We start from the raw sequence: 72,089 nt of genomic DNA, 5'->3' as shown, positions 1-72,089 counted from the left end.
AACTGCTACAGCTCCAGCACTTACATCTGGAAGCTCTGCAAGTTTAGCTGATGAGGTGCTGGAGCCAACATTGGCAATTAAATAATCTTCAAGTATCGGGTGGGTCCCAGGCACTCAGGAGGTAACGCAAATGTTGGGTCAGCACTTACAAATGGTAAGTAGGATGAGATCAGCAGCAGCATGCTATTTAGCTGGATATTAATTCAATATAAAATCACATGAACTTATAAGTGACATATTCAGTAAATGTTATAGGACAGGAGCAGAATTAGCGTTAATCAACAGGATCTTTAAGTAAGTAGGTATTGTCAAATAATTTTGATACTGGTTTTCAAATAATGTTGATACTTGTTGAAAGTAATTTTTACAATATATGATTTCTGCAAGGTGTAAGACTTCATATAAAGCTATGTTTTGTTTATGAAATTGAAATGATAGAAAGTCAAGGTAGTATTTACTAAATATGATAAAATCTGGTTAGCAGATATTTCTCAGAAATGTCCTTGAAAATGGAGAAACATTATCCAGTACTAAGGGTTTCTGGGAAAATGTCTCAAAAAGCAGGGGCTTACTGCTGCTGTTCCCTACCTGCTACTGTTCAGTATTTTGATTTTGTCATACAGAAAAAATGTTGGTAGCATCTGATAGTGTTAACTGCAAAAGTTAGTGGTTAATAAAATAATAGTGAAAATTGAACAGTCCCACAAGACGATAAATTTTAATCTCAGATGAGTTAAATATTGCAGGTGACATGTAGTGGGCCTCTATTTAGGTAAACAGATCCAAGTTATTAATCAACCTTGTCAATAATTACCATCTGCCCAGTTATTTGGAGGAATTAATATAACTTTTGTTTGAACATCAGTGGATATATGGAGATGAGGTTTTTATCACCGATGTTGTAGATACCCATGCTGAAATACTGGTTTCAGTTTTGATCAGTGATTACAAAAGAATTGACAAACTCATGTGAGTTCAGAAATGAGTTGTAAGAATATTTTTTGTTCTGGAAAACCTATCTTCGAGTGAGGAATCAAGAAGGTGAAGGCTATTTAATTTCTCCGACAGATTGTGTGAGAGGGACCCAACTCGGTGGATGTTAGGCACATGGTTTACTTGGAAGAAGAGGAAGTGATCTGGAGACTAGAAACTGTGTGTAGTCAGTCTGGCAGTATGGTGCTTTCTTTTTTATTTTGTATTTCTTAATCCCTGAAGATAGGTAACCATTGAAACGTCTTACATAGATAGGTGGTTGATTCTCTGCTGTTCAAATGCACTGCTTAAAGTTCAGCTTCTAGCTCAACAGAAACTCCTGGGCAGTTACTGAGCTGGAGGTTGTGGCCTTTGTTTACCAGTTGCTTGAGGAATTTCTCATTTTTGCATATATGGGAGGTCACAGTAGATTATCACAATGATTCCTTTTACCTTACAATCTATCAGTGTGGTGGGCTGTGTGCTGTGTCAAGAGACACTGTCGATATTTGTAGATGACAAATGCTGTGCAAGAACAACAAAACTCCCCTGTGAACTTCCTCTGTGCACACTGTTCCCCACCAACCGCCACAGACTCGGCCCGTGGCGTTAACTTAATCGGGAGTCTGCCCTTCCCCAGTGCAAACTTCCTCCTGCAGCTCAGGTTGGGTGTCGCAGGCAAAACACGACGGGACTCCGATGAAGATGCGTTTTCTTGATTTCACCAGGAAACTCCAGAGGTGACAGCATTAACACTGTGAGCTGATTATACAGTATAACACATTTCCCTACCCAGCCTGGTCAGGATGGTTAAACCACAGTATCATCTCTCCCATGGTGACCGTGTCAGAAGTGCTTCTTCCTTCCGTGCCCAATGCTTGCATTTATAATTTAGGTAGTGTCTGAAGAAGTGAGACTTTTAATTCCCATGTCATGATGCAAGAAGTCACACCTGGGCTCTAGTGACAGCCTGAGGAGTGCAAGCAAGGTCCCCTCCTCAAGCCCTGCAGCACTCACATCCCACCCTCCCCATCCCTCTGGCACTGAAGCAGCCACTGGGCTCGGTGTGTTGATTCTTACTTTTTCCCACTCTCTCGACACCTGAAAGCCAATGGGTGGGGGGGGGTCATACCCTCAGGTAGGTGGTGAAATGCCTGCTTGTGCACCCCTCTGCTCCACGAGTCCCTTGAGGCATTCCACAGCGTTGATCTTCCCAGGGCTGACCGGCCAAGGTTTGTCCTTCACTCATCGGCGGAGCCGCTGCTGCTCTCCTGGTCGGGTGGCTCAGTGCTATTTAGGTGCTTGTAAGTAGAAGGATTACTTTGCAACAGCTCTTCCAAGTGAAGAGTGACACAAGCAAATAATTTTCAAGCAGAAGTATTTCAAGCGAGGAGCTTAACTTTTAACGACCAATTCTTCTTTGCCTCCATCCAGTCTCCAGACAGATTGGAGAATAAGGGAATTTTAACTTGCGAACTTGCACGGTCCCCTTGCAAATGTCACTGGCATTTTAACGAAGGTACTGACACTTGAAAGATGCTATTAACCAACCTAAAATTGTAACTTGACTGACAGCACAGCTTCACAAGAAGTACCAGTTAAGCTTCAGTTAATACTACAGTAGATCTAGTTCTTGTCTAGAAAATGAATTTAAATCAAAATAATGTCCTCATCTTGGTTAGAGGCAAAAATTTACCTTGGAAGTGCAGTAACAGACAGTCCCCTGTGCTTGTGGGTGTTCACATGGACATCAGTTCAATTTGATAGTTTGGTTTTCATGAATCATTTCTTAACGTTCATTCATCTTAATTTATTTTATTCAAGGATGTGGCTTCAGCATCCCATTTCTGTGAATGACAGAGCGAGCCTGGGTTCTTGCCTTAAATTCCTACCATAAACAAGTGGACCCTCCCTTTAGAAGTATAACAGCATGAAATGCATTTTCTTGAAAGCAAGATCCAGTCCCCTGATGGTGTAGGGATATAAAACTACTCTTAACCTGAAGAACCTGTGCCTCTGCACGTGATCTTGTTAGTTCTTTTTTGAAAGACAGCACAGAAGCTATAATTAGCTTTTGCAAAATGTTTTGAACAAGCAAAGTCTTTCATCCTGTCTGAATGCCTTTAGAGGCATGGCAGCGAAACTAAGGAACTCATGTGATGGACCTGCAAAGCAAATCTGAGTGTACATTTATAAAGGAACTCATTACGGCAGCTTGGAGGGATTTAACAACTCTTAAATTGTATTTATATGGTTACTTTAATCTGGCGTATGTCTGCTGTATTGCTGAAAAGGGTGGTTCCATCCTCCCAGCCACTGCCTAGTCTTGCTATTCATCCCTGTTTCTCTCTCTTGTGCTGACATTACCATTTTATCGGTTCAGTTATTTTTCAGCTGGATCAATTCCCTGATCTGGATCACAACTCAGCCACAGAACTGTAGTGCTGGCACAGGGCAGACAGCAAGAGCAAGAAGTCATGGAGGAGGACACGGTGCCAGCATTGACTTATGCTGGATTTAATGACCCTATAATTGCATCATGGTGTTCTCTACAGCTCTTCTCCACTCCTTTGTAAAAGTTGAAAATAAGATGGAAGACAGAAGTTAGGTTGTTTACAGAATTTAGTCTGGATGCTATGTTTACAAGACACAGTGATAAATAATGTTTGATGCATAGAGATAAGTACTAGTATACAATGGCCAGGTTAGGCTTGGGGCAGCTCAAATCAGGATCGAAGAATTTTGCTCTCTTTTGTTCTTTTGTTCCTGCTTCTTGAATTTGAAAAAGCAATAATTGACATGAAATGTTTATCCTGAGTTCTTTTCATAACCCTCCAAACCCTGTTCTCAGAACCCTCCAAACCCTAGCTGCAGCCAGCCTCTCAGAGGTGGCCAACTACCTGTCTCACCAGAGCTGCTGTAACCTTTCTGTGCTGGCGTCGGTTCCTAGTGTACCCTCTGCCATTTGAGGACTCCCAGAGTAGAGTGCAGTCATATTTTACACCTTTATGCAGAACCCATCAAAAGAGGAAAATAGTTGAAGGTTTAAATTGTACATCAATTGATAACTCGGCAACCTCAGCTGGCTCCTTTTTATCTTGCTGCCATATGCAGAGTGTCCACATCTCAAAGAAAGATGCTCTGTGCTTCTGTGTGCAAAATTTGCATGTTTGCATTCGGGTGGATTTCATTTATTCTTGTATCACTTACAGCTGGGTGTGAATGCGTGCAGATGAATGCTCAGCAGGTAGGCACACACTTATTTTTTGTTACAGGCAAACATGAGCTACCTTAAAAGGAGATGGCAATTTTTTTACAAAGTCAAGTGCTTGGATGTTCAGAAATGTCACAGTTAACCTACAGCTGACCCCTTGGCACATGTATTGTGTTATCTGTCTTTAATGACAGGTTGCTAGGGGGTTTTATTCCTTTGTTTTAACCCCTTTCTTCTGGAAGTTGCTGAACCATTTGGTTAGGGAAAAAGAATCAGTACATAACATGGAAAGCTTCAGCAGAAATGGTTAAAGTTTGGCAGGGTTACAGGCAATAGTAGAAAGGGTTTCTTTTTGGCAAACTTGCACAATCTTGATAAAAAGAAGGGCTGCAACCTGTGTGTGAGCTAATAGCTCCTACACAATTGTTCATACCCAAATAAAAGCAAAGTTGAGACCACTATTTATTCAATAAACAGGATACATTTGATTAACCAGAGAAACAATTTGGCAGTATCATGATTTATGTTAAAAGTTATTGAAAGTACAACTAAATTTAAATTAAAAAGAACACATCATCACCACGTTTAATATTTTTCTGTAGCCTAGTTTTGAAAACCATTAGTAGTAATAAACCTTCCTCCCATAAATGTTCTGCCATTTTAATTTCAAATTAGAACTTGCAAAAGATATATACATGGCAGTAAAAGTAAAGAAATTACGTCTCAGACCATGCTGCAGCCTGACACAATGATGCCCCAATGCTCATAAATCAGTTTCTGTTTGTTGTGAACCTTTTAAATCCACACTAGTAAGAGGTGTAGAGGTATTTGTCTCCCATGAAAACATTCTCCCACACCCTTTGTAATTAAAAGTAATCTTAAATTTCATCTAGTTCCATGAGAAAGAGCTTTCATACAGTAATTTGAGTTGGACTCCAGAACGATGGAATGTGAGTTGAAAGCTTAATGAATTTACTCTATAAATCTTTTTCTCTGTTTTTCTTGTCAGTTATATCAGGGCATTACACATATTTTTCCTTACATTGCTAGCTGGGGAATTTTTTTAAGAGAACCTCAGTGCATGTTTTTCTGTGGAACTGCGTCTGCTGAAGTTCATTTTATTAATACTGTAGCATGATTGCTGCTTTTTGGGATCAGAGTTGAATGCCATTCTTCTAATGAAACAAGACTGGGAAAGCTCCTCTTGGTTAAGTGATTTCATGAGTGTTGTTTTAGTTTATTGGCTCTGTAGCATGATAGCACAACAGAGCTTTGGTTATGCTTTCAGCAGTATTATTTATGCAGTGGGATTTACTGAACGCAGGCCTTGAGCACTGCTCTTCCAGCTTCTAGAAAAGGCTTAAGAGTGGAAACCTGCTATGAAAGCGTTGTTGTATATTCTTATTTTTTGTAGTGCCACTGCCCTGGAAATCATGATCTGAACTCCATTGTGCTAATAGGTGAGAAAAGGTCTTTTGTTCAGGACAAAATTCACACCAGGATACAAGCAGGGCTTCTTTAATGCTCAGACTTGCCACGTGCTTTTCTTTAAGGTCTTCGTTATTGCTATTTCAAGTTGCCATCGTGTGTCTTTCTTTCCAGGTGCACTTAAATTAATATTAAAATGAATAAAGGAACAACGGGAATGATGACAGAACAGAGTGGGGAAGGGGAGTAGAGGGGTGAGGACAAGGAGAAGGTGGGAAAGATTGCCAAAGGAGTTTGGCAATTAGGACTTTAGAGTGACCTCACCATTCTCCCACGCAGAACAATTTTCTGAAACTAGACAGATTTATAAGGATTATGGGAAAGTTTATTTTGTGCTACCTACTGCATTTTGTTAGATGTATATATATAAACAGAACTGAGGTTTCCTTAAACATTTCTACAAAATATAGTTCAGCAGTGTACAGAAAGATTAAAAAAGTCATGAGGAATTTGTGTAAATAAAATAAAACGTTAAAAGAAAGGGAGATTAGTGGGGAAAGCTGAGGTAGTTACTGATTTGGAGGGGGAAGGAGGGAGCGCTCTTCCCTGGTATCCCACTGGTGTTACAGGGAATATGTGCAAGTTCAGATCCTCTCTGTGGGAGAACAGGGAAGCAAATGAAGGATAGAGCTGAGATTTTCTGTTACCAGAGCCTGTCCCTTTTCTGGTAGTATCTGCAGTCACGTGAAGTGTGAGGGTAAAAATCCACCATTCTGAGATGGCAGCAGCATGAACTGTTTGTACCAGCACAGGTACCTAATATTAAAATAAAGAGAGAAGCTGAGGTTGAGCTTTCCATAACCTCAGATGCTTCTTGGGTTTTTTAGGATCAAAATATGAAACATTAATTAATAATACATTAAATTCCTACATGCTGCTGGCTAAAGCAAATAGAAATGCTTCTTTTACGTTGACAGCTTACACGACTAACTCTGAGCTTTGCATTTTTTAATAATAAAAAGTGATCATAAATGTTCAAAAAGAAACGTCAGAACACACAATCATAAAGGGCAATTGTGTGTTTAAACAGAGAGACTCCCTGTTTTGTGTTGGCCTTTTGTGCAAGCGCTCTTGCTCCTTTAGCTTCCTTGCACTGAGGGAGATGCAGCATGGATTGACATCATTATTTTCTTCGTTCATCTTTCAGTATGGAAGACTTCAGACTGTCACCTGTCAACGCTGTCTTTATTATTTTGGAGAAGCCCAGGAGGAAAAAAGTGCCTTGGGGTGTTTCCATATCGGTGGATGTTGCAGTGTGGTCTCTATGGCCAAAAAAATGTTGAAATATCATAGGTTTTTGTTACCGCTACTTTCCATATTTCATCGACAGCAACCTGTCTTTCAGATGGTATGCAATGAGACAGCACCTATTTTTCTTTCTTAGCAGTCACTGGCCTCAGTTCCGTGCTGCAGATCCCAGCCATGCCTCTGCCTGACTTCACAGGCTCAGTCTAGGACTTGTGGTAGCCCTATTGCCTTGGTGATGGCTTTTCTTCAGGTTTAGACTTCTGCAGAGTTGCCCCACATGGATAAAATGGTAGAAATCCCAGAACCTGTGCTAGGCAGGTACTAGAAAGTGGATTTGTGGGAACAGACCTGCTTTGGCACAAAGTTCCTTGAGATGTTTTTGCTGTAGCTAGTCTATTGGTGTTGGGTGTAGCTGGTTATATATGGTAGCTCAGATTGCTATCACTGGGAAAACTGGGATGTACTTTTGGTTTGTAGGCAGGAACTTTATCAAATAAATGATTCTTTTGAACCTTAAGACCCCCCGCTATTCCAAACATATAAAAATGGAATTGGACAAAACACAACCATTGAGATCAGCAGCCAGGAGAGCTGCTTCTCCATGCAGAAGTGACTGTCACAAATACTCTACTGCTTTTCCCAGGTATTTTGCCCTGTCAAGCTGAATTCTACTCCGTTTTCAACATAAAAGGGTGGCAAACTGCACTGAGGTACTTGTGACACTGGCCAATCCATTTTGCAGATTACAGTAAAGTCCACTCAGATAGCCAGCAGTCTGGCCTATCGGGACACCCATAAACAACTTCACCAGTGCTCAGTCCAAACGCAGTATTTAGGTTTCTTTGTGGGGGAAAAAGGAAAAAAAAAAAAAAGGCCAGTTGTGATGATTAATGTAGACATCACATGGGAAGCAATGGATATAAAGGCCTCTTCATTTTTGACAGGTGCATTGTGCATTCTGGGCTCCCAGCCAAGACACATTGTCATCAAATGTTAATAAAATCTGCAAATAATATACAAAGTATTAAATTGTGCTTATTCTTAGAGTAATTTGAGACGTAAATTTATCAAACCATGCTATACATTAAGGTTCCTTAAAATGAAGAAAATACGAAGCAGATAAAAAGACTGACAACAAAGGGCATTCAGTAAGCCATCACCCTGTTTTAGGAGAATGAAGCGTTTAAAACTATTTAGTATTTTTGTTCAGAAGATGTTCTAATGTAAACAATTAAATCCACAAGTAAAGAAAAGTAGGCTGGGAGGAGAACCTAAGAAATTTCCCTACATTTGCACACTTAAGAAAATAGTAATTTTTCAGTCTTCTGCATGTGGCTGTGCCCATATTCATAAGCACTAACGCTGCAGGCCCCTACCCCCTGGGCCATTTACATTTGCACCTGAGAAAAGTGCATTTATTATAACAAGAAACTCAGTTTTCAGGCAGGAGGCCTTTCTGCAGCTGTCCGTTTTGTGCATTTGGGCACTCACCCTGCTTACTGCCAGGATCCTTCCCGGCAGCGCTGGTGCAGCGCTTTGGTGTCCTCCTCCACAGTGTCCTGAATGTCTGTGTCTGAGCAAGGGTATTCAGAAGGCTACTGACTCTTTTGACTTTTGGTACATTTAGTAACAGGAGACTCTCCTTTAATAAGTATTATATATTCTTTAAATTAAACGTCTGTTAAGAAGTGTTAAATGCACTTAAGAAATATTCAAAATTATATATAGTGGAAAAATGAAATCCAGAGTGTAAAGATGCTATAGAAGCAGCCTGCCTACTACAGGAGTTCTTTGTACCCAATTCTCATGAAATGTTACGGGGCTAGGAAAACATTTTGAATCCTGAGTAGCAATATCAGCATAAAGAGAGCACCCCCGAGCTGCTCAGTGCCCCATTTAGCCTCTTTAACACAAGGGCTTGCCTTCCCATCCTGCTTTACAGTGATCTAAAAGATGTGAAACTGCCTCCAGACCTGGCTGGTCTCTGCTGTGGACAGAGCTAATTTAGAAATGGTCAAACACAGGACCTGTCTTACTTGTTGTCTAGGGCAGGAGATCTTTGCTGAGAGGACGGATTCACAGAATGCAAAAGGCCAACTATCCAATGCAAATGGACCAACTCTGGGCTATCCATGTTAGGATGAGGAAGATGATGGTGCATTGCACCCACCCCAGGATGCTGATGTGCAATAATACCCTGGCTAACAGCTTGCACACATCTACCAACGCGTGTGGCTTGAAGGTGCAGCCACAAACGTTAAGCCCCAAACACAGCTGCTTCCGAGGCAGAGAGCATCCCATCAGCATCTTTCTCAAGCTTGGACCCACACGGTGTGGTATTCCCAGATCCCGGAGGGGATCCTCCCTGCCCAGATCCCAGAGGGGAGCTGCAGGAGGAGGAGGGAGCCAGCAGAGCCTCACAGGAGTTACGACACCCTGCCATCCTCCCGCGCCAGGAGCGCTTGCCCTGCGGTCTGGGAGGTAGGAAGGGCTCATGGGTGTGAGCCTGGCCCCACTTCCCCGACACCAGCTGCTCCTGGAGGGGCTGGGAGGTGTAGAGTGTCAGCCCTGCACCTCTGAGACACCTTCCTCTTCCTCCTGCAGCTCGCTCTGGTGCCGGGGGCTGGGCACACCCCTGCCCGCTGCAATGGCTCCTCAACAGTAAAGCTGCGTTGGGATAGTTCTGTGCTCGGGCCTGGAAACACAGCGGGTGAGCAGGGAGCAGGAGCTGGCTAATGAAACTACAAAACTTTGTGGACTGCCTTGCATTATTCAGTGGAGGCAGGTTTTTCTATGCTTCCAGCACTTGCTGCTGCCTCTCACGGGGCTGTGCCCCAGAAACACACACCCACCGATGAGGTCCCAGCATAACAATTTTCAATCATATTTTCATCCCCTGGCAGAGTCCTTCCCAGTTCTCTGCTCAAAGCCTACATAGAAAGAATTTTTCTTGAAATACCTTTCTGGAATAAGCTTCTCTCCCACTCGTGCCAGTGAGATGGATGGATGGATACTACAGAAGAGTGTAACTGTGTAAACGCAGGTGAGAAAAAAACTCTCACACTGAAGCTCTGTGGCAAGGCTAACTGAGCTCTTTAATGAGTCATTAATTTTCTCTAGGAGGTTTTGGAAAGTGGAGTTGTTGGCCTGTTTATATCGAGCAAGGAAATAAAGACAGGCTGGCAAAGACCTGAGCCCAGATCCTGCTTCTGCTGGGCTGCAACCGTTGTCCACCCTTGCACCTTCCCTGCTCCGCTGGCACCTACTCCCGCTTTAAACACAGGGCAGCTCTCTCCCAGCCTCCTCTGTACTTTTCAAGAATGTAATTGCTTTACTGTCTATCCCCTTAGCAAAGCAGAAATATAGCAACCAAATCTCTTCCTCCTCAAGAATGTGCCTTGCCAATGGCCTTTGTCAGGGCCAGGTTGTTATCAGTACAATGCCTGATGTTTACTTTTCAGTGCCAGTAAATAAATCTCAGTCCTGCTTGACCCTTCGCTCTCCAGCCTCCCCCAAGCTGAAAACAAAAATGCTGTTCTGGATACAATCAACCAGTTAGGTTCAAGTCCTGCTTTTCAGGATCTGAGTCTGAAACTGGTGGTCTCTGAGTCTCTTAATGCCATTAAAGCTCAGATTTCAAAGATGTGTGCCTTGGAGCTTTTGGGTTTGATTTAAAGATAAGCCACTCAAGCTATGTTGATCAAGGGAGTGTCTTTATGTGAATTTTCCTTTTCAAATAAATCCAGGCCAAGATTTATCGGATCCTGCTAAAGCATGTGTTACTGGAAGACATTCCTGCCTGCTTCCAGCTCTTCTTTTTTCTTCCTTTAAGGAAGGATCCTGAACTGGCCCTTTCCTTTCTCACAGAATCAGAAGCCTAAAACTGGATTGCAGGCAGTTCATAAAACCATGACATTCCCTCATCTGTTGGGGGCTTTGTATGATTTGTGAAGCCTCCATGACCATTCCTCACCTTCCTACTTCTTTTTTTTTCTTCATTAAAATTTATGAGAGTCTTTCTACATCCAGCAAAGCAGTTAAAATAGCCAGGAGAGTGAGAAGTGGTGGTAATTGAGGGCTTGTCACCTACCGGCATAATGGGAATCAGTGGAGCTGGCTCAGCAAAATGCCACTAGCAATGCTCCTTTTCCACCTGCAGATAGAAAGTTGTCACCCCTGAGCACCTCCAGGCCATCTCTAACTGGACTGGTTTGAGCAGCACTGGGATTGAAAAATTTTGCAGGAATGATCTGATTGTGTTAAACTTTTCAGACATTTATTTTCAGGTTTTTCTGACATGTACTGTCTACACTTTGGAGTTATTTTAACGCTTCTCCACAAGTATCTACAAAATCAAATCCAGGCCTTTCAGAATAGGAGAAGATTCAGTTATTTTGGTAGAAATGGTGCTTAAATGTAAATGTTTTGGAGACTGTCTTCATATTTGTTTATAAAAGAAATCCCAGGTATAGGGTGTAACAAGGGGTGGTGGAAGGTGGTTTGACTAGGTGCTAGATCTCAAGGCAGAGATGATTTTGCTGGGCTGTTATCGTATGGATAGGCCTGAATCTGTTTCCCTTTCTCATTGTTCACCCTAGACTTTTCTCTTCTTTTTCCTAGTTTTTGTACTTGGTTAGTTTTATGCTGCTGGTTTTCGTTCTTTCATATTTAAAACACTTCATAAATCCCTGTAAGGGTAATTTCCTTCACAGAGAATTCCAAGTGTTTTATATATTTTGTGTGTATTTAATAGTTACAAATTGGGAAAAGCAAAACAACACCTTACGCTTTTTTCCCTCACTTTGCATATTGGCTGACAGACCCCCAGACATGGGTGGTTTGGGCTGAATTGTGGGGATTTGCGGGAGGGTGGCTGGTGTCCCCACTGATGTATTGCTGCCCCTCTGCAGGGCAGGGACTTCTGGAAGGGGCAGAGTCGTGAGGTCCAGGTCTTCCCAGGGAGAGTAACCTGCTCCCCATTACCCATTTTCCAGCTGTACTGAATCACCAGCATCGTTCTCCTGACAGTTGTCCAGACACCCCTGATCTCTTCCAGGAGGGCAGCGTGTATGAGACAAATCTTACTTTAATAAACAGAAGAGCAGAAGCTGCAGCATCTGTTTTGGACAAAACAAACCATAGAGGTCTCTTTTCTCTACAAATACCCTTTGAAGCACAAAAGCAAGTACCTTTTCTCTCCCTATCCCATTATGTTTTCGGATGTTAAGTCTGTTGATTAAAACTGTCCCATTTGCTTTTTATCCCTTCCTGCCTTTTGTGCTCACTTTGGTTTAGTTCTCCTCCAACAGAGGTCCTGTCTGTAGGAATTCCACCCCAAATCATTTAGTTTGCATGGCTGTAGCTGGTAAAAAAAAAAAAAAAAGCTATCTAATTTACCATTTTATGTATTTGAAAGGTGTGCTTAATCCTAAAGCTAACTGGAGGTGTGGGGAGGGAGAAGCAGCGGCTCCATTAAGGAGGGGAAAGCAAGAGGCCAGGGTCTGGGGGAGGGTGGGTGTATGTGAAAGCAGCCTGGAGAGATCATGTAACCTGAGCCCCAGCCATTTAGGTAGTTTAATGCAGCAGTTCTTTTCTCTAACTGCTAAAATGAGTCCAACACATGGCATGTGTGTACCCTGGGGTACTAACTACCTCCATAAGAAAGCGTGTTCCCTGCTAGATAATACAAAAACTGAGATTCCTGAGGGCATTTTAAAAAGAATAGTGCGCTTCTGATCAGCAGGGATACTTTTACCCCCTCCTATTTTGCATCCTTCCTGGCACTAACATATTTATGTATATATCCATTAGCGTGTGGATTAGTGAATTGGAGCCATTGCTGGTCCTGTGTGCTCGTCGGGTGGCAGCGACACGGGCCAGCGCTGCCGCACAGGGGCTACGTGGAGCCCCCCCGGGTGCGTGTGATAAGTTCTCCTCTGCCTCCAGCAGTTGTTTTGCCATTCCTCCCCACTCCCTTGCCTGGCTATCGGGGGGGTGAGATTAGGCAGTTACTGACAGCCTGTGCAGCACCTTTCTCCACGTCTGGTTGACATTTGCATACAGAGGAGATAGAGTAAGATGAATGCTTTTGCCCTGACATAATCTGTCATCGCTGGTGCTTCCAGCAGGCACTCAGGGGAGGAGCAGCCGTCTTCTGATGCTCCATCCCTGCTTGAGGAGACCTCAGCTCTTCTCTCCCAGGCACCTTGCACTGGTAACTGCTATTTACCAACCAGTGCTCCTGGACCCTGAGAAGTCAGCGAGCGGGGTTTTGTTTTCTCTGAGCAATCCCACTGGCCCTTAGCCAACACACTGGGTCCTGCTTCAAAATTAGTGTTAGGTCAGCACCCTCTGCACAGTCCTCTGGCTATCCCTGACTCCAGGCCTGGATATCCCAAGAGCAGGTTTCCCATTTCAGTGACCAGGACCTGTCCTCTGGGCTTATGCAGAGAAGTAAATGGAGATCAGCTTGAGATCTCATCAACTGTGATGACAAGTTGCCACTCTGTTTCCAGAACCGGGCCCCTCGCTACAAGAAAGACATTGAGGTGCTGGAATGTGTTCAAAGAAGAGCAATGAAGCTGGTGAGGGGTCTAGAGAACAAATCCTCTGAAGAGTCCCTGAGGGGAAATGCTGCTTTCTGCTTCTTGCCGAAGCTGCGGGAGCGGGGCATGGGGTTGCAGAGCACTGAGAGCAACGTGGGCAGTCATCTTCTCCTCGGGGCCAGGGAAGGACAGCGATACACGGCGTGATACAGGCTTTCCCAGACCTAAACCCCAGATAAACATCCAGCTTGATCTCATCCCCTTCCGTCTGCTTCCAGCCCCTAGACCTTCACCTAGACCCAAATTAGATACTGTTTTCTAGAATGATATCTGATTTCAGTGTAACATTTCTGAGCAATAGTGAGGCTACCTTTCATGAGAAATTGTTCCAGTATGTCATTACCCTCACAGCTAGAAGATTACATCTTAAGTTAAGGTCGAATATGTCTAGTTGCAAGTTCCAGTCATTAGATCTCATTAAACGAGGTTGAAAAGTCCCCCACTATCAGATCCCTTTTTGAAGTTCCTCTGTGTAGTAATAAAATCGTCTCTTAATTTTTGGGAGACAGTCTTTGGAGAGAGGCCTAAACATAGCAACGAGCATAATAAAAAGAAGTTTAAATTGGCAGAGAAACCAAAAAAGGAAAAAAAAAAAAAAAAAAACCAACCCAACCCCAAAGCCCATCCCTTCCCTCCAAGAACTTTAAGGAACTGAATTAAAAATGAAAGCTGGGAAATTTCAGGTTTGTGGTTGTATCCACCCACCTCTGCTGTCTGTGCTGCAGCTGCAAGAGATACTGAGAGGTCGCCCAAGAGGTGGTTTTTAAATTTACCAAATAAAAAGTACAACATTCTTATCTCACATGCAATGTGCACTGAGTTATGGTAGGGAGAGCAGCTTCGGAGCATTTCCTTGGTTTTGTGGGTTTAAGCTAGATCACTAATGTTAATTTAAAATAGATCTTTGTGGTTTAATAGTTCTCCATTTGTGGTGTGGTTATCTGAAGAAGACAATTCTGTCTTTTCAGGAAGATAGAGAATGGGAAAACAAAGACCGTTCTGAAAATATTGTACTGAAAGAGATGCTGCCTTCTCAGACAACACGCAGAACTTGAGACCCACTCTGCTGTGGGTTTAATGCTCCCGTGATCCCTCACAGCCAGAGTAGGGGTTCTTTGCTCCAGTCCTTTGGTTGGATTCCAGCTCAGATAATTACCCCCTGCCCACTTAAGTTTCTTCCTGCAGTTTCAACTGAATGTTATTTTTTGCTTCCGCCTTTGAAAAGAAACCAATAGTTAGCATAATTGGCACAGAGGTGGCAGCAGTGGTAGAGAAAGCGATCTGTGTATCTACTAGAAGGTATTATTTAATGTAATTAACTGGAGCGTGGATCTGCTGCCTCCCTCTATGGATTCAGCTCCCAGCTCAGACCCAGGCTCTGTGCTCCTCATTTTAAAGCTGGTTCTTCAGGTAGTGTAGTAGTTTTTGACTGCACAGGTCTGATCCTGTATTCTGCTAAGCAGCTTCAACTCCCACTGAAATAAATGAGAACTGAGATAGTTCAGCATCTCCCAGAAGGGGGGGTTTGAATGTGAAATGAGTTGAGGATATGGTTTTTGCATCAGCATTTGGTTCATGACTGTGGGGCTAAAGACTTAAAATAATTCTGCTCTGAACAGGCTGAGAGTTTAGCTACCTTAGAGCTAAATATCTGAAAACATGCCTGACAGCAGGAATCAAAGCCTTCATCAATGTCTGTCTCTCTACGGGCTTGACCACAAGTGGAAGTTGTCTGAAATAACGGTTCTTCTGCAGTCCCTTCTGGCACGGGTGATAACTCTGAAATGAGTCATGCTGGACCAGCAGCCGCACTGCTGTGCTTAATTTCAGAATAAGGCCCATCTGGCTAATTAATCAGTTTGGGTTTTGTTTCTCTTTCTACCTTGCCTGATGTGCCAATGCCGCGGTGGCTGTATTTCACTTGCAGTTAGCAACGGAATGACCAGAACGACAGAGTCCTGCTAGTGTTTATACAAATTATGCTAAATCTTCAGAAAGACAGTTTTAATTTCCAACATTTCCTCTTAATAACGTAGATTGTCTGAATTGGTTAAAGCCCCTGATATATCAGAGACTGAGAGTGGCTGTGTCTAAATTTATTTGTCTATTTGGAGTAACATTATTGCTAAAGCAGTGGAATGTTTCTCTTAATGACTAGGCTCAAGTAAGAGTCAATGAGAATGATATAAGCGATAGCATTAATATTCTGACTTGGATAGGGAGCTAAAAATATTCAGCCCTGCATCGGCTGTATTGCTAGCAGGACCTGCAGAGAATGATCATCAAGAGATGCCACCCACAGATCTGCATAGGGTGAGCAAACCCCAGAGGGAGAGGAGGTTCTGTTTTGATATTCATCCAAGAGTTGCTCTAGAAACAAGGCTAATAACAGTCTTCTGGGGATGGGCTTTTACTTGTGATGCCTTTGGTTCTCCCTGGCATTTCACACAGAACCAGGAAATGGAGAAGGGTGTACCCAACATCAAAAAGCTTTCAACTAGGCATTTTTGCCTAATATCCTAAGGAAATGAGTCTTGTATGATCACACTGCCTCTGGGTGGTGTATGTGTGGGTCTAATAGCTTTTGAATTCGCTGGCCAATTTCAACCAGATTTAGCAAAAGGGTGAAGATCTCAAAAAGGGATATGTTCCTACAAGTTTGGGGAAAACAGGTGGCAGAGGAATGGATGGGAGAGCCCCTGTTAGCACCATGCTGAGGGAGGAGGCCAAGCAGCTCACCTTTTAACACCGGAGATTCACATGGGGAAAAGGGGGTGGAGAAAGATTGGGAGTTAGACAAGTGGAAAATGAGCCTTTGTTAGTCCTGCTTGTCATGGATGTGCTTGCTGAAATCCCAGAACTGATATTTTCTGCACCACGTACTTTCCAGATGATATGAGCTCTGTGGAGTTGGGCCACAGGACTCCCCTTTTGGTCAACACCTCTGTGTGAAGAGGTTGGCTGCTTTGAGGGGGCTGCACTCCCTGGGGGGAGCCTACCAGTACCCACACTCCTGCTCCAGACCCTCCTAAACTAATCATGCAGGATAATGCACACGCATAAGGACAGCAGAGAACCGGCTTGCCTTTTGGGAGAAGAAGTGGAGGGGAGCACCATGATGCCAGAAGTCATTTGAGGTATTAAATCTAACTCTGTGCCCTTATGGAATGTCAATGCCCGGAGTTGCACTCTCTTGTTCTGCTGTTCCAAGCAGTGGTTTTATCCTGCCTCACATCGCAACCTGAAAACCTGTATTTATTGTTGTATGCTGCTAAAGAACTGATGCTCACCCAGAGATTTTGCAATTATTTAGTAGTGTCTAGTCCCTCATCTGTAGAGCCTCACAGAAGGATGACAAGGGTTAAATAGTGATTGAAAATGCACTCCTGTATCAGTCCATACTATTATTGTTCTTGTTCAAAGCAGTCTCCTCCATCCCTAAGTTGGGCAGGAATGACTTTCATATGAGATTCCCCAAAATAACCTTCTAGGACAGCAGTCGGTTGTCAAAGGCTTTAAGTAGTAGGATCAATTTTTAGTCCTTGTTACGCTGCCTCCGGGGAGATGCAGCCCTTTAATGGTGGGAGAGCATATGGAATTTTATAGGGCCCAAAGGCTTTTTGGATGATATTTATAGAGACTGAGCTCTTTGAGCACAAATGTTTGATTCTAATGATCTGTCTGGCTGTGCTGCTAATAAACCTTTATATGCAGAATTTAGCAGGGACAACTAAGCTAACACTTTTCCTGCAGGGAAAACCCTCTGGAACATTTACAGACCCTCACAAGTTTGCTTAGTCTCCCAGCTTCAGTATATCCTGCTGGACTAAAATTGAAGGGTACTTGCTTCTGGGATTTACCATCCAACAGAAGAAAGTCACAGAAACTCTCTATTACTCTCTGGGCGACTGCCTGCTCTCCACCTTCCTCTGCTAAGTCTAGGGAGAAATTTATTTTGTAGATGAAGCCCACCACCAGGTTCAAGCATGTCCCTTACCGTTAATGGAAGGAGGGGAGGGAGGAAGGAAGGCTCCAGCAGCACTTGTGGCCGTAGCAAGTATTTTATTTCATGCTGAGCCTGTAGAAGGACTGCATGAGCCTGTTCCTGGAGACACTTTCCTCTTTTTCATGTGTGGTTCAGGAGTCTGGGAGTGCTTTGCTTTAACCCCCCCTGTTGCCTGTTGGGACGTTCAGGTGCTGCTTGCTGCGGACAACCCAGCAGCTCCGCAGCAGCGAGCCAGGCACAGGGGCTGTTCAGCCACGTCTGGTGGGGCATGGCAAAACTGGGGACAGCCGGGCTAAGAACCACATCTGAACCTGCACCCAAACAAGCACCTTCCCAGTGTGGAGCTGCAAAATTACGTGGCTGTTTTTTTAACTTTGGGTTTTTGCAAGCTTGGGTGGCTTGGTTGGTTTTACATAGCCAGGTTGCTTCCCAGACCCAGTTAGTGTGAGGCCACACGGAGAGCTGAATCACCCAGCTGAGGCAGCCCGTCCCTCCCGTGGCAAAAAAGGAGATTGGGAGTGAGAGGAAGAGCTATGGAGAGTAGAGGGATCACTCAAGCCAGCTCTGCCGTAGCAACACACAGCTGAGCACTCAGCACACCACTGGGACTGGCTTGGAGGGTGTATTTGAAACGGTGAGGAATGGATAGGAAATCCTGCTTTTAGCTGTACCTGTTCTTGGAAGTACTCAGATATTTCCTGGTTGGCTCCCATCCTATTAGAGCAGAGGTCTTTCACACAGGCTTAGCATGAAATAAAATACTATAATTATAACATATACCCATTCCCAGTCTGCTTGGTCACGTTGGGAAGAGCAGTTTCAGTCAATAGCATAGCGGTGCAAGGCTTTGGTTAAAGGGCCTTGGTCACCAAAGTGTAAAGCCCTAGGTTAAAAATATAATAGTGTTGGCAAAGTGACTGGCAAATGTAGTTTACATTTTACTGGCTTGACTAATCCTGCTGCTCTCCTGAGAACTGCTTTAATGAGCTTCCCTGACTTACTGCTACAATGGGTAGATTTTAGAACCTGTCATTTCCTTAGAGGAAAAATATTTGTTGCAGAATATTAGATTGGCCCATTTTGATTTAACTTTCACTAAGTCTTGTGCTGAAATCATAGACGTGCTTCAGCTGTAGAGCTCACTTCCTCGTGGTTCTGTGGATACACAGCGGGACACATTGGACTCCATTCATTTCTGTGGCAGCCACTTTTTTTTTTTTTTTTTTTTTTATTTTAAGCGAGAAGTTAAATACTGAAAATGATGGTTGTGACATAGTGGGTGGGATTCCCTCAGGGAAAATGTAGTAGGCAGGTTAGATTTCTCCTCTGAGTCCTAACAGATATGGCATTCACACTTGTTAGTGTTTGAAAATTAGTAATGAATAATGTTAATGTGGCTGAACAATCCACTGTCAGTGTTGTTGGCCACATGCAAGGAAGGAGTTTTGAAAAGCACGGGTGGCTCAGAGCCTGCGGTCTCAAACCTTCAAGCTGCAAAACAGTTTGGCCTTGATATGCAAAGCACTTAGGTGCATAATTAATGCTAATTATCTTGTACAGTCACATTTATATCAATGAAACTACTCGTTAGCTTAAAGTGTATACTTCAGTTTTTCCCTGGATCAAGCAGTGATGTGCAGGACCTCGGAGCTGATGCCTCGCCTTTAGTAGCTCACGCTGTCAGATTCGTCACATTTTATAATTACTGAGCCTCAGAAGTGTTAATTCACACAGGTGGGGTAAAGTTCTTGTCCCATTCAAGTAAAAATCAAGGATTTTAATTCACTCTAAAAAGAGATAACCAGGGAAATACTAGTTGACAGGGAATGATTTTCTCAAGGATACCTGCAGCTGGATGAGAAATAAAATAGCAAACCTCAAAGGAAAAAAATGCAAAGTTGTCCCTATTCTGTTCTCCACATTTGTAAAAAAACTTCATGACTGTTTTCTGTTGAAAGTAGTGAACAACTATGGAAAGGATTATGGGCAGTTTCCATCTACTGACCTCTTTTTTCTATTTTCAGCAATCAATTTAATAAAGTAGGCAATTGCAAAAAACAAGAAAAGAGGCAAGAAAAAAAGGAAAAATAATCATAGGAAGTGTTGAAGTTGGCAGTGAGGTGGAATAGAAACAATGTCATTTATTTTTATTAAATGCCTTTTCAATAAGAATACTTTTTTGGGGGTGTTTCAGCTATATCTAATAGGCCAGGGTAATCTCTCACCATACAGACTCAATTGAAAAAAATTCATACCTCTGTATAAAATAGCTTATTCTCTCTTATACAGGAAACAAGGGTGGAGCGTAGAACATCTATAAATCATGTCTCTGATGCCAGATTAATGAGATATGAGTTATGAATCATGTATTAGGAAGAGAAGGCTGTGACTTCCATTATCACAACTGACCAATATCTTTGTTTTCATTAACTAATCTCATTCCATTAACACATTTAAATTAAAAAGCTGTACATCTGAAAATATCCCACTCTGAGGTTTCTTTGAAATACCTGTTATAACTGGCCTTTGAGGAGGAACCGAAAGGCTTAGAAGGCTTAGCACGCATCGCCTTTTGTGTTAAGGGGCTGATGTTAGTAGATTTAGTCCGTTGGGGTCTAGAGTATTTCTTGGTTGAGAATGAGAGTTTGAGGGAAGGGTAAAGTAAGTAAATACTTCATTTCTTTCATTTTTCATACAGGCATGCTTGGAATCCTTCCTCATCAATAGAGGTTTTGCTGGATGTTGGCAATGTCCCTCAGGCAATGCACAAGATTAATACTACTCCCTATCTAATTACAGGTTTACTGACGGATATTACTAAGGCCCCAGCAATGCAAGTTCCTTACGTTGCACTTTTCCCCCTGTCTAGAGCTTACAGAAAGAAAAAGAGGAAAAAAAGTAAGCGTAGTAAGGTATAAAGGCACGACTCCAATTCTATGTTTGCATTAATACATAGGGGCAAATATTTTGCTCCTAAAGCAGCACGAGTTTAGGGATAACTTGTTTTTAAATGAACCATCTAGGTTTACGCGAGAACTAGATGTTTTATAGTCTGGAGGTAATATTAGTGAGTAACAAAAGGAGTTTTCTTCAGCAGTTTGTGCTTCGTGGCGAATAGCTTTGATCAGGTAATGTCCAGTCAGGAATGCTTATAGGCAGAATTTTACCCCTTGCTGTAGCTGGACCTTTTCTTACTTTGCTTAAGAACTGGGCAAAGAATTTGGGAATTAAACTTATCCATAAACAAAAGCAAACAGCCCCTTTCCTCATTTAGGTATTAAAATTAGGGACAGGAAAATACCATCTCTGACTGGATTTGTAGTCATGGCAAATTCTAGCGATTAAAGCATGAGCTTTAATGTGATTTTGAGCCTGGGGACTCCCGAATCCAAAGGGTGTCACACCACAGTAAATAACCAGGGGAAAACAGAATATACATATATTATGATTTGACTTTTTCATCCTTAATTATTGTGATCACACTGTTGTTCTGATCTATTATCTCATTTATTTCAAAGAGTCTACATAGCCACATGTACAGGCAGTTTTAATACAGCCATTGTTGTGATGGCTTGTGAATATTTCCTTTCTAGGTGCGTGTTGGCTGGAAATTTAAATACTTTCCTTCGACTATCAAGTCGCTGTAGGTGGTTTTCTTTCTAGGAAACAGCTTTTTTTCTGACAACGTCACATGAAACAGTGACTCAAGACTCCTTCCCACATTAAAAGGGTCCTAGAGGAACTTCTAATTGTTGCGGAAATGCTGATTTAAGGTTCCAGGATAATTTCCATAGACTGGTTTCATGGAATTAATTTTCATTTTCTTGCATAATTAATTGGGTTGAGACAATTAGTGAAATATACTGCTGTATTTTATAAGTAGTAGTATGGTAAGAGAGGTTTGAGCTTAGGACAGTGTTTTATTGGACATGGCTGTGCTTTGGGCAGGCTGCACAAAGAACTGGTGTTTGCACGTTCAGGAGTGTGTGCCGGGGTGTTCTGTTAGCGGGATTCCCAGTCCTCAAGAGCTTTCAGTGCAAATAGACACGACAGAAGGTGAAAAACGTGTGTTGTGCGCCAGCGTCAACCGATTAAAGCTTAGCCTTCGGCACCCAGCCCCGCAGTGGCCGCGTTGCAGCCCCGTGTGGTGAGCAGGTCTGTCCTTCACAGCCTGGGCTCCTTTCCTGACCTTCCTGGGGGGTCGCGAGGGGGCAGCCCCTCACGGGCAGGTACTGGGGGGCTGCCGGACATCCCGAATGCCCATCTCGTGTCTTCACACCACGGCTTGTCTGCAGGGCTGCCCCGTGCAGGCAAGGGAAGAGGCTCTGTGCGAGCTGTTATTGGGCAGGGAAGATCTGTACCCCCAGGTGAGAAGGAGGGAGGTGTGCCAGCGCCAAGAAAGCAGCTGCCTTGGCCCCCTCTTCCGAGAGCTTGAAGCTGCTTTCTACACACATTCCTCCTAATCCTCGGCACGCGTCCTGCTCTGCTGGGAAGGGTCCCCAGGAGGCACGAAGCCCTGTGCTCCTTGCCATGATGGAGACCCTGCCCAAGAACCCTTCCAGCTCAGGGCTGGAGGAGAAGAGAGCTGGGAGCACAGCAAAGCCTTGCTCCGCTGGACTTCTCACTTACTTTTTTCCTCCCCTTTACGTGTGTTGTCTTCCAATAATACCTTCTCTATGAATTCATCGCCTACAGCACAGACATTAGATAAATAAAGCTAGAGTGGGCCCAGAGCCAGGGTGGATTGCATAAATATACTGAAATCTTGAGTAGTTAGGCTTTACTTGCTGAGACAGTTTAAGTACTGCTTGTTACTGGTGCGGGGTTTCCTGACAACTGGAGGAGGCTGAAACGGGGGGGCCAGAGGAGGGAGGGGGGCGTGATGGATGGTGCGGTGCCGCTCAGGGGTGTTCCTGTTTGACTCCCCGTCAGTCTTTTCAACAGCTGAGCGGTACGTTTCCTTCTCCCCAGTTACATCTGTGCTTCGCTGAGATGGATGCAGAGTGACACTGAATTTTGAGTTTCTAAAAAAATAGAGATGGAAGGTAACAGGAGGTAATCCACAGCCAGAAAGCTCTGCCCTCTCCTTTCCATGGGTAGTCGTGCCATTTCTTTTAGAGACACATCAACAGCTGTAGGATTTAAACAGGGGACAAGGATGAAAGAGTGTGAAAGAAAGAATTAAACTGCCTGACACTACAGCCTGTAGCTGTCTGGGCTGAAGATGGAGAAACCTGTTTGTCTGGCTTTGGCTGTGTGAGGAGGAAGTTAAGGAGGTTCAGAGATGCCTCTTCTTTTAGTAAAACCGGCATATGTCACAGGTCCCCACAGCACAACCCAGGGGCAAAGGGGTGAGCACTGCTCACTGCAATGCACGTTCCTTCTCCTCCCTCCAAGGACTACAGGTGAATTCTCTTTCCCTATTTTTCCAGGCAGTTCACCAACTTATGCATGATTGGGAAATGGGAAAGCTGTTGCTCCAGATTTTCCTGGGCTTTCCCTGAGTTAGCTCCATGAGTATTTTTTTTTCATTTCAGATGTTTGCCATCATTAAAGTTACTATGTTCTCAGATGTTATTGCATTAATACATCATCCAGGCTCCAAGGCTTTTGATGATATATATGATATATTTGTGTCTGACTTCAGAAACCCTGATGCTCCAGCAACACATCAGTCAGCAACACTCCACCAGTTCAGACCAGATACTGGTGGGCTCAGTTACTGTGGGCCAGCCCTTCTTTTGGTGTAAACTGGCAAAGCTCCTCTGCGGGGCAATGCAGTGATTTACCCCAGGTGAGGATGCGGCCCTCGCAGTCCTCCATGTTCTGAAATGTGAGAACCTGATTCAAAAGAAAACAAACAAACCTCGCTATCTTGCAACATGGGGCAGCCTGAAACCATTAGCCCGGCAGGCAGGGTTTGCTGGGGCCGGTGCTATTCTGGGCAGCTCACTTGTGTGCCTTGCAACTCACAGCTGAAACGCGCGTCAAGGAGCTCAGATTCAGCCGGGCTCACTTGGCTTCAGGCTCCATTTCAGGCTGTTTTCAGCTCCTATATATTTGGACAGAAAGCACAGTTGTTTGGAAACATTTGAATTGTGCTGAATGTAAGTGTCCTCCCCCAAAAAGGGTATTGATGAAATGGCATCTTTATAAAGAGCTTTCTGCTGCGTTACTTTGCTCTCCACTGGCTCCCTGCATTTCTGTAACAAGGGTCTCTGTTGCCAGCGGACCGTGGTTCTGTAAAACATTTTGAAATGCCAATAAATTCAGAGACACGGTTTGGAAGCTGTCAGCTAGAATTTGGTAGTTGATTTTAAACAAGCTGGGCATATCTTCTTACTCCTATTTTGTTTGCCTAGGTGTAGTGAGAGCAGTACAGTTGCTGTGAGTTTTGCTGGAAAAGTTTGGGGAGGGTGAATCTATAAGGAGCCATGCTAAGATTGTCTCCCCATCCTCACTGCTGATACAGTCGGGGCATTATGTCATGTTGCAGATAGATTGTAGGTGGCCCTAAGGACACTTCCATGTTGCTTGTTGGAAATACCATTCTTCAAGTTCACACAAAAGTGACTTTTTCAGTCTTTTTAGTTGGTGATTGGCTTCCAGCTGAAATATAAACCCGAGCTTGTGAGCTCTGGAGGGCATCAAGGATCTCCAACATTTTTTTTGCAAATGTAAGGGTATTAAACCCAAAAGCCTGGCTAATATCCAAATGAAGGAGTCTTATTATGAAACCTTTAGGTTTCTCCTATACTCAAGGGAGTTGAAGATATTTTGCACTTAGATCTCACATGATTATAAGTGACTTGCCCAGGTCACCCACAGGAAATCTGCTGCGGAAAAGGACTTACATCACAGCTTTCTGACTTCCAGGAGGGCTTCCAGATTAAGGGATGTGCTGTGTGGGGATGGAGTGAGGTTCATAACAGCTAATTCCCAGAGCACCCATGAGCTCTGGGATCCTCAGGGGAGCACCTTCAGGAGTCTCCAGTGGTGGAAGAGGTGTGAGCCCATTCTCAGCCTCTATTGCTTCCAAGGGGAAACAAAGAAACCTTGTCTTCTTCACCTGGCGGTCTATTTTCATGGAACTTGAGGAATTTAATATCTCTGAGGATGCTGTTAATGTCACTGAGATTGGGCAGAGCGTGAGCCTGGGAATTTGACCCAGTTAAATAAGAAACCCTGGCACAGTGGGCATAGTGACAGAGGTGGGCTGCTGCTGCATCCCGCAAGTTCGGCAAGAGCCAGACCAGTGACAAGGGTGATTCCCAGCAATATTTGTGGCAAGCCAGTCCTAAAGAGCAGCTACAGCTCTTTCTGAGAGCAGCATCTCTCTTCCTGGGGGAATGTCACCCACTCGCAGATATTGGGAGACACCAGTGGGACCTTCTTGAAGGTCCTGATGCTACTTGAGAAGAGAGCCTCTGGTTATCGTCCTGGGATGTGCCATAGATTTTCACACTGGCTTCTGGCACACCTTGTGTAAAGAAATGCATGGTATGGTTAAGGACAAAATCCTTAGAGGCCTAAAATCAGGCAGTGCTGCCTTTGACACGTCTGCTCAGCTGATCCAAGTCATGCTGCTGCTGTGCTTGAATCTGCAAGCTTTAATAAGCAGGTGTCCAGTGCGTTTCTTGGCCTTAGAGCAGGGAAGCAGATACATCTTAGAAAGACTGGCCAGAAAGCTTCTCGTGGTGCGGCAGTTTGCATGGGGTGTCAGAGAGAATCTGTAGGTACGATGGTGTCTATGAGCTTTGTACCTTTGCGAGCTTTGTTAGCAGCCCTGCTAATTGCTTTGATTTGTAAAGTGCGGGGCTTTGTAAAGCACCTAGCAGGAGAAGAAGGGTAGATGAAAAACAGACCTTGATGAAGTGTCTCATTAACTAAAAAGGCAGCAATTTCTGGCATTAACACCCCCCCCCCCCCCCCCCCCATATATAAGGATGGTTATAATGTCTTTGGCAAATAGGCAATAAACAGATGATCAGAGCACACCTTGGAGCGGATTCAGGTTTGTGCTACTTGTGCTTTATAGCATTGTCCCAGCTGTCATTCCACTGACACCAAGCTGGGACCGTGCAGAAGGGGATCAGGGCTCTGGCTCTTCTCCCCCGCCGCTCTCAACGTTGTGTCTTTTTCTTTCCATGCGCTGAGCTCGCAGTGAACAAAATAGAAATAGGATCAATCTGAACCAGTGCAAAAATGTAGCCCTTTCCAAGGGTAGCAGAGCTCAGGGAGGCAGGTTTGATCATCATGCAGGCAATGAGCATTGCTGCATAAATCTTTGCTTCCAACTTAACTTCGGTCATTTGGTAGAACAAATTCAACCTGAACAAAACTGACCTGTTCGAGTTTTGCAGTGGCAAGGGTGGCTGGAGCTGACACCTAATGAAAGACACTGGGATTCTCTTTGTTTTTGCTAACAGAAAGGAAAACAGAACAGCCACATATCATCCATCTGAAAAAGACTATAATTACCACTCCCAGAAATTATTTCTTATTTAATGAAATGTCTCTTTAGGCTGAACAAAGGAATTTTCAGAAAGGAGAGCACTGAAGGGCGGGACGGAGAACACAGGCAAGAACACAGTTCAATTACAGGGAATAAAATCCTCTTGACATTATGACGCAGTTTGTGGGAGATCTTATTGGAAACCTTGCCAGGCCAGAGCAATGTGTGCTTTTTTATACAGATATTCTGTATCTATTTATACTGACCCTACCCACTGTGAACCACTATCTATAGTTCACCAAGAGACATGAGGGACATGCAGCTCATTCCTGCATGCAAGTTTCGAAAGGGATCTGCTTTCTTTTCTACAAGCAAAATGCCAGATAAATTCTCGAAGCAGGGATGCTGCCAAGTCTGGGAACACCCTCTCCCGCGTCGGAAGGGAAAATGCCTGTGGATGAGTCGCTCTGGCAGTGGGAAGGAGGGTGGAAGTAGGGAGCAGTCAGTCTTCTGGAGGTGTCTTCCTCCCCCTGTGACTGCAGGGGTGGGGTGCTGTTAGCCCAAGTGGAGACACCCCAGGGCTCGGATGGAAGCAAGAAAGGTCTCCCTTCCCTTTGATGGGGGCTGCAGAAGGTGGGCAGGAACCAGAGGGTGCTGCAGGAGGTGGTACCGTGGTAGGGACCACTGGCCTTGGTGCAAAACAGAGCTTTATTTCCCCCCCACCACCCCATCACGGTGGGAAGAAGCTTTATCCAGCTGTAAGTGAAGCCTGTAGTCTCTCAAGCCTCCTGGCTGTACTGAGAACAAAGCCTTTTGGTCATTCTCCAAGCACTTGAAAGCCTGCGACTCATTTGGCACTGGGAAAACGGTGAGCACCGTGCGGCTCAGCCGTTTACTGGTGGGCTGGGGTGGCTTGTGAGGAAGCGAGGGCTCCGCCGGGTCAGCTACTGTGTCCCTGGGGCTTCACCTCCCGCAGCATCGCCCGCCTCCACAGACACAGACTTGCCCGTCTCCGCAGCTGCCGTCCGCTGGAGTTGCACGATGGGGTCTGGCGCAGTCCCCAAGGGCACGCACAGCTTCAGGGGTGGGGGGACAGTCAGCTGAGCTCTTCTTTTTTAAACACTTGGTCAGAGTTTATCTCAGTTGAACAGGATGGTTATTAATTTTAGAGCCATGCCCCAAAACAGGAGGACGGTATTTTTAGTAGTTTACATAATATTTTTCTACTGATTGCCTTTTGAGAAATGTGGCAAATGTTATGATTTTCCTTGTAGGGGCAGACTTACCGGATTAAAAAAAATTACATATTTCTTTTTTTCCTTTTTCTTTCTTTGTTGTTTTGTTGTGGTTATTTTTTTTTTTTTTAATGTATTGCTTTTATTTAAGTTCCTCCTTTGGAATACAGTGCTGCTGGTATATCTTTTTATTGCTTGGATTAAATGAATACTATGCACTGTAACGTACAGTAAAATCAGGCCATGTAGGAAATAACAGTGGATTTAACCTCTAGCACTGCTATAAAAGCAGCCTTAGTAAAATCTGAGGTAAATAATGCAGCTGTGGAAATTACCTTTCTCCAGTTTATGCTAGTGGAAAAAAAAAAAAACAAAAACCTCCTGTAATTAAGTAAGACCCTTAGTCTTCGGTGTTAAGTTTCACGGGCATGTTCAGGGACGGGACATGGGATCATTCTAAACGCTTAACGAAAGGGGCTTATGATCCAAACAGGCAGCGAAAACAAGAACACATCACTTCTGAGTCTGCTTGTGGCAGAGACCATCAGATCACAACCAGCTGGGCAAGGAAAGAGCAAGAAAAGGGACAAATCTGGAACGCAATTACAACCCGCAATAAGACAGCAGAGACCAAGTCCTGGTGACCTACAGCCAGGCACAACGGCATGCACGCCGCATCCTTTGAGGAGGTGAAGGCTGTGGAAATGCAATATTTTTGTGGAGACAGAACATCTCCTGGTGTTCCTGCAGGACCAGGTGGCTTGTCGAGCACTCCCCGTCCAGTTAGCTTGCTCTTCACAGAGCCCCAGCTTCGGTTTGGGCTCCACATATCGTCGGAGTAGGACAATTTGGTAGCCCTAGGGCTTGGGCCGGTATTCTGAGGTGCTTTGGGGATTGTTGCTAATACTGAAAGGTGGGTTGTGACAAAAGAGACACTGTGCTAAACTCTGACAGTCAAGACACAAGAGCCCTTTAGAGCTGTCACAGCAGAAATGGCAGCTCTGGGCCCAAGTGATCGAAGTTCATCAATGTAGGCAGGAAAACAAGCAGCCCATTGGAATATCACATACTTAATGAGGTTCAGGAGACTTCTGAAATGTATGGTTAAACCTGCAAATGCTAAGCTGCCACTACCCTCAGGCCAGTTTGAGAAGCTCTTCACTCTTAGGATTGTTTCATGCTGGCAATCACCCTAACACAATTAAGTAGTTTATTCTATCATGTTTTGATAAATTCCAACCTTCATCCTCTGGCTTACTCTGTGAAGGCTTGGTCGGTATGCTGCCTGATGTTTGTGGTATACAGGGATTTGTTTCTGCTGTTCATTAATTCTCTCAAATTAAATGTACTTGGGATGGAAAAATAAATAGCAACTTTCTCACAGAGGGCTGCAGTGCGTTCCGCCTTGAATCCTGATTCACGCTAAACCAAGTTCTTCTAGTCTGGTGAAATCATAGGTTTTCCTGATACAAATTGATAAAACATACCTGCCTGCATTTTAAAACTGATATCCAGGTGCATCACATTGCTGTGAAAAAAGCATAACATGACCTCAGCAGGATTCAGCTTTGGTTTTGATAATGTCTCTTTGGCATTTGTTAGCCAAAGCAAATGCAAATAACATGCTGGAATGATTAAAGTATTCAGTCTTTGTCTCAGCTGATGTTTTGACTCTGCAAAGTAGGTAAAACTCGCACTTGATTCTCAGTCAAAAAGAGTTTCTAGCAGCAATTCCGGGCCATGAGAGTGCCAAAAATGAGTGGGAACTGAATATCCTGTTGCTTACAGGCTGCAGAGTTAGTGGGAGTCGGGCCTTGGGGTGCAGTCCTGGTGATGACCAAGGGGGATATTTACTCAACTGTAATTAACTTAATCAGCCACTGGGTATCAGTATTGTCTCACATCAATATATAAAAAAGGGTATTTTTATGGAGCTGAACAACTTGACTGTTAAAGAGGCATTACTGAAGACTGAGGCTGGACCTGCTCCACAGGTGTGTGAGCATGATGGTCAGAGGGTGAATCTCCTTCAGCTTTTAGATACCTCTGAAATAATCCTGCCTCCCCAAGCACCGCTCCACAAAGCCTCGTGTCCGCGCAACCGCTGGGGAGGTGAGAGGCAGCACAGGAACGGGGCGCAGGATATTTGCCAGCAACCTTGCCGCCCGGGGAAATGCTCTGCTAATGCTCCTGCCTGACTGCAGACCCTGGAAAGCTGGGAGTGCTGCGAGTCGGGATGAGCTTTCAGGAAAAGAGCTGTGAAGTGTGGATGCAGGTGAACTCTGTAATCGGTGTCAGATGGGACTTGGAGACGGTAAGCCAAGGCATGGCCCGCGCCGGGGCTGCGAGGGAGCACGCCGGTTTACATAGGTGCTGTAGAATGTTGCAGGGACCTTAGTGCTACCTCCTGGCATGAGCGGACAGAAGAAGAGGGAGATGTGACCATTTACCCAACTGAATTCCCTTTTGTGGTGCCACTCTCCTTGCCTGCCTGCCAAAACAGGCAGTTGGGTTTGCATTGAATGGGTTGCTCCAACCAGGGGGCACAGAAGGCGAAAGTTGCTGCCCAACTGCTCCATGAACGTACCCGGGACCGCCCCGTTTGCAGGTTTAGCCCTGGGCCCGCTGTGGGGTGGGCTCGGAGGCCACCAGCTTGTTGTGTGATGGACACACGAGGCGAGAGCTGCTGCCCTGCGTGGGAAAAGCCCACCCAAGCGAGGTGTGTTGGCAGAGCGCTGCGTGCAAGGGCAGTCCCGTGGCCTGTGCTTCATCAGCAGGGAGGGCATCCTGGCAGAGGCTTGTGCAGGTTTTTCTCTTGGATCTCTCACCTTCTTCACTAGGGATGGGACTCCAACACTGATGGGATTTCTGCCTGATTTTCCACTCAGTTTTGGCTCCAGGTAACAGTTGCTTTCCTTTCTACTGCCTTACAGGCTTGTTTCCCTTGCCAAAATGCTAATTTAGCCCTTCAGCTATGTTTAAAAATAAAAAAATCCTCTACTTCTCAGGGTAATAAAAGGCCAAAAGGAATATAAAAAGTTCACCAGACTGGTCAGTTCACTCCCCGCTATGTCTTCCCGGGGCGTTGCAGCAAAAACACAGGCACAAAATCCAAAGCAAACAGCTTCCTCCTCCGGCTCCCCTGGAGCCGCTGGCTCCCAGCTGCAGCCACCCCGAGGTGCCCGGCTCCCTCCTCCACCCCCTGCTCCTCCACTCTGCTTTGGGCAGCACCAGCATCTTGCCAGGCTGCAATGTCATCTTCTGTAGCTCTTCGGCTGGACTTAGAGGCTGCTTTTCCAACACGTGAATCATTCCTCTTCTTGCTTTCTCCTGTCCGGAAATTTCCCCACCAGCTTCTGGGCTGTTAGGGCACAGAGCCAGCAAAGACCCCCAGCAACAAGGATTTTTCCCCTCTAGTTCCTTCTGGAGTGAGATAATATATCCACATCCTCCCTGCTGTTCCTGCCATTCCCAGGCTACCCCACAAAAAGACCCTGCTAGGCAGCAAGACTGAAGTCCTCTGCTTGACTTTATTTCTGGTTTAGTTCCAGATGTGACATCATTGGAAGCTGTAGAGGGATTTATTTAAAAATACAAACAGGATTATGGCAATGCACTGGTTTTCATAGAAGCTCTGTGAGGTTGGTAAAACCTGTAGGATCACAAGATTTGTATTTATTCCTACTTAGTTAAGGCCTTATGTTGTAATACAGGAAACTCAGATAACTAGAGCAGAAAAAAAGGTTATTTGAATGGTTGAAAGTTTCAGTGTTTGTTGATCTAGAGTGAGGTTAAGGTCTCATTTCAAGCCCATCTAAGAAAAATAAGAAGTGCTTACCACACAACTTCCCTGTTCTGATTTCTTTCAATCTACGTTGAGAATAGCTGGCAAGGGATACAGATTTCCCCTCCACACCGCTCTCTGTTTGGTTGTGCCGTATGAGAATAGGGAAAAACACCTCCTAACATATTAGAAATGAAAGAACATCCTGAGTGATTATGCTGTACTCTGAGAAACCTCCCGGGAACATATCACTTAAGGCCTCTGAAATGTTAACTGAGAGCAGGTGAACTTTTGTAACCATAACTATCTCTGAAGTCACTGAGTTTTGAAAGGCAAAAGCACGAATGTTGAAAATGGCACAGCTCTACTTGTGGTTTCCCAGCCCTGCACGCTGGGTCCGTGAGTGACTCTGGATCTGCAAGACTTGGCAATGTGGCAGCCTGTGGGAATACGCTGTTTGATGGTCTGTTTTGAAATATTTTAAATGTACAGGGCATTTTTGAGAGGTAGATTGCAGAAAATCCTTTCTTCTTTTATTGTAATGATGTCTGTGGGCTTGTTTCCTGACTTCGGTACCGGTCGTGACCTCAAGTACGGGGGATGCTCTGCTTTAAATTGTGCTATGGATAGGGACTCGAGTTCCTGAACGAGATCCTTTTCTTTCTCAGATTTTTCATTTTTCACTAAGTGCAGCTATATCTCTCCTAAAAGGTAAAGAGATGCCACTTTGAAGCAGCCTTGGGGAAAGAGGTCTTGTTTGGATTACTTCCTGTGTTTGGGGCAGTGCCTGTTTGATTTTAGAGCTGTTCATAGTATGGAGAGAGAGGTAATTTGTTTTCTTCAAAATTAAAAGTCATTTCACAGAACTGATTAATCACTAAGTGATACAAGCTATGCAGTGCTTGTATCAATGCGTAGCTTCAAAAGGCTGAGTCAGCAAAACAAAGGAGATGGACACCGTCCCATTCCTGGGATTAACCCAGGCCTCAGGTTTAAGCCTGTGCTGCAGTTCCTTGCTCTCAGCCCGCTATAGTCTGTAGGAATTTAGCAAAAGCTGGTTTATTGAATCAGGACCGGGGAGGATCAAAAGCAGACCACCACACGAATGTCAAGGAGCGTGCCAGCTGGTGCTCAGTGTTTCGTCAGCATGAACCCAACAACACGATAGGAAGTAAAACTGGAATGGAATAAAATGTAGTTGGGACGTGGAAACAAGAAACGGGAAATGTGACTCCAACACTTGAGCAAACAGTGCGCAACTAAATTAAGTAAAAACCCAATGTAACATGCCCAGTGACCGTTATTCTGCAAAGACATATTTTTAAACGTAACTAATGTTGAGGCACTGAGTTCAACCGTTTTTCGCTGCAACACATGCCTTTCCTCCCTTAACATTATCCTGTTTGCATCAGTTTTGTCTTTTTTTTTTTTTTTTTTTTATCAAATATCTTTTTTTCCTGAACAAGAAAGACCCTAATCATTTCAGGGTGCTTGCCACCTACTATCAGTGGTTATTTTGGGGATAGCTCAGCAAAGCTTTAAAATGTCTGAACTGCATTAAAATGGATTGTTGGCATTCCAGCCCAAACCTCAGGAGGCAGGAATCCTCCATGAGAGCATGGAGGGAAGCACTGTTATAATAAAGCATACATGTAATGAGGTTTGATGTGCTTGAAATTCAAAGTCTGGTCCACATTATGAAACATTCACTGGTTTAACTAAATCAGTTTCAAATTGATCTAATTAAACTCCTAGACAGCCTCAGTGTAGACATCTTCATATTGGTTTTATCCATTCTTAAACTAGTTTAGCTAAGATGTGTTAGGAAAAAAAAATGCCCAGGAAATCCTCAGAGAGGGTTGCCATTTCAGATTTGTTTTCACAAACAAATCTTGCTTCTTTAGCTTCTTGCAGTTTTCATATTCGTCCTTCTCTAATTCTGAACTCTCATGGACTTTGGACATCATTAACTGGTCCTGAACCAGAGCTCAGTGCTCTGTGGAGGAAGAAGAGTGTGGCCAACCTAACGATGCAACGTACAACAAGCAGCAAACCAGCAGTGCAGGTGGTGTGCTGTGAAACCCATATAGATTTTGGTCTCTTTTTATAAACATGGGACTTGAAATTGCCCTCAAGGCTGGACATTCAGCCTCCTGAGTTTGGGCACATGGTTCTGGTGGGGTTTCCAGGCTGGGATCCACAACAGAGTCGGATCCACAAGAGATTCACAACACGTGAAGAGCTGCAGATCCACGAGCAGCACGGGACTGGTAAAATGTATGTACAGAAGCAGTTGTCTTCTGTGCTGCTCTGCAAAGAGTATCAATATCTTACTGGTCCGTCTGGGGAGATCGTGTGCTCCCGGAGGGAAGTGCAACAGTTCACGTCTCAGTCCCAGGAGTCCCTGGTGGCCTTCGGAGAGGCAGCCCTCCCACTTGGCATGACGCGGTGGCAGCCTTCAAATTGCCACTGTGTTGCAGGACTGTACCAAGGGATGCAACTGAAAGAATCCCTTCTAGTGGGAAAGAGAGGCTCAGTGTTGAGCTCGTTGGATTTTTCTTCGCAGGAGAAGGAGTGATGATGCCAATTCTGAACTCAAGCATGGATTTTGCAGAGGTTAATGTACCCCTGGAGATTGTGGAACAAAACTGTTCGTCAAACAAAACTGGTTTTTGGGGCAGGGGAGTGGAGTGCATAAAAGTACATTATATTCTGTTGACGGTTAATTGTATAAATAAAGCACGACTAAGAATGTTTTTATATGCCACTTTGTTTTCTTATAAAATATAGGGATTCCTGAAGCTGTGTAGAAATTCCACAGTAAACACAAAATCTGGCAAATCATGCCCATCCCGTGGAACATGAACAGATATTCATAACTCTCTGTGGAGTAACAGTGTCATGCGAGCAGGAGAGGCTGCAGGTCTTTCCACAAATGACAGGGACAGAGCAGCAGGCTAGAAAACTCCTGCAACTCCGACCCCACATGCCCTCCCTGGGAAAAGGAGCTGTCATTCCCCGGGGACTAAGGATCCCTTCTCCCTTCCTAAGACAGCGCGGGTGGTACTGTGTGAGAATTAATGATTTGAACGTGATGTTCTGGTCTTAAAACCCTTCCAGAGGGCACAAATTGTTGCAGTTGTTCTGCATATTCAGTATGGAGAAATCAGTGCTTTGTTCACATTCATGGTCTCCAGTCTTGCCTGGTGCCCAGCAACTAGGAGGCACCAGTATGTTTTTTGGAAGACTTTTAGGGCACGTCTGAGTGATTCTGACAGCGGCTGCCTGCCTGTGGCTAATGAAAGGTTTTCACATTCCTTTCCATATGCTTTGAAATGCCAGAGGAAATGTCCCAGTGACTCAAATTATAGGTGTTACTTGGGAGTAAGTGCTGCATTATTGTTGAACACCTGGAATTGGCAGCAGGGAGACTGCCTGCTGGAAAAAAGAAGGAATTGGACACTCTTAGCTGCCCCCTCCTACCTCCAACAACAGGTCGTTAGGCAGCCCTGCCCCTGGGCTCTGTTCAGCTGAAATGGCTACGGAGGGGCTACAAATAGTCATTCAGATGAACCTCATCCCATTGCCACCCTCTGGTCTGGTTCTGCCTCTCAAATCTTCCTGTTCCCTCCTAAAGCACAAGAGAATTTAGTTTCAGTGTCAAAGCATTCATACCATAAAGTTAATCCATGGATGGATTTGGATAGGTATCTTCACAGATATTACTGGATGTTCACAGAGGATAAAACATATCTGCATTCCGTGGAGAAAGACGGCTGGGGATGTTCTGCAGTTCCCCTGCTATTTATTTCATTTATTTAACATCTTGACAGTAAACCCATTGGAACCAGGTTTGCCAAAGATACTTCTTTTTCTTCCAACATATCATCTCCTCTCAACCTGTCTAAGAAAAGCATTCTTGGCACGGAAGAGGTAGCCCTTTATCCCACTGCTTTGCCTTTGAAGTTGGGTTCTCCAACACAATTGGTACATGTCCAGGAAAGAAAAAACAAAGTCTGGTACTGCCAGTTGGCTTCACATTCATTGCACAAAGGTGGTATTGAAGGAAAAACTTCCATTTCACAGAAGAAATAGTGGGAGGACAGTATTGTTGTTTCTGTTTAGATTACCTGATACAACACGGAAGCTGCATTCAAGATGAAGGCCCAGGTGTGCTCCGTGCAAACTCATATTGGCAGCCAGCGCCTGCACTGATGGATTTAATACAACAAACAAGCCCACACCACAGTCAGGGTTCTGCATTTCTTACCGCAAGGTGAGCTCTACAATGAACATACCCTGGCAGTGTTGGCTTCGTCATAGAAACTACCTGCATCTTATTTCCTGCTTTAGTCAACCTGCTGAAAAAAAATCCCCTGACAGTGATAACATAGTTTGTACATGTCAACTTGCAAAGCACGTGTAGATTTGAGCTGTTTGCTAATATTTTTATACCTATAATTGCCTTATCTACATTGGTTTACTGAGGGTGAATTAGCATCTGGTAAAAATAGTGGTTGAAATGGGACTTCAGAAGTACCAGTGTGGTCATTTGGAAGTACTGGAAAGAGAATGTGCTCGTGAGCTGGGGTCCAGAACTGCTCACCCTGGTGAGAGCTTTGAAACACTCTACTGTGGTGCCAGGATTGATCTGTCTTGACCACGGTGTAGATATAGTGCTGGGTGAAATCCCAGCAGAGACATCCGAGGAGAACTGTGGGCAGCAAACAACCAGGGGAACAGCTGAAAAATGGAAATGAAAATAAAGCAGGTCTTTCATTCATAACCTCTTTGAGATATTGATGGCATCAGCATACACTTGTTGCTGGAAGGAGATTGTGGAGATTTAACTGGTGTTGGTTTGATTAGTGTCCTGCTGCTTGGTGGGTACATTGAAGGAGAGGGGCTGAGACGTATTCTCCTTCCATTAGGTGGTATGGGAAGGATTTCTTCTAAGTGCCTTATAATGAGCACAGTCACATCTACTGTTTGGAAACCACTATTTAAGTGACCTAGTTAGGCTGGTACAAATCCGTTTCCTAGATAAGGCTAAAAATTCCCAATGTTCAATTAATACAGTCTTAAACAGCCCCTCTCCCTTTGGTCTAAGACAAATTTTGGCAAGGACATTTTCAACCACGGAGCTCAATTACCAACAAGATCAAATGGCATCTTTTTTGGAACGGTGGCAACCTTTTTGTTCCTTGTCCTGAGCGATAACAAAGATTCCTATGGGCTTCCACAGTTTGATCAAGAAAAGTCTGAAGTAGTATGGAAGCCAGTGTGTAGTTATGCTTTGCTCCGTTCTTAACTGGAATTATCAGAGTTTTACTTAAGCTTCGTTTTCTAAATGTTACCTTTACTAACTCCTGTGCCAAAGTGGTTTAGTTGCAATATTAACAGGCTGTGAATACGTGGCGTCCTAAAGCTATGACTGAAAATTTGTCTTCTGCAGCTTATGATAAAGTCCCTTGGATTTTTTTGGTCTCTACGGCCTTTTTTGTTTCTCTCGGGCTTGAGTAGGAGGTTCCAGACTGATTAACCTAGTAGTACCTTTATTAAGGTACATCTGCTATGTGAGATGTTATAGCTGTTTATTTTATGCAAGGACACTACGTAAGTCAGCTGAAATACCTAAAATACAGGCCTTGAATTCCTGTATGTTGTCCTCATTGTTTAGGAAACACTTCGTATTAGTGATGAGCCGAATGTCAAGTTGGTCCTTTAATTCTTATAGCCAAGTCTGGAGGAACAACTTTTCTGCAAGCTAAAAGGACTGTGTCCATTCACACTGAGCCTGCAATATATACAAGTCTTTTTCCATGAGTATGTAAGTGAACACTCAAAAAATACAGAAAAAAACTTGTCAAAAGTAGTTACTTGGGTTCGCTGGCCATAGAAATCTGGAGCTCAGATGGACTCCAGTTAGAACGGGGGCCCGTTGTGTTTCAGTCTTGGTTGTTGAGCTTGGCTGCTGAAGTCCTCCTTCCAGCTATGATTTCTCTTCAGGCTCCTGAGAACAGGGAACCCAAACAGTGCTGTCCTCAAACATTTTGCAATCTCCTCATTGTCCATGTCGCAACCCACCCAATGGGAAGCTGATAAACCCTGCTGCTGAGGTTTATTCTCATCTCCTGACGTGGAGGTCTGTTCCTGTGGTGGAGGAGCCCCGTGAAAGCATCTGCCCTCCTTTCAGGGGGCGGAGGGCTGGCTCTGTATGAGGAGTGTGCTGCCAACGTCTTGAGTTCCAACCTTTTTTGTTGCCTTGTTGCACCATTACAGCTGTGCTCTATGGAAATCAGAGATCCGTGCTTGAGAAAAATAGGTCTGTCTGCCCATGTGTCGTGTTATTTAGTGTGCTGAAGACTGCATGGTAAAGGAAGTTCACAGGCACAGCAGTGATGTGGTGCTTGAAAACCCATCTGGGATAAATGCTGCTTTGGATCTGTTGTGAATTCAGACTTCCAGCCCAAAATGAAAAATAAGGCCTTGGGGAGAAGTGTCTGGGTGACATTTTGGATTGTGCTTATGAACTAGTGGGGGTAGAAAATCTGTTAAAGACCCAAGAGGCTTTAATAGCTTGGATGATGATTTACAGCTGGTTTATTCAGTGATTTATAGACTGCTCCTTATCACAGAGGCAGGATACAAATACTGAATTTAATAAAAGCACACAATTCACGTTTCTTTCTCAGAAACTTATAGACTGAAAGGACATTCCACAGTAAACAGCAGTCTCGTCCCATCATCTAACCTCACACAAAGATTTGAGACTACAGAACACAGCCAGCACTGCCTGGGCATATCTCTTCCCATATAATTTCCATAATACAGCCCTTTCCTCCAACTGTAATGCAGACTCCCTAAATATACAGCCTGTTACCATAATGCTACATTCCCGCTCCCCTGTCTGCGATAGGCACCTCGAAATAACATACAAAGACTTAGCTCTCAAGAGTCCCAAAGGACAGGATCAGGGTTTTTCTGGCAATGGGCACTCCAGATCTTCACATGGGTTCCAGCTGGCTGGAGCAGACCAAGATGGGGTCATCTTCACGTGGGCTCCAAGAGTGCTGAGGAACTGATGTCTAACCAGCACTGCCCGGGTGCTGTACTGATTCCGAGTCCGTAGCCCAAACAGTTAGCAATTGCCTCAACAAACTTATAAACGGGTGAGGAAAGTGAGCTCTAGATCAGAAGAAGGAGACAGCTGAAGTCACCCTGACCTCATGCTCTGCCTGCCAGGCTATGCTGCTTCCTCGTAGCTGACTGAAACCCTCCTTAGAAACCTTCTTGCCTACCCTGGGAACAGTAAGAGAAAAACTGAAGTCTCCGGGTTGTGGTGACTGATGGTAACTCCAAGCACGAGCTTGGTTTCTGTGTGCAAGTCCTTCACTCTATCTCCACTGGTGTTGGTGATTAGCTCGAGCACAAGTCATGCAGGCATCAGCATCATCTGCTAATAGCAAAAAAAATTCCATTTCCACGTGGTACCTCTCTGCTGGGAAGCCTAAAACAGTGTGTAAACAGGAATTAAGCTTGGCTCATCCCAGTGTAATGAGTCATTTTTATTAACCCTGTTTTCAGACTAATACATTTAGCTTCAGAGATGTTTGATGACTCCTCCAGACAAAACCATGAGAGGGCCAGGAAGAGCCCCCCAGGATCCTGGTGCTCCTGTCCCTGCTAGAAGGTGTTACTGCCTTGACCCCTGCTCTGATACAATAGCTGTGCTGGTGGTAGCCAAGAGGAGGTGGAGGGGTGATGTTGTTCCTTTCCTAAATATCATTGTTGCGAAGTATTTCCCAAGTGCTCTAATCTTTGCAGCTATATTGTGATTCTTTGATTTCTCCTCCTGTCCTCAGTAATTGTTTTTTGCAAGTAGAAATAGCCTGAGGTGGAACTGGAAAGCAAACAAGATCACACCGAATAAATCCATCTTCACAGTTCTTTTTTTGTATACGCCTTTATATCAATTAGGTTCAAAGAAAGTATCTCCTTACTCTGCCTGGACTGTTTAGCATTTTTTATTAACAAAGTCCTCTTTTAGGCTGTAGCCCATTGAGGTTCATTAATCAACAATTGCCATGAAGTGAAAAATTCTCAAACTTCCAAAAATCTTTTTCTTGGAGTGAGTTAATACTAACAATGAAGTTTTCCTTGGCTAACTGTCCCCTGCTTTGATGTGTCTGGGTGAGAAACTAAAAGCCACGAAGGTGTTATAAACTGGGCACCGATCACAGATTTAGACAGGCTGGTATGTGCTTTTAACCAATAAATACATAGAGTATCGCAAGAATTAGTATTTGTTTTGTGCGTGAAAGAATTTTTGGCGTTTCAGTGATTTTCTTATCAGTTTTTCATTAGTTGAACTATTTTATTATTTTCTTTTAAAGAACAGCAAGTTCCCCTCAGTGTCCTGAAAATGGCACTGGAACTGGTCACCCGAACCCCATTCCTAGAGTAACATTAGTTTACGTTATTTCTGGCAGGAGCGATAATACAGCTCTTCTTAATTTTGGGAGCAGGCTGTTATTCAAACATATGCCTCTGCAGTTTTGAAAGCTTTTGAGTACCTCTGGAAGCCCTGGCGCAGTGAGCTCTGTTGGCAACCAGGAGATGTGACCCTGTTCAAAGGTCCATTCCTGGGGCCAGACCTGGCAGGAGAATTTGCCGCTGCCCTTCAGATGGGTGCAGAGCTGATGTGCAGGGTTTTTTCACTGTTATTACTTAGAGGAGGTAATTTTTTTATAAAAGCACCGGCAGAGAAAAAGCTTGGGGATTACTTTTGAGAGTGTAAAGTCCCTAAACCTGCTCGAGGTTGCCTCCCCAAATAAAGCCTTGCTCCTGAGGCCGGTAAAATAAATGGGAAGACTCCAGCGGCTTTCTACGGGCCAGTGAATGGGGACAAAGGACCAAATAGGTCCTGACAGCAGTCAAGCTGCTTAAGTGCTGTTTCAGACTGGCCAGATCCATGCTCCGAAGGTCAGGAGGAGGCAGAGCATTCCGCAAAACCGAGATTGCAGAAGTATGAGCACTGCCCCTCCAGTGCCTACAAACCACAGACTCCAGCAGTCCTCTACCCTCCAGCCGGAGAGAGTGAGGAGTTTTGTACTTCACTGACATGTTCCTTGGGTTTTCCTTGACTGCTGGTATTGTTCTGACGGTGTGAAGTTATTGCTTGCGTCATCTTTCCACATCAGTATTGTTATTTAACCTACTATAAAGAGGGAGCAGAAATAAGAGGCACTGCTCTGTCCTGCATCAATAAGATGTAGTGTTTACCATTGATAAGAGTTACGAGGGTGCTTCTTCCTCCAGTGAGTCTGAAGTGGATAAAATCATCCATCTTTGTTTCTGTTTTTGTGTGCGTCTATTTCTGTTGCTTACATTTCAAATTACTGTATTTTTCTAACAGTTAAAGACTGCGTTTTGCACGCATAGCACATTCTATAAAACCCTTGGAAAAAAAATTGGCAGTGTGAATTCTCTCTCCAGTGGGGTTGGAAGGATTTTAAAGTCTCATGAAGGAAAGACCGTGCCAGCTTTCTGCATACAAATTCTGCAATAAGTAGTGGTGATCAAATAGCTAATGTGCAAGTTTCATATGCACACACACACAGAGAGAGAGTACCAGCCGTCGGAGAAAATCAAGGCTCGTGAACAAGAGCTTGTTTCTTATCTCTCATCAGCTCATATTCAAACAGAGTAAATATTTCACTGCAGTAACAGAGGTCTAAACCTTGTCGGGTTGCATGGGCGAGGTCCCTACATTCAGCGTATGGCAGGGAGGCGCGTAGGGAGCATCGGGGTGGGATGTGGGTTCTCCCCCCAGCTCCACTGATTTTTTATTGCACGGAGGTGGGTAAATCTCCATGGGCCTGGTGGTGTCCCCTTGGAGGTCCATGGGAATCTATTGGAGCAACATAAGCAGCTTGTTCCTTTTAGTGTTATGTGCCTTGCTAGGGCCAGTTTGGGGGAAAACAAGATTAAATGCATGGGAGTGCCACCGATATGTCCCATCACTTGAAAACCTATTGCTGAGATATAAGCAGCAGTTGGTTAGTGATTTGTGCCAATTTAATCATTTCCTTTCAGTAATATTTGAAATAAAACTAATAGAAGGTAGGTGGGAATTCTTCCATAGCTGGCAGGGTTGCTCCACCATTGTCCTTATTTTTATATCAGTTTAACGAGGCTGTTTTTCCACCCAGTTGCCACTCTGTTGGTTTGTTTTCCCTGAAGAGAATAAACAACTCTACGCAGGAAGGTGATCTGAGTTCCACCGTTAATAATTTGGGGCTTGAATAAGTGAGAAGTTCTGTTTACAAAGAAAAAATAGATAAATATAAAAATCAGAAGCTCTGTTTGGCTTTACAAACAAAAGTAGGCCAAAAATAAACAGGCCTACCCAGCAGAAGAGAAACTCTGAGGGGAAGTGGATGCCAACTGAAGAGGCAGATGTAAAGAGCATTTCCTATTTGGTTTAGCAACTGCAGACTTTTGTCTCCAGTCTGCATGCATTTCCTCCAATGATTCATCATAAATGTGCATTTATAAATAAACTCCACCTTGGCCTGCTACATTGATTGCAGGCTGGTTACGTAGGGGGAGAAAAAAAAAGTCATACTCCCCATTTTTGAATGATACCTGTGTGGCAATATGTTTTTATAGAACTGTTTCCAGGCTGTTTATTTTATTTATGTTGAGGGATTGTGACTCTGAGAGATGGGACCTGTGGTTTTCTCATTTCATCTGAGTAATGATTCATTAAAGAGCTTATTTAAGCCAGCCCCATGTTATGCTGTCCGTGTTGTACATGTCCAGGGACTTGGGTTTGGAAGCCTCTCCCAGGCCTTGGGCTGAGATGGCGGGAGGCTGAGCACGGCGAAGCTGGGGGTCTTTGGGGGCTGGAGAAAGGTGTCATTTAGAAGACTGTCTCTTTAGTGGCTTCCCCGGGGACGTGGGGTACGACAGTGGCTGTCAGGAAGGCAGAGTGCGAGAGGCTGAGCAAACCCACAGTGTTTATGCCTATGCATTTTTTAGGTTTGTTCAAAACAACAGCCCAGGAAGATTCCCATAGCGGTGTCCAAGAGAGACCCCAGTGCAAGGCAGCTTGTAGCGAAGCCAAGTTGAGTTATTTCTCCCTCCTTTGAACTCTGGCCTTGAACCTGGCCCTGCAGCCTTACCCGCATGGGAAGCTGCCACAAAATCACCTGGAAAAGTCATAACAGCCATGCTATATTTCCGTGGTTCATTAACACTCTAGAAAGCCCACGCAATTGCACTTGGGCCGTGCCCTTGACCGTCAGGGACCAGACCCCTGCCAACCCAGCCCAGCTATCTACACCACAGACCCCTCAGACTTGGCTCTTTACCATCTTCTCCCCCTCAGAGCTCTGCACAGCTCCTGCTCTCGAGGCCCTTCCCATCTCTGCTGCCCTCCCAGCCCCACACCACGCTGGGCCCTGACCCAGCAGGATGGCATCAGTCCGGGACCACCACCAGCAACCCCACAGTTTTCTTTCCCTGCCTTGTTCCTATCGTACTTCTAGTACTCCTGTAGTACTTGTCCTCTGGGGCAATTCTTGCACACTGAGTACTGGGGGGGGGGGGTCAATTTGCACATAATAAGTGCGGCTGAAGTGTCTGAGGAGAGCAGCAGGGTCCCACACAGCTGGGAGGAGACCACATCAGGTGGTTTAGGCTGAGGCAGGCCAGTCTTCTGGTCAAGTCTTTATACAGACACATACCCTCATGCTCTGTTTTCATGTGATTGGAGTTAGGTGTAGTTTTTCCTAAGGAATGTGCCATTCTTGTACACCAGGTGCGGTACTGAGTGCTTCTGCATTGATGTATATCATACTGCCAGATGTGTGAGTGGCATTCAGGAAACAGGGAACCCTAAAATTATTCTGATTGTAATACCAGCATGGGCATCGTTCACACAAAGTCACGGCTTTGCCATTTTGCTATTTAAATCTCTGTCTCTTGGAATGAAGGTGGAGGAGAGCAGTTAAATCAATTTAAAAGTTTTTTAAGAACAAGTGCTAGTTAATAGTAAATGTTCCTAACTACCCTTTTTATGGGCCTAATGCTGAGTGTGTTCAGGGCGCTCTTGTACTAACTCTTACTGACTTGGGGAGCTGTGGCAAAATCTGTAAACCAAAGGGCTGCTTTCTCTGCAGACCGTATAAAGGTGCAATGCAGAAAAAAACAAAGGCAAGGCGGTCTCAGACTCTGCACAGCACATGATTCTCTAATAAAAAATGTTTGGCCTCTTCTCAGGAATAACATGGCCATGCTTGCAGCTCCAAAAGAAGCCCTGAATGATATTAATACATTCATTAGAACAAGTTCAAAGAAAATCATCTTAATTAGCTTGCCTGGCTGAAACTGAGGTTCATTAATCTAAAGTAGATTAACCTGATGGTAATGCCATTAAAGCTGGCTGGGATATTAATGAAATATATGCAGTTGCAGAGAGCCCAAATGTCCTCCTGCCAGTCGCGGACTGATAAAACTGCCGGTGTTTTCTGCAGTTCAGGCTTTTTTAAGGAAGACCTGCCTATTTTACAGCCACCACCCCAGTTCTGTAACTCAGCTGTGGCATTGCTTTCGGGACACATTAAAAGAGGGAGAGCATCCCACAGAGAAACTCGGGAAAACAACTCACTTTAGCCTTTTGTGTGAAAAACTTGCTAGAGCAGAGCGTGCACGTGCACGTTTGGAACAGGTAGGGATTTGCCTGTGCAGGGAGCATGCAGGCTTTTTATAAGGCAAACCGTGGTGCAGGACTTCGAAAATTTGACCTGCTTTTCAGATATATGTTGGTGCAGAGTACGCAGTAAGGACCTAAAAGCTTCCAGAAACCCAGTGAAGACCCAGAGGGCTTAAAATGGCCTTCTCCTTCTCCCCAGGCTCCAGTATTCTTAATCTCAACTCTTTTTAGTCTTTGACACATCATTAAAGTGACAGTTCAAGAACAGCTCCGAGATCAAAGGCCTGCAGAGCTTCTATCGTGTTGCAATGCTTTCGGCAACTCTTTCTCCAGGCCTGCTTCTTAACTCCCTCCCTCCAGCCAGGAGGTTGAATCTCTCTTGCTGAAGGCCAGCAGCAGTTGGCAGCGCTGCTACATCCCTTCCCTGCCCCTTGGTCTTCTCAGGGCTCTGCCTCTCCGCTGGGTCACTCCGGGTTTCGCTGGACCAAGGCTCAGCCCAGCTGCTAAATATGGTGTATTCACTAATTTAGGTGGATGTGCGCTACCGAAACAACTTCAGGTTTGGGCATAGCCGTATACAAATATATACAAATCCCAAATGCAAATAGGGAGGATTTGCAAAATCGGCTCCGATCCGGGGTGCCAAGAGAAGACACGGGATGGAGTATGAGACGGGGAAGTGGGGAGATCGGGGTTCCTCTCCCAACCGTTCCCTTGGCGTGTTGTGCTGCTGCAGGGAAGGCTGCTAATCCCCTGGAGAGCCTCCCGGGTTTTGCCACGTGTGCCTCCACCAGTGCATCGGAACGGCTGAGCTCGTGTCGTAATGTACCCCGTGTCCAGCACAGGGTACAGCCGGTGCTGAGCAAAGGAAGCCCAGGCATCACTCATTTTCTATTTACATAGCCCCTCACCTACCTAAGTGTTGGATGAGTTTTGCAGCTTCATTGATAGATATTTGTAGAAAGCTTTGTGATCCAAAAGTGAAAGGAAATATATATGCGCATGGTATTCTTCTTCAGACAAGATCTAAAGACCTTTCTTCCTCTGCAGCAGCTCGGACATGGCTTTTCAGATGCAGAGGACTGAGCTCTGCCAACCTCACTGTATTGCCTCTCCCTAATGCTGAATATTCAGTGACTAAGTGTCTTTCTCTTGTTGCACTGTAAAATGCTGGATTGGCGCACAGCTTATTTACAAGGTAACACGGTGTGATGCATCATAAAGACACTTTTGAAGAATTTCTGTTATTAAAAACTGCCCATGGAAAGAATTAGGTCAGGTGTTTACAAGTCAAAGCTTTGGGGATAATTAGGTGGAAGGCAGCAACTTTAGAAAAGAGGGTTATTTTCCAGCCCTCCAAGAAGCATGTAGTAATGCGTATGTTAGCAGCAACCTCTCATCAGTGAGTTTTCCACCTCCTTACTGCAGGATCTGTTACAGCCATTGCTTTGGGGATGAGGAAGAACGTGGAGCTTAGAAAAGCCTCCAAAAATACAGAACTCCCTGAGCAAACCTGTTGATGTCCAGGCTTTCTGTAAACAGCCATCGAAGTCCTCTTAAGGGGGCTTCTTGTAAATATAAGCTCTAGCTCGCTACTGCTGTGCAGCGAGGGTGAATTCTATACCACCTTTGAGAAAAGAAAGTTACTTTTTTTTTAAAAAAAAAGGCCACTTGTTCCTAGTGGCGGAGTGTGTGTGTGTGGAGAGGAGGGACGGGACAGGGCGCTGGCTGTTTGTGCACTTCAAGCAGAGCGACCTCCTTGAACCCCACTGTGCACAATGATGCTTTCCATGGAAAGTCTGGCTGTATTACCTTTGGCAAGGGCTGAGGGAATATTTTTGGAAGCTTTAAAATCCTCTGTGGAACATGCTTCATTTTTGTTCATATACAGTATCTTTATATTTATTCAATAAAAAAAGGGTTCTGTTTTGCTGCAGTTGGCTGCCTGACCCTTCCCCTTCGGCTCTTCTCCACCAGTGCCCAGGGTGTCGGAAAGGCTGGTCCTCCCGGGACAAGAAAAAGATCAGGCCTAAAACATCAGCCCCTGCCATATTGTACTGGTTAAAACTCAGTTGCCCCCCTCTCCTAAAAGTTTGTTTAAAGTGGTAAGAATATAACCTGTTCAAAGTGAGACCTCCAAGGGCCTGGTTCCCATTTGCATTTAAGCCTTTATGCAGTGCTGGAGCAGGGTAAAGGGGCCCTCTGTCCTAAATGGGAATCAGACTCCACATCTGCGTTTTTCAAAGTGTCCTTCCTTTCTGCAAGCAAAGCCAGGAAACGTCTTTTGAATGGGAAAGGGACAATTAAAAAAAAAAAAAAAAAGAAATTGCAAATTAATATTTGCAGGCCTGGATGGCACGTGTAGTGTTACCTGGTGGTGGATAACTGTCTGGGCTGGGTCCCCGGGATCTCACCTTGGACTGACTTGCAGAGAGGCTGTGGTGTAAATCACAAATCACAGGAGGTGTTAAACCCAGTTTTAGCTTTGGGATTTCATTTGGTAGCTGGAAGGAACAGGGTATGAGCAGAAATGTGGGAAGGCGCATAAGTATTAGGGCATCCTAAGAGTTTTTATAACTTTTCATTTTACTAGATGTAGGAAATAAACACAACCTGCTGGCTCTTCCTCTCCTGGGTCAGCTAGGATGGCTAAACCTGAGTGGTGCCAGGAGGAGAAGGTACCCAGGTGCCACCAGCCTGAGCATCCTCAACCAGGATGGGAAAGGGCCAGGAGAGCTGGCGAGGCTGTATGCCAGCCGGGCTCCGAACCGGCTCGTGCTGCTCTGCACCGGGGATTTTTTTCCATAAGTTTTGATGACAGCAGATGCGGGTGAAGATAGGACTTCTAGCAACTGCTCTAGAATCACTGTTCTTTCATGGTTTAAGCATATTTGGCAGTGCTTAGGGAAGCATTTGTGTCCCTGTGATACAGATAGCAACGGCAGGACGCCGTCGGGGCGAGATGCAGAACCCGCTGTCCCTGGCTCCCGCGCCGGCGGGGTGCGTGTACCTGCACGCTCCCCTTTTCCCGAGGGATGGGAATTGAACAAATCACACCCCGCCTGACAGCCACCAACCCTCTGAGGGGGCAGGGGGAGGCTCCTGCCCGCTGAGCCTGTCACCCACGTGCTTCCCAGCCACGCTCCTGGCTGAGACGGGCTGGAGCTGGCGCTGCCTGCCTTTGCCCGAGCCGCAGCACGCTTCGCGCCGCTCTGCCTGATTTGTCTAGACTGAGTGAGAACTTGGCCTCGTGCAAAGAGTTTACAACCTGGATGGTGGGCGAGTCTGGTCTTGACTGTGGCTGGTAAGCCGTAGGAGCGGAGGAGCCTGGGTGTCTCTTCTGTAGAGGCCTGTAATCTTCAGCGGGCTGGTAATTGCCCTTTGCAGATGATAGCGTGAACTGATTTGCCAGGGGTGATCGCCGGCGTGCCGGTGATGTGGCTCTGCTGCTGTCCTCAGGGCAGCCTCACAGAGTAAGTGCGCTAAGAGGTACCTTGGGAAGGCCACTCGTCCATCCCCATCGCAGGGCAGAATCGCTGTCTGGCAGATGTGGTTCCAATATTTTCTTGCAAATATCCTGTGATGGAAATTCTACCTAGCCCTTCTAATCCTTTATGAAATTGTCCTAATATCTATCCTGAATCTTCCTTGCTTTAGCAGCTTTCTTTGTCCTGCCTATCCAGGACACGGAGGAGGGAGTACCCGCTTAGGACAAGTACTCCGTTGCTATGCCAGTTTTGAGTTTGCAGGTTAAAATCACCAGAGCAATGGCTTCATAAAATTTGGTTATAACGGCAGAAATCTCTTCCACTTCACCAAGTTTCAGACCCAAAAGAATGTGTGAGGATGAGTTAAACCCCAGAGAATTGGGATCTCTAGTAAAAACAAACACAAACAGCCTCTTAGCTGTTGCAACTCAACTATCAAAACCCCTTTTCAGAAAATGTTTAGTTAAAGGTTTAGTTTGGAACAAACATTGTTAAAGCATGACCATCAGGCTGCTTATTGGAGCCAGATGTTGATTATAAAGACATTTGGGTCCATTCAGTGATTTTGCATGCCCTGATAGGCTGGGGTGAGCAGAAGGATTTGGAAAGCAGTGACTCAGATCCCCAACTTGCCCAAAAATGCAAAACCCCACTCAAAGTGCCTCACCCTGTGCCATTACAGGGAGATATTCCATAATGGCCAGCATCCTTTTTGTCTTTCTTTTTATTTTAAGATTTATATATTTCTTTAGGAATGACAGGCCTCTCTCAAGTTGTTCCCCTTGATTTTTCTGTTAATCCTGCATACTTCTTGAACAGTCTTTTAGGAATACTTCTCCCTGAGGGCTGACTTCCTTAACAATTAAAAAATGAGTATCTGTTGACCTAATCCTGCAAACTGTCTGGGTGTGACCATCCCACGTTAGTGAGTGGAATGGTGCCCTCAGAAGACGTGCAGAAATCTGACCCCGAATTCTAAAGCAAAGGCCAGCAGAGCCAAGCACCCTGCAAGCTGCATGCAGGTTTGGCCAAATCTACGTGCTGAAAAAAATTAAAACCAACAAAAGCTTTGCAAGGCTGATTTTATTACTTCTTTTTAGAGCTGCTTCTTCCATTTTTACTGCTTGAACGTTGATTACTGGCTGCTTTGTGGATGGAAAGCTGGACAGGGACGCTCAGTGGGAGAAAAACAAATGTGAGAGTGGGCCAAAAGTGTGCTTCATTTCCTCCGGACCGGGCTCGCCTGTGCTTTTGGGGCCTGATCCTTAATGGAAATGGCACTCGGAGCAGGTCAGGGTGCTGTAGGCTTGGCTGAGGTGTGGGTTGGGATGTAGCCACTAGCTCACCATGTGGTTTTCCCCCCCCTGCTCCTGTGCAGGGCAGGGATGTGCCAGCCCCCAGGCCCACTCAAGGCAAGCTCAAGGGGCTGCAACCAGGCTGAAGACCCCCCCAGTGCTGTTGGACCTTCCCTGGGAAGAGATCTTCGTCAGGGGAGAGTGCTTGCGTGGAGGGGAGCAGCAGCCCCCACAGCTGGGGACATGTGTGACACATGGGGGACCCGGGAGAGAAGGTAGGTGCCAGCAGGCAGTGGAGGTAGGACCAGGCTTCATTGGGGCTGGGTGACAGGACTCAGCTGGGGTTTTGATGTGTAAAACCATGTTGTTTTTTTTTTCATCCTGGACTTCTTTGTGATTAGAAGAGGAGAGGAGAATGGGAGGAAAAAATAGAGAATAGCAGAGCAGATCCTCACAGCCTCTTGTCTGACCCAGGTGATGTAGCATTTGGGACTTGTACCCATTCACACGTGAAGCACATCTGCCAATCGGCCTGAGAGGCAAACCAAATGTGACAGTGGGAGGGAACTGGGGGATTTGCTTCAGAAGGTCACTCTGTAAGTAAAACAACATTGCAAGAGTTCCCTGCTCTCTCTCCTGTCCTGCCTCAGAGGGCACAGGACGGAGGCTGCTCTGTCCCTGAGCCCATAGCTACACACTGCAGGTAGGTCTTAGGCTTAGTGTTGCTGGAAGACACAAAGGCATTTTCAGAAAACATCATGGAATGACCAAGGTGAAAAATTAACTCTGTGATGTGAAAAAGGAGTTTACATTGACAGAAAACCATGACTTTCCTTCTAGTAGCAGATCAGCTACTGAAATGTTGCTTTCACTCTTTTATACGTCCTCTTTGCCTGTGATCAGGAGGATTTTACAGGGGTGTGTAGCTCCAACTCATCCAGTGGATAGCTGCTAGCATCCACCCAATAAGTGAAGGACTGGTGCTGTTTACTGGAAGGTTTGGTTCCTTAGAGCTGAGCTTGACAACACAGCCTGCCTAGACAACACGGCAAACTTTGCTCAGTGGGACAATTGTCCAAGGCTCATAAGACTTTCCACTGCCTTGAGATTCTGTGACGTGACTCAGAGTTGTAAACATTGGCACCAGCTGCTCTTCTCACTGAAACCATAAACCCATTAAGGGAAATTTGTTTTCTAAAAATAATCTGATCAATGAAAGGACTCTCTCAGCGTCCCCAGCCCCTCTTCCCCGCCTCCCTCGTAATGACTTCCTCGTAAATACATTCGGTTAGAGCACGATGCCTCTTACCAGTCTCCCCATTGACCCAGCTTCAGTCCTCCAAGTGAAGATATTCAAGGGGTAGCATAGGGCCTTATTAAAAGACATTTAGCTGTTTAGGGTATAATAGGGGGAACGGAAAGGAAAGGCATGACTGCAGCACAGTTCTTGTAGGGAGAGGTGAACATGGCCCGGGTGCATGGGAAGATTTATAATTTGTGTGTCATATTGATGCCTACAGATGGTCAGCACTGTGCAGCTGGGGAAGCCAGGCTGGAGGTTTGGCAGGTGCTTTTAAGTGAATCCTGTGGCATTACATGCCCTGGATCAGCTCTGCTTTTCTTTTACGGTATCACAAAAGGGAGTCTCAAGTCATCCTTCATGGTTTAAGGGAATCAAAGGATTGTCTCCATGTTGTTTCAGATGTCAGCGCAATCTGGGTGAAGGCGCATTGAGCTGGGAGTAGGGCAGCTCTGTTTACTAATCCAGGATCTTCACTTTGTACTCTGGTCCTCTGCTCTCTAGCTGTCAAGTGAGGATCAGACTAATGCGAGGCCATCTGGCAGGCAAAGGCAGGTTGGTTGGTTAATACTGTGGAATGCCAAATATTACTGTGTGCATGCTAGTAATTTTGGAAAGCCAGCAATAGTCGATCTATAATTTGCTCTTTGCTTAAGTAATATTCCACTCTATTAATGCAGTGTTGCAGAAGGCTCTGTTCAGATACTGCTGTGATTTGACTGTGCAAGAATCTACTAGAAAAAAATCAATGCTGATTTCTACACCAAAGTGCATGGCACAAAGAGCTGCAAATGAAATTGGACGTGACTCTCAGTATCCCTCAGCATGCGTGCTGATCTCAGATGCCTCCACCTTCATGACAGCTGATGGGGTGATGGGCTGGAAAAGGAGAGCTTTTCTGGTCTAGAAAGGCTGTGACTTTGTATGGCTGGTGTGAGCAGAAGTGAACGAGAGCCCTCAGTGCCCATGAGGACTCTCATGGGTCACCCAGACAACCCAGCTCCACAGCCCTTCCCAGGCTTGCAGCTGTGCTCTTCCCAAAAAATGGTATTACCACTTCAGTGACTGACCTTACTCCTGGAGTTCTGGGTGACAGAACCCCACATACCTTTCGAATGCATTGGTACAGTTGCAGAGTGATACATTTATGGTTCAATCTGCTAGAAACAGGAGAAAAGGGCAAAGGTGCATTTGGCAGCAGCAGGGCTGGTTATAGCGGCATGTTTTGTGTTCAGTGGGAACCCACAAAGAGGTGACCTGCACTGCTGACCCAACACCTACCTCAAGGGGTAACACTCGGAGCTCCCACTGTCCCCTGGATGTCAACTGGCCATGGTCGTGTTACTACTTGTGCAGCCCTGGTCTATCACAGGCATCTTAGTGGCCTGTCACAGAGAAAGCGAAGGAAAAAAATCGAAGACAAGCTGGTGTAAGCCATCTTTTCCTTCCTCCTCGCTCCTTCTAATGCCATTTCCTCTCTCTGAATCTGCCCCTAGCATCTTCTGAAGGATCAATATCCTTTTAAATAAATGGAAAGTGATCACCTTGAGCCAGAATCCGTGCAGTCATGAGTTGCTGGCTGCAAAGCAGTGCTGTGCCATCATTGTTTTCTCCATTATTGAGTACCATCCCACAAAGGTCACTTGGTGCTCTCATTCAGAAAGTACTGAATTTCATTACTTTCGCTGCTGACCATGTTATTGCGGACTGCAAGTGTGAACCTGTTTAATCTGGATATTAAATGAAGATTTTGAAATAACATAGAACAAAAATGCTGGCTGAGCGGAGAGGTGCCAGCGGTATATTTGTGGACACAATAGAAAGAAACCTATCACAGGATTAATTCCTGGTGCCATGGGCTGATCTTTTCATAGGGAGGCTTGCAAGAGGGCTCTGAGACTTCGCTTGGCTTGGCACACACACCTAGTAACTGGACAGATCTTCTCACCTTTTATCTGATCATGCTACCCTGTACTTTGCTACTTGAGACACTGGGGGTTTATTATTTTAATAAACCTGCTCAGTTTTGCCTAAGGCTAGCTTTGAAGCAAGCCCTACCCCTGTAATTGGGGTCTGTGGTGGTTCAGGAGTTTTTCATGCTATGCTGTTGTTCGATGATTGCCTGCAGCTCGCTCGCATTATGCTGAAGACCTCACCTGAACTGTGGGGCAGTTTTGCTTTGCCTGTGCAGGGTCAGGTGAGCCTACCTCCAGGCCAGGAAGGTCCCACCAGCGACTCATGGGTGCCAGCTCCCAGGTGAGCACCCTGGGGCAGACAGGGAGCTGCCACACGGGTGCTGCCCTCTTCAAAGCACATCCCAGTGTAACTGGGAGAGGTGGGAGGTCGGTGGGCAAGTGAGGGAGGCTATCCAGGATGGGACGGGGTGGGGAGGAAGAGAGCATCTATCATTGCAGCATGAAGGCTGTGCTCCCCCCCGTATCCTGCCCCACAGATAAAGGACTGATGCTCTGGGGAAGGGGAACAGTGTCTGCAGCTAAGCAGGAAGGAAGGAAAGAGGGAGTATGGAAAGAATAGGGTAGTTTCCAAGAGAGTGATGGGAAAGGAAGGGATGTCTTCAGCAAGGGAGAGGAGGAGCTAGAAGATAGAGTGTTTGGAGCAGAGTGGCCTTAGGTCAGTGGAGATAACCCAGCCCTGGGCATGAAGGGATGACGGGAGGAGTACACCCTGAAGTGGGTGGGTGGAGAGGCCCCAAAGCAGCATCAATGAGGTGCCCACAAATCCCTCTTTATCTTCCTGGAAGCTTCCATTTGAAAATCCTGGCCAAGTCCCTCCATGCCATCCTTTTACAGTGGGACAAGCAGTGTGTGGGGGGGTGACCTTCGCCATCCCCAAATCCGTCGCGTGGGGGAGGCGGGGGGTCGGGGTGCATCCTGAAAGCCAGGCACCCAGGCAGCCTGGAACGTGGGTGCAGTCCTGGCACGCAAAGGGGTCATTTCCATAGGAGTTTTACCACTACTGTACCACTGTCACTGTCCTAATCCCAAGTCTGGCCAAAGATAATTAGTTTGTTTTTAATGAGTGCTGAGATTCTTGCACAAACAAATCAAAGGGACTTTAAGATAAAGTAGAAAAGTTACTAAATTAAGAAGCTAGGGCTTGTGGTCAGTGCAGACCTCTGGAAAGCTGACATAAATGCATGCTGGGGAGGGGTTAAAACCAGAAGAGAAATAAAAAACATTTCTATTTTTTATTCTGCTGCTGCTGTTAAGAATAGTAGAAATCCTAGCACAAGCATTTTAACTCGTGCTTTTTAACACATCCCAAGGTTTGGGAATGGCCTGAAGAGTGATCTTTAAACTCGGGGAGCTGGCAGCGCCGCCCGTGCCGGGGCCAGCCTGGCTCCTGGCGAGGCAGCAGCCAGGGTGCAGCTCCCAGGCCGTGCCTCTGCCTCCTGTTTGATGCTACTGCGAGATTTCAGGCGTGCTTTGCCGTGAGCAGCCGCAGCCCTTTCTTTTCTAAACATGTGTGCTTTGAAAGGGAAAAGGTTGTTGCCAGCATGTCTGACTCCTTCATCCTGACAACATCCGACCATCCATGTTATCAAGCCTTACTGGGTCCTATCAAGAGACATAGTTAAACAAGCTCATGTTTATCTGAGGGAAGCTGTATTAATTGCTCAGTGGGATAAAGAACTGGCCGGCACCAGGCAAATCTCTCGCTGGCATGGGAAAGGGACAGCAGGCCTCTGCTTAACAATGGGCTGCAGCGAAAGAAAGACGCTTAGTGCTGTAGCCTTTTTTTTCTCTGCAGACTTCAGTATTTCATTTTTTTTTTTTTTTTTTTTTTTTTAATAGCTCTTACTCCCGTGTTTTCCTTGCCCATTTTAAAAATAAGAAAAGAGGACCGGCTCTGCCGGCTTTCGGCTGAGCGGCTCCCTTAGAAGCGCGGCTGCAGGAAGCGCCGTCGCTGCGGCGCAGGGCTGCGGAGCCGGGCCGGGGCTCAGGTGCTGCGACCCCTCCATCCTGTTCCCCGCGCCTGGCGTCTCCCGTTCGCCGCGGCTCACCGTCATCCACCCCCGGGGTCGCGTTGGGCAGCGAGCTGCCAGCCGGGCTCCTCCAAGGTTGTGGCACGGTTCTGCTCGGCCAGCCCCCTGAGATATGAGGTGTTTGGGATTTGCCCGGTGCCGGGGTGGGGCTTGAGGATGGTGTTGGGTCTCCCATGGGGGGTGCAGAACAGGCTGGGGAGCCGTGGTGGCCGCGGGGAAGGCTCGGTGGTCCAAGGGGACCTTCTCAGCGGGGAGTCCTCGGAGGAGATTCTGGGTTTCCCAGGGGAACAAGAGCCAACGCCACTGTTGTTGCGCCCATCTTGGAGCAAGTATAAAAGGAGGCTTCACAGCTAAAGCCCATCAAATAATCCAGCAGCGAGGAGTGAATAAAAACGCTGCGTTCAGCGTGCTTTGTGGGTTCGTGTTCATGAGGTACCTAGAAAACCGGGATGGAAATATTTCCAAATCCCCTCATTTCACAGGTTTAAACTTGAAAATTGGTGCTCAAAATATGTGGTTTGCTGTTGTTGTTTGGTTTTTTTTTTTTTTTTTTAAAAACAAACAAACAAACAAACAAAAAAACAAACTGAAAAAACTCCAACCCCTCAGCCAGTTGGCGAAGCGCAGCAGCACGGGGTGAGCTCCGTGGGCAGCGCTGCCGCACACCAGCCGCGCCGCAAGCTCGCAGCTATTGATTAATACTCCAACCAAGCCTCTTGCAAACGGCCAAGAGGCACGGAAACGACCCGCCTCGCCCAGCCAAAGGGAGAATTTCTCCCTGATGGCAGAAACTGGTTCAATTTGGGCATGATTCACTTCTCAGATGAAGGGAGCTGTTAGCCTGCAGAGTTAGCTGGGCTGACTGGCTGGGCAGGGGAGGGAAGCCCTGGCCATGCTGTGCCACGGGGGCAGGCAAGCGAGCCACCGCACCGGCACTGGAAAGCAGAACCAGCCCTGGATCGTGTCCTCTCGTGAAGAAGCAGGCTGTCATCGGTTGCCAGCTTTTGTCTGATGATGCTTCACTCAAAGCAAGATGTAAGAAAAGGGAAACTACCAAATGAATCACATCCCTTTTCTAATCTTATTTTCTCTTGGGGGGTGGATTTGGGCATGCTCCAAAGCCACAGCCTAATTTAAATCAGGAGAAAGGTGGCTGTGAAGAGCGGAGAAGCAAGAAAGCTGGGAAAAATGGGCAGAAATATTTGTCCTTCCATGAATGAGTATCTGTCCTAATGGGAAACGGCCACATCTGGTGATAGAAAACAGAGGTTTCTTCTAGACGCTAATCGCTTGCTTTTTATCTGGGATTCACGAGCCATTTTAAATACTGTGTTGTGATGTGACTGGAGGCTTAAGAGGGGGAATGGTTCCTGGCTTCCCCACGTCTGCTGCCCTTCCTAGGGGATGCTGACAAATGTCTTGGGGAGATAGCAAGCAGCTTGCAGGAAGGAGCCTCTTCAAAGTCTTCTCTCCCTTATCTCCCCGCTGGAGTTGTTTTGACAGCGGCTAGTTAGAGACAGGAGCCCTTGCTGGGATGAAGTCAAGATTGCAAGAAAAAAAAACAAACCCAAGAGACTGCATCGGCAGCACACGCTATAACTCTAATTTGGAGTGGGCAGATGGAGACTGTGTGATTGCTGCTAGGCCAGGGAAGCTCAGCCAGTCTAAATAGTACTAGAGGTAACGGGAAAGGTCACTCCTGGTGTAGTTCAGCAGTTTTGTGCTGCTAGTGCTCAAATTCATGTCTCAGCTCTGAATGAGCTCCTAGGTTCACGGTGGTTTCTGTGGTAGGGACAACAGCAGTCCCGTGCTTTTCCTTGCCGTGCTGGCTTGGTGAACGGCTCAGGGATCTCATCTGGTTTCCTTGCTCTGTGCCATTTGCCGACGTGTGTTAGCCAGCCCCCCCGGCTTGCCTCTCTGCACCATTGAGCTCGCTCAGAGGTCTCACACTGGCTTCTTTCCCCACCTCCCCTGCCAAGTGCAACGTGCCTGACGCTCCCAGCTTGCTACTGAAATCACTGACGGTCAGATCCCGCGGATGGAGGCTGTCTCAGGGGAAGAGGAGGGTCTGTGCTTCTTTCCACAAGCTGCACGGCACTCACCCATAGCCCATCCATCCCAGGGACGGGTGCTGGGGGACACGTAGCTGCTCAGTTGCCCTTGCAGCTCGTGGAGTTGCCCCCCCGTTTGGCTGTGCAAAGGGCTTGCAGCCATGTAAACATGCCCCCCAAATTCTTACTCTGGTTTTCCAATCAAATTTGCTGACCAAAGCCATGCTTGCAAACAAAACCAATGCATGCCAGGTCTAAAGAGATCCAGTTTTGATAAATGGTGGCCAAAAGAAGTTTGCCCTGATGGCTCTGCTGCTTCTCCCACCACCACCTCTGCCAGGTCTTCAACACACAGGCGAAAGGCACCCTGGCAGAAGGGCCCCATGTCAGGCAGGAATCGGGCTTCATCCACGTTTGCTGTAACCACTGCGGCTCTACTCCGACACCCATCTGTCCAGTTATTTCCATTTATCGGCGCAGTCACAAAAATTAAACTGTGCCTCTCTTTTTAAAGCTTTTGGCAATATTTTTAGCCCCTCAAGCTATGTAATCACAGCTCCATGACACAGAGAGATAAGCTAAGTATTTAGGAACACAGACGGCATCTGGGATGTGGCCCAGCTAGTCCTGTACCCTCTCTCTGACAGTAGCCAGCAGGAAATGAATCAGAAATTTTAGTGAAAATGGCTGGAAAGATGATAAACTTCTCTCCCTGGATGCTGCCCTGCAGACTATTTTGCTGTGTGTCCGAGTGTGGCTCCCACCCCTTGCCTCTGGGTAAGACAGCAGTCCTATGGAGCTCTGAACCTATGCAAGAAATCTTCCCTTTTTATGCTGACTTCTGGAGGCAGGCAGTTCATCCACCTCGCCAGATCAGCCGAGCCCAGGGGGTTGGTAGTGTGCAAGCCCCAGCTCCTGGTACCTTGGCAGCTACCACGGCTCTCACAAAGCTATTCCTCACCAAGCTCCATCCTGAGAGGTGTCAAGTGCACGACTATCAGTGGAAGTTAAACCTGTTCTTCAGAGGTGGTTGAAGACCCTTTGCAATGGATAAAAAAATGAACCGTTTCCAAAATCCCGGTGATTTTTCACTTGGTCCCAAAATGTCAGCTGATGGCGCTGAATTTGTTGTTCCTACTGGAGAATTTCACATCTATTCATACTTAGACGCAAAAACCCCTATCACGCAATTACAGACAGAGCTCTTCCTCATGCCTTCTCTGCCCGATTGACGCGGCCCAAGAAATTCTCCAAATAATAGAGCTTCTACATTCTTCAGTATGAGCTACACCCTGCGGGGCCTCTGGACCACCCCGTTTCCGAGCCCTCATCACCTGCCGCCGGGCGAGCCCCTTGCCTGCGCTCTGCCCTTTGCCGCGGGGGCGGTGGGATTGGGCAGAGCCTGCCGCAAGCCCAGCCCTTCGGCTCGGCCCCTCCGGAGTGACTTTCAGCAATTAGCACACACCAGAAAACCGAGCGTGCAAACACAAGGTTTGCATTCAAAAAGGAAAAGGCTATTCAATTTTTGGCCGGTTTAAAGTAGCATTGGAGCATCCTTGATGTGTCTATAAATAACAAATTATTATTAAAGGGACCCTTTGCATTAGTGGTTACTATGGCAATGAATCATTCGTTCTCTGCTGGTGCCAGATTGAACATTATTTTCTAACGTTCATCCAAACAATATTCAGTCATGGTGCAGTTAGTTAAAGATTTAGCAGATGTTCTAAAGTAAATTCTATTCGGAGCTGTGCACGCTGGCAAAATGCCATTTTCTAATATCTATGCTTAATATGTAAACACTACCGAATTTCTCTGTTTAAAAAAAATGTTTGTTAATTGTCTGTACCGAGCCCGTCTAATTAATTGCACATGGATCCACCCTAATGTGCAGGGAGAAATATAAGTGAATCCATTCTGCCACTATTTCCAAAAGTATAATAAGTGCATGTAAAAGCTGTAATCACTGGCTGTAATGGCTTCCTAGTTGCAGGCTGTTTCGTAGACTATGAAAATATGCTGTGTGGAAGTAAACCATTTGTGCATTGGACTGAATTAAAACCAAATGCTTGAACTTCTAATTAAAATTTTTCTTCAAGTTGGGGAAAGGAAAGGCTTAATTACCACTAAAATGCTATCCTTTTCATTCGTTCGGGGGTTTTTGTTTTGTTTTGTTTTGTTTTGTTTTGTTTTGTTTTGTTTTTTTTTCATGTTGTTGTTCATAATTTAGCTGTGTCCAATAGTTTTTTTGGTACATCTTGTGTTACTGCCCAAGCAGTCCCTGAAAGCCAGGTTAGCTTTCCAGGATACCTGCCCATGTGGTCCTCATTGGCTCTGCTTTCAAAGTTTACTGCAAACACATGGATTGCTGCCTACACATTCCAGATGCTAAGTAAGCTTTAGGAAAATGGAAAGAAAAAAAAAAAAAAAAAAAAAAAAGGAGGGAGAAGTGTGTGTGGGGTGGAGGGGGAATAAACAGAGTTAAAGAGAGATACCATTCCTGGCAGAGACAAAGATGCTAACTTCCATCTTGCATAAATGGCAGCGTTGGAATCAGTCGGGCTTGTTATTTCTCCCTATCTTGTACGCTGTATAATAGAGGGCTTTTTTTGAACTTTAACATTTGGACTCCTTAACAGACTGTTCTTTAGTGTGGTTTGGGAAGGACAAAAGAAGACTTTTGTTGATTTGGCATAAATTATACAGTGGGTATTTTTGGCATAAATGTTGGAGTTTGATGCTTTTTGTTGGTTTGGCAAAATATACCTTGAAATCACAAAAATATGCTTCTAATTACAGAATGTATGTTGCAGTGATGTGAGACAGTGAAGTAAGGAACCTTTCAGTATTTATATTAACTGAATCAAAAAATTAACCTCTTCCTGTTGAATGTTTACAGCTGGAACCCAGTCAAAGAATCTGAGGCTGGAGCTAGTAATGCCTAATACGTTTCTGCCTCAACAGCAAAGATAAGTAATTCATTATTCAGATGCTAAGCATTCAGCAGGCCGGTCCCAGCAATTAGGGCTTAGACTTGCTCGAGAGGAGAACCGGCAGGTACCGTGGGCCCCAAGTTTAAGCTGCGTTGGTGATGTTTTATGAACCCCTACATGAATAGAAATCTCGCAGGGAAATAAAAGGGCGAAAACGCAATGAAAATGGGCTCTTGTTTAGACCGAAACCTCCTCCTGCCACATTTGTCGCTCAAGCATTTCGGCAGTCTGCTCGAGTTTGACAGGCAGAGAGCAAAGCTGCTTTCACTGCCCAGGTAGAGCGGAAAGCAAACAAACAGCGTTCACAGTTCAAGCAAAGCCCCGTTTGGTCAAAGATCTTCTCAGTGCCCGCGGTCCTTCAGCAATAAAAAGCGGGGGAAAAAAAATGTTTTACCAGCTTGCACAGGACCCAGTTCTCCATCCAGCATCACCCAGCCCAGCTGGATGTCCCTCTGCGAGCCGTCCCGCGCTCATCCTCGCCTGCGCTCTTCCTCCGAGCAGGGTGGCAGAGTGCTGACTCTGCCTCGCTGGCCTTGATAAGGATCATTCAGCAGAGGAGTCAATGACCCTAATTAACAGCGTATGTAATGTTTTGCCTGAAGAGCTTCCTGTGAGTGGCTCTCCCAACATGTCTGTCTTGTTCAGAGATGCTCTTTCTGGAATTACCATTAAATTACAGTGCTGCGTAATTGCTCCGAACGGTTGTAAATCTCATTTAACCCTTCTTGCTGTGCAAGTTATGGAATGTGAGCGCCACAGAGCATTTCCAAGGTATTGGATCTGAGTGCGCTCTTTATATAGCAAGAAAGACTTTTCTGTGGGCTTTTTTTAACCGTATATATATTTCTCCTGAAGGGCTTTTTATTAAGCCGGGCAGAAAGTACTGAGTAGAAGTGTAAGAACAACTAACTAATTTAGTGCACCCTAGACAACTCTGAAGGAGATTGCAAAGGTTTACTTGACAAAACAGGCACCAAGCATGTCAACATTTGGGAATGTTACAGAGAAGTTATTATGGTTTCAGGCCCTTCAAACACCAACAGTAGGAAACTACCTCGCCCTGCAGCGTATAGGCAGCAAAATGCAAAAACAATGAGTGTGAAACCCACTCTGGCTGTATATGTGCAACCTTGACTTCAGCAAATCATATCAGCTCTCACGTCATAAAATATAGAAAGGAATAAATGCTTTCCCCTTCCCGTTTCTTTAGGAATGGTTATACAATTCCTGTGGTAAAATCTGCTTTGCTGTGCTGGTTGCTAAGATAATATGATCGTGTTTTGAACAGGGGGGGAAGCAGCCTTTTTATTACTGTATATAATGGCTTTTCCTGTTTCTTGCTCGTTATAGTTATTCTTTTTCTTTTTTTTTCTTTTCTTTCCCACATTTCTCAGTCCTTTTGAGAGACATCAAGGAAAGACTAAATTTTCTAAGCTACTTGATGGCAGTATGAACAGGAGCCTGTGGAAAATCAGTAGGGTACATGCAAGTAAATTATTGCCACTCTGGGAAGTTTGTCCCTTCAAAACACCTGAGAAGTTGGTGGTAGTGGTAATTTTTCTGTTATTGTTGTCCTTTTCTTAAAAAATACAAGGAGCATCATAGGGAGATATCATATTTGGGCCAAAAAGGCCAGTTTTGCCCATGATGTTCACTGGTGATTGTTCAGTCAGAGAGATTGGGTTCTCCCAAGAACACTGGTCCCCCATTCACAGGCAGCTTTTTATATGATGGTGGGCAGGGGATGGCATCTCCTCGGGCCTCTCTTTCCCTCCCTACAATATAGAGATAAGGAAATTATGGGATATTGAGAGGACTTAATGAGCTGGTATTTTAAAGTGCTGTGTATGGGGCGGGGACTATTTATTCCCAATAGTCAGCTAGCAACTTTTTAAAGTCTTAGTTCATTTCCCCCTTGTGGTCCTTCCTGTATATTCTTAATTTTTTCTCAAATTAATACGAGGAATGGTCTTGCAGGGAAGGCAGAATGATGAAATGGAGAATGTGGCCAGCTGTCAGCGGCCTGGGGAGCAGAGTTTTCCGAGGAGACCTTTGCCCAGCTACTATCAGCCAAGCCTTTGCCACACCAAAAATAGGTTGACCACCACTCCCTGTCCTGGTGCACGATGTGGCAGCCTGCTTCGCTGATGTGGGATCTCTCTGGGCACACACAGCAGCTCTCGTGCATGAGTAATGGGGTTTTTGTGTTTGACAGCTGAAATTGCAAGCTTTGGCTTCATACAGTTGCCATCAGCATGAGCGGTTGATGGCGACTCTCCGAGCCCCTTGTACACAAGAGAGGGACCTCAGCTTTCCACTGATTTCTCCACTTGGGAGGATTTCTCACGGAGATCTGAAGAGAAAAAAAGTGATACATTTCCCATTCTTTGAAGAGAGACGTTTAACTTCCGTGGATAAAATAATGTGTAAAACAATGTTTGGGAAAACTTCCAGGGGGCTCGTTTAGGCTTTACAAAGAAACCCTCCACATTTGAATCCTGATGGGAAGATAAGATAATTCTCCAGCACTGTTTAGTTATCGCATGCAGTATAAACAGCCATCCTCTCTTCATCTCCTGAGAATGCAGTGCTATTTGGGAAATAGCGTTGCGAACAATTAGAATAACTGGAATAAACTCCACATTCCCCAAGAGATCATGGACTCTGTCCTCATCTCTTCTTGATGGCTGTCAGTAGGGCTATGAATCTGAAGGTTGCTATTCATATCTTCAGGGTGATTTGCTGAGGTCTCTAGATGATTTTAGTCTTTTAAAGTAACCCAAACTTTAATTATATGAGCAGTCATTGCCATTAGATGTTTTCTTGGATTCTGTCAGCTCCCCAGAAGGTTGTGAGTGCCATTGCTGTGCTGTGCTGGGAGGTCTGCTTTAACACGCCGGGATAATTCATCGCACGGCGGGATGGGGGAGAAGGACCACTTAACAGGCAGGAAGAGCTTTAGGGGAGACAGACCCCACGCTTGGTGCTCAGTCGGCAGCAGCAACACAGCTGTGCCAGCCACCTTGGCAAAAGCAGTTTAAGCCCGTGCGTGGCTCCACACTTCCCACGCGTGCTGACTCGGAGCTGCTGGTAGGGCAGCCTGGCGTGGATAACGGGAGGAGCAGGGACGTGGCTGTGGTGGCTTCTCCTTCGTGGGATTTGGCTTTTCTGGCCCGTGCAGCAGGGCTGGGAGGGGAGGGAGCGCTGCTGGTCTTCAGAGCTGCAACATTTTGCTTTCCTGTAGCACCCAGCCTGGGAGGAATTGGTCATCTCACTTGTTTGCATCCCATTTTGGATGTGATTTTAAAGGGAGAACCTTGCTCTGGGGAAGCAGCCGCAGTCAGCACTAACAGTGATATGCCCTGCCCCTTATCTAGAACTTTTTACTAATAAGTTATAAAGTACTTCACAGAGAGGTCAGAAGTATTATCCTCATTTAACAAGAGGGGAATTATTACTCATTTAGCTCTTGACATTTCTGTCTCATTGCTCTTCTGTTACCAAGCCCCTATAACAGCAAAGAGATCCCTTCCACTCAAATTTATCTGCAGGGAAGGATGCTGGAGCAGTGACAAAATGACAGCGTTGGTTGGAGACCTGTGACTGTAGCAGAGCAGTGGTTAAGTCAGCCAAAGGAATGTTTTGCCAGTTTGTCTCTGTTATTTTTTGTTTGTTTGTGTGTTCAGCAGAGCACTCTGTTATCTTCCGCCCGTCCTGACGCCATGCTTTTCCTGTTTAAAATTCCTACTTCTGATTTTCCCTTTGGGTTGTGTGTTTTTTTTTTTTTTTGCTTTTTTGCTTCCCCAATTGTTCTAGTTTTATGTTTCCAGCACCAATCACCAAACGATAACTAATGAAAGCATTTGAGGACATAAGCATTTGGTACCTCTGCCTCCTTCTAACATGTATTCCCTGTGCAATTCTTGTTTCACCTATTTTGCTTGCAAGACTGGCCAACTATTTCTCTGTTTCATTAATTAATTTTCCCTCGTAATCCCTCTTTGCCAAGGGAGCTCGTAATGCAAACACACTGAGACCAAATCTGTGTCGCAAATAATATCTTATACTGGATGTAAAACTACAAGTTCCCTTCCCTGGTGCCCCGTGTGACAGACACTTGTCACACCGCGGGTACGGTGCGATGTGCTGCGCGGAGCTTCGAGCAGGCTTGGCTCAGGGCTGGGTTGTGCCTCAGGCTGTGCTTTGATGTGGGGATGGACCAACATGCTTCAAAGGATGAACCTTCCTCAGGAGAAGGAGGTTCTTCTGATACGGACTCACGCTAAGTTAGGAGGAAACTTTTTCTGGTACCTCACTGCATGACTCTTGTGGGTGTTGAATGGTTTTGAAGGTGCTTCCAAACTCTGCTAGTGAAATACAGGAGGCATTGAGACTTGGTGCTGTGCAGGTATTGTACAGCTGGTGCTTTTCAGGGCTCATCCTTGTGCCAGCTGTTGCACAGAAAAGTGGAAACTCTGTAAAGGGTCAAAACATCAAAAACCATCCAATGCTGAAGGCTTTGCAGAACCCTGAGACCATGCAAACATTGTGTAGGAGTCAAGTGAGAGACACGGGCAGGGCAGAGAGCTTGGGTTGGTGTCACACGTATCTCCAGAATAACTCACAAAAGCTGTGTGCCGGAATACAGAGTCCTCCCCCCATCAGTGCCTGGGGAACGCAGAGACTGGGCAAAAAAGAGCCAGTACCTGAGTTTCTAACCTGCCCTTGGAACACAGAGAAGGGCTTTGGAGAAGCTGCTGTGATTGCAGCACTGTGGATGGTCGCTGCAGCCCGGTACGGGCAGGATGTTATTGTGTATGGTGTCTGCACAGATTGTGCAGAGGGAAAGGACAGGCACTTGCAGTATTTTCTTTATTGATAACGTTTTAATAATCAGCATATGACTCATTTCACACATCATCTCTGTTTTGTACAGAGTAAGGTTTCAAAAAGGAAATATTCAGCAAATGCATTTTCTAGTACAGAGAGGTTGAATTTAGAGGGTTACTCAGAATCTGCAATACCAACTGTGGATACAAAGTTATAGTACTCAGAGGATTTGTAGAAATGCCTGCCTGTCAGAGGCAGCAGTGGGGCACCTTTTATGTAGTTTTGATGATGCCTGTGACAAATTGGGGCTATTTTGTTGGGAACAGTATGACAGAATTACAAGATAGTGTGAAAGAATCAAAAAAATCAACTGTCTGCAAGTGAGGCAAAGTAGAAGCAATATTGCTGTATTGAGCACTGAAGTAATCTAGGTTCATCAAAAAGACAAGTTACCGCGGTTTGGATCGCTGTGCTATGAATACCAGCAGGAATGCTAAGGAAGCAGTTCTGTGCCTCTCTCTCACACGCACACAAATACACTCAGTATTTTGTAAAGATGTTCTTTTGTCCCTCTCTGCATGGGAAAATGTGCTTTCCACCCAAACATAAATTACTGTGCAAACTGCAGCTTACAATTCAGAAGTCTGCATTTTTAGTGGCACACTGTGCAGATCATTTTGGCAACAGCTCTGAGCAAACACACCAGAAAAAAAGCACTTTGCATGAGCAGCGAAGAAGCAAACAACCTGAATTCACTGTAATGAACTTTTTTGGAAGTCCTGAAGAACATTTTCACAGCAGGGACTATTTTAAAATACATTCTGGGAATACAGAACTTGGAGAAACAACCCCCTCCCCCCAAGCAAAAAAATGAACCCAACCCCCTAGACAACAGCAGAAATACAGAAGCTACTCGTGCTTGTTCCCAGATCATTAATTAATGCCAGGGAGTAACAGCCCCAAGGAATCATGATCCCCTCACCCAGACGATCACAGATTTTTCAGGTTCCCTTAAAGTCCCCTGTTCCAGTATGGTCCCTGATTCGTGGCGTTAAGCTTTTTATAGTTCTGCTTATCCTAGCATTTAAGGTATTTTCAAACTTTCATATACTTTAATTTGTTACATTTGGAATGAGATGCTGGGTTTAGCACATAAAAAGGGTATTTTCGTTGGAGATGTGATGAACAGTTCAATGAGGAGGAACTTCTGACCATGGCGACCTGCCATCCCACGGGTAGAGCAGAGCACAGCAATGCATGGGGCGCAGCAGTCCCACCAAAAGGCTCACGTGGACTTGCAGCATAAATCTAGCAAAAGATCAAGTTCAGAGTGCATTTGGTTGGGTGAATAGCTGACCTCAGCCAAGGACGGGGACCGACTGAACCGGCGACGGTTGGTAACAAGGGGGAGTGCAGCTGGAATGGTGCGAAGGAAGGTGGGAATGGTGCTCGGTGTCCTGCACCCATCACCAGAGGATCTGGCACCCACAGGCGCTGGAACATGGAGTTTGCAGAAAGCTTAATGAACTTATTTTTAACTGTTTGACTTTCCCCTGTTTCTAATTGATTCTGTGGTGGCTCAGACCCTGTGCCAGGGAATTGTGTTTGAATTTCCCCTAATGTTAACACTTCATGTTGGCTCTGATGAAAAGACTCAATCTGCTGTTTTGGAATAGCAGAACTATTTCAGAAGGACCAATCCCAAGTGAACTTGGAAGGTGTCGTGAAGGAGCACCATTTTACCCGCTCTGCCATGGAGTGTCATATGCTTCAGTGCTACTCTTCTGCTGAGAGAATTGCCACAGAAAGTTGAACACTGAGAAGATCATTCACTGCAGGGAAAGAGTCCAACCTTGGGCAATAAACAAAATTCACTGTACAGTTCTCTGCTTCTGTGGATTCATCCCACACTTATTTAGACATTTCATTGCATGGGATGCCTGAAGTAGAAGTGTAGATGCTCTTGGCTCCCTCTGTAGTGGAGGAATGCAGGTGAACACCTCCAGGGATTAATTAAGATCTTAGGGAGTAATTAAGGTCTTAGGCAGTGCCCACTGGAGATGCATACAGCTCTCCACTTACTGTGGAGGGAGCCTAAGGTGACCAGACTCGTAGACTTGTGAAATGTCTGTGTAAGATAGGTTGAATCTTGGCTTGGGACTCCCTCACATACTCTTTCTGAGTTGCGCATCGTCCTAAAAAATAAAATGCAAGTTTGTGGTTTGTGTATTTCTCCCACTTTATATGCTACTGTATAATTCTCCTATTCAAGCAGATCACAGCAAACAAATGCACAAATAAATCACTACATTAGAGAGCAAGACCTTTTAATGATTTCTCAAGGATTATTATACAATGACCATTTTTTTTTTCCACTACACTGAAGAAAACTGCATGTTAAGGTGTAACAGCCAGCTCTGAAGAGGCATCTTGCCTGTGTCTCATCAGCCCTTGTGGTGATGCCACAGGGATTTGCCACCAGCAGAGAAAACATCCCAGGGCTTCCTGAACAGGCTCCTGGATCTTCTGCAAGGTGACAAGGTGACAGCTTCAGCCTGAACTGGAACTTAAATTGGGCTGCCTACAGGACAGGATGGTTGAGAGCTGGTAGGTGTCAGGGTGGTCCTGAGCTCCAGGACACCTCCAGTGCCTATACCAAGAAGTCAGCATAAATGTTTGAATCCTCTGGGGGATGACTCCTGCAAATGATCTAGTGCTTTAAACCAGACAGAAGGCAAGCCACGTGTTCGTGCAGAAGGCTGAAACTGTAATGCTTGGATGAGTGTTGTCCATTTACCCGAGTTCGCTTGCTTGGAGGCTTGAAGCTGTACAAGTCAGCAAGATGTGATTTACAAAAATCTCTGCTGTATCACAGAGCTTCTAGTCACCGAGAAGTCAGACATCTGGCAACCCATACGAAAGGTTACGTGTGCAATGTGCGATGATCTAGCGGTGCCCTTGCTGCCTGGAAGGGGACAGCACCACCAGCATCGTGCCCACCTAGCACTCTTAGGAATTTTCAATATAGTGTAAATGTGCAGCACACCTTGCACAGCTGTTTCAATCCTCTAAAAAGATATTGCCAGAGTTTCAGTATTACACTTTTTGTTGGGTGAAGCAGCCTGCTGAGGTCCAGGGACAGTCAGCGGTGTGCTTCTTGCCTCATGACTCTCCAAAATTCGATTCATGTGAGCCCTTTTCAGGAGACATCCCGCCATCAGGACAACCTGCACAGAAAGCCATCACACCTTTCCAGTAAAGCATTCATTATCATGCTTGGTGAACGCAGTGAAAGAGGTTGCAAAAACAAACAAACAAGAAAACGAACCTTTAAAGTGGGACAGGGAGTGGTGGCTCTTGAGAAATGATCTTTCATAAGATTAAGAGGTTGCCGCATAAAAATGCAGCCTTCGCTATAATACTATTAAAATGTAATGCACCTCAGGCCAAAAAAAGAATCTGCGCAGCTATTTTTAGGAAGCGTGTTGGTTTGGGAAAGTCTCAGAGGAATTCCCTTGCTCTCTGTCCCATCTAAAAAAAAAAAAAAAATGCGGGTCCAAATTCCAGTTCTGTACAAGTGTAGTGTTGGGGATGAGGTCAAAATAGGTCATTTCCCGTTTCTTGATTGCATTTTCCAGCTAGAAGACAAATAAAGAAATACAGATATGTATGAGACAACCTATATAGTCATGAAAATTCCTTCTGAAGATTTTGTGGAAGATCAGCTCGTAGGTACACAAGGATTTTGGGTGAGGATTTGGGTGAGGATCTGGCTGAATAAGCACTGAGCAAAGGGCCACTTCTGCCTCTGGTGGAACTTGTTCACGCTGAGTTACAAGCTTTTGGGGACAGGACTGGGAGCAGTTCAGCCCTGTTCATATTAGTGAAAGCTTTGCCACAGGTTAGACGTACCATTAAATCTTGAAGTTTGGTCTTTAAAAAGAATTTTTACTTGAGGAGGAGCTGGCTCCCAAACAGCTCTACAGGATTATCCCCTTCTGGGTCTCTTTGGCAAGTGTAAAAATAGGAAATGTTACACACGGGTGAACTTCCATGTGCTTTGTTCTGTCTATCTGCAAACATTAGCTAGTGCTTATGGTATCATTTTGGATGAAAAGTTCTCCTTGACATTTAATTACTATCAGAATTAGTCATTAGTACTGTCGTCATCACAAGGAGTTTTGCCACTGATGTAGTAGGACCAGACCTTGGAGCCAGAGTTAGGTCAGCACTTCTCGTACATTTGTAGGAAGGTGGTTGTGTTTGGGATGTAGCATGTGAAAAAATACCGTGTTGGGAACAGTTTTAACAGAGGAAATTTATCAATCCCCAAACTGCTTTTGAGCTTCTTTCAGAGAATTCGTTGGCCTTACGGGAGTGCCCGAGAGCCCATCTTTACTGAAGGGACTGGAGATGTTAGACCCAGGATCCAGTCTTTACACTTGCTGAGCTATTAGAACGGGAATTTGTTACCCTATTCTTGGCTGGGAAGCCTGAAATCCAGAAAAAAAAACAAACGCTCACCTTCAAAGGAATGCTGAAAAAACAGCATTTTCTCCCAAATCCTCCACATTTCCACAAGTGCTTTATGAGTGTAGGTGCCTTATGGTATGGGTAACGCACACAGGAGCATCTCCAGCCCCCGGCTGTGCTCAGCTGGCTGGTTGCAGCAGTGTCCTGTGCTGGCGGGTTTGACACCGAGCGCTTGGAGCCTCTTTTCTTACAGCGACCGCTGCTTCCCGCGGCAACCCCCGGGGACGGTGGCTCTCGCTAAGCTTGCGGAGGGCCCCGCGTGGGGACATGCCCGTGCAACCAGCCCTCGTCCACGCCGGCCAGACCCAGCACTGCCTCCAGCCCTGCCAGCCCCGGGGCTCGGCAGGAGACGGTGCCCCACGCCAAGGCAAGCATCCAGCCTGTCCCTTTGGGAATCGGGTGCTCCTGGCTCCCCCCCCCATCTCTTTCCGCTGCCCCAGGCGCTGGCTTTCCTGATTGAGATACCAGAGATTGGATGGATTATCTACTGGCTGTTTCCAGACTGCTGTTTGTTTGGAGAAATCATACTGGAGATAAGATGTTAAAATAGAGATAATTAAGTTTCCTTGATATGAGCATAATTCTGAATCGAGATTTAAATAGCCTGCTTTGAATTATGCCTTACGTGCCTCTCCATGGCTTTGCTTTGGGTCTCTGCTGAAGGAGACGAGGGGGAGAGTCCTGCATTGTTGACATTTGCTCTACAAAAACATTTCCAGCTCTTCTTAGGGCCTTTTTCAGAGAAAGAAACCAGTTCAACCACTTCCCCATGAACATTACGTTCTTTACACAGCCGAAGAGCAGACTGTACTGCTGGGCTGGCTGTGATTCATGCCTTTGCGTTTCTCTCATTAACACCTCTTCGTCTCACACCGGGGAAATTTGGGAAGTTTCATCTCCAACAGAGGGCAAATTGAACTGCGAGGAGACCCTCCTTAACAACGTGCAAAGCCCTTACACAGGAACGTAAAAGAAAATAGAAAAGCCTTCCAAACCTGAGGGCCCTGCTGTCAATTATGGCAGCCGTGAACTGTAGTAAACTTTTTAAACAGCAGTGATTGATGTGGGATTCTGTTTACCCTGTTGCTCCCGCAATAAACGCTCCGTCACACCAGCTCCTCCATCGCGTGGTCTGGGATAACGTGGAGATGCGGAGTTTGCGAGCTAAGGGAGGTGTTGGCAATTCAGGACCTGCTCCTTCCCTGCCCAAAATGCACCCTGTTGTAAGCAGGAGACACCGTTTGGGGGAAATGAATAAGCAACTGAAAAGTGAGTTCAAAGCAGAAAAGTTTGGGCGATCAACCAGTAGCAATTATCCCCAATCTGCCGGAAACCAAGCTGTCTCTGACTAATTTGAGCTTTCTGAAGATATTAGTCTTCTGGTTTGAATCATATTTCTGAAGCTGGGTAAGAGGCAGCTGAATACTGGGTAACTTTTAAACCCAGGGCAAATTAACATCGCGGTCTCTGACAGTCTCTGCTGAGCAGCTCTGTATGGTGATGGCCTGGCTTGCTTTCACAAGAGCCGGAGATCGGGGCAAAGGACTTGCCTCCTTGGTTCCCGCGTGTGGTTAGCGTCGGTGCAGAGGTCTGGGGCTGCCCGGAGCCTCCGAACGCGCCAGGGCCGATGCTGACAGTCAGCAAACATCTTCGTCTGCTTCGAAGGGCACCGGGTCAGGGAAGTTTTTCGTAGGGGAAGACGTCGCCCCATGTTCTGTTTTCCACCTCTGTTTTAGGCTGCCTGGCTGATTACGGAGAGATTACTTGGAGAAGAGGCAGACTAGCGCTTATCAACTCTGTTTTATTGTTAGGCAGAAGCTTTCTTTTCACTGTCTTTAAAAAAGTATGTGTGTGTGTGTGTGTGTGCAAAATACTGTGTGAGGCTGATGGACTGTGCTGTGCAGCTTTGAAATTCGAGTGGGCTCCTCTAGGCAATGTTTACGCTACAGCATAATTTGTGTGTGTGAAAGAGCCTCTACTTCTGTTTCAGCAACATTACAAGGATGGAAGTAATACCCTGTGACAGCCTCTCCCCCCGCTCTGCCAACATGTTTCTGGAGTGTTTGTTCAAGAGAGAGTCCTGGCTAAGCAACACGACACAAACGTGTCCCGAGCGGATGGGGAAACCATCCGAAAAAGCATCCCCTGCCCCAAACTCACACGCAAACCCCCTTTTGTGGTCATTGCCCTGCCACAGCCTTGGGTTGCCAAAGGCTCCAGACCCCTTTCTGCTTATTTCTCTCTAAAAAGTGTCATTGTGTCACTTGGCCACTCCAGCACTGGTCACACCACACCATCCCAGACATCAAGGGATCTCGGGGCAGGAGCGTCCCAGCTATTCGAGGCACCTGCCTTCTTCCCTGAAGTATCTTAGTAGGGGGAAGAGGGTTCGCTTGATAAAAATGACCTGTTATCTCAAGCAGAGCTTTATAGTGCTATAAAGCAATTTCTGCACTTTCAAAACTGACACATCAGTTGTGAAATGGAAGTATTGTAATAGTGTAAGAGAGACCTGAAAACACAGGTATAACCATCCTGACGCCACCAACAATTTTGCTAATGGTCAGTTGTGCAAGCTTCTGCAGAGACAGACAAAATTGCATCTGTCTCCAAATGGGAGCTATCTGAAAATCTCTGCCTCCCCCACCTCCCTGAAAGAACATGATTAAATGTGTGCTTAAATAATTTTAAAATTAATTAATTGGAATGATTTGAATTAATTTGAAAAAAAAAAAAACCACCATGTGAAAGTCCAGAGCCCACTGAAATTTTATCCTTAAGAGAGAAAAAGAACAGAAATTTCATGAATGCCAGTAAAGGTTTGGGCATTGTGAACTGTTTGATGTGGGGTAAGGGATTTGGGCACCACAGTGTAAACGGTGTAAAAACCTAAGATGGATGGACAGCTTGAAATCCCTTTTAAAAATTTGGGAGCAGACATGGAAGTCAGCTCACATTCAACAGCGGCTGCCTCCCTGTTCTTCTTGCATTTGCAGTAATGGATTTAAGGGCTTCCAAGTGTCCTGCTCTATTGATTGGAGATTTTAATGAGCTTTAAATTACCGAAGGGGTTTATGGGTCAGGTGCTTTCGGTGGAGGGATTGGTCATCGACACTGGAACTGGGGTTCAAAAGCTGCTCCTGAAGCCAAGCAGGCAGGATGCCTGAGTCTCTGGCTGCCAAGCACCCGAATGCCCTTGCCTTGCCCTACTTATCTGAAGAGGCTGTCAGCATGTTCTATAACTAGTGGAAACCACTTTAGAGCTGGAGCCAGACACCGAGGTGCCGGGGTCCACATTTCATTTCTGTGCATGGGAAAGTTCGGAAGCAGATACGGCCAGATCCTTCTCCCAGCAACATTTTTCTGTCTATCTAGTTCTCAGCCCTGAGCTGGCATGTCTGAGGATTGACATAGGCCCGGCTGTTTGTAGATTTTTATTTTTTTGTCTAGGAAAGGGAGAAATGTGGCCATCAAAAATTGTTGCAAAAGGTAAAGCTGTAGCAGTTTTTAGCACAATCTGAGAATTTTAATTTTGTTTGTAGATAATTTAAGCTCCACTGTGGGAAACATGTCCCAGCAATGACCCAAAATCTAGCTAAACTTCAGTTGCAGGATGTTTGAAATTCATCCTATTAACTGTTTGGCTGTAATGACATCCAAGCAGCATATTGGAAAGTTGTTTTAAACTGGTTCCTTTTCAATTAAACACATTGTTCACTAAGAAGTGGCACTAACCAAGCTTGGTTTCGTTGGGATTTGTAGTCTCTGTCCCTTGCATACTTCCCTATAATAATCCTGTCTGTGCTGGATGATTTCCCAGGGTCTGCCTGTCTCGGTCACTGCTGCTCCCTCGCGCGCTCCCGTG

This window comes from Tyto alba, unplaced genomic scaffold (genome assembly GCF_018691265.1).
Source record: "Tyto alba isolate M040663 unplaced genomic scaffold, T.alba_DEE_v4.0 Super-Scaffold_41, whole genome shotgun sequence".
NCBI lineage: Eukaryota > Metazoa > Chordata > Aves > Strigiformes > Tytonidae > Tyto > Tyto alba.
Note: the sequence above shows the minus strand (reverse complement) of the source record.